Source organism: Pyrgilauda ruficollis, unplaced genomic scaffold, assembly GCF_017590135.1.
Source record: "Pyrgilauda ruficollis isolate IOZ18807 unplaced genomic scaffold, ASM1759013v1 scaffold76, whole genome shotgun sequence".
Lineage (NCBI taxonomy): Eukaryota > Metazoa > Chordata > Aves > Passeriformes > Passeridae > Pyrgilauda > Pyrgilauda ruficollis.
The window spans coordinates 2,119,612-2,190,101 of record NW_024529488.1 but is presented as its reverse complement, the minus strand read 5'-3'; the positions used below and the strand labels follow the sequence as shown (position 1 = coordinate 2,190,101).

The 70,490-nt window shown below is 48.2% G+C and overlaps 3 protein-coding genes across 3 annotated transcripts; 1 reads left to right on the top strand and 2 right to left on the bottom strand.

Moving 5' to 3' along the window:
* Window positions 1-36,095: 36,095 nt before the first annotated feature.
* Window positions 36,096-37,466, top strand: FOXE1 (forkhead box E1). Its single transcript, XM_041486411.1, has 2 exons — window positions 36,096-36,184; window positions 36,497-37,466. The coding sequence occupies exons 1-2, from the start codon at window positions 36,096-36,098 to the stop codon at window positions 37,464-37,466; spliced, it is 1,059 nt and encodes a 352-aa protein (XP_041342345.1).
* Window positions 37,467-49,273: 11,807 nt separating this feature from the next.
* Window positions 49,274-54,283, bottom strand: HEMGN (hemogen). Its single transcript, XM_041486420.1, has 4 exons — window positions 54,099-54,283; window positions 51,693-51,786; window positions 50,995-51,266; window positions 49,274-49,881 (listed from the first exon to the last, which is right to left on the bottom strand). Exons 1-4 carry the CDS (start codon window positions 54,178-54,180, stop codon window positions 49,772-49,774), a joined length of 558 nt encoding a protein of 185 aa, XP_041342354.1. The 5' UTR covers window positions 54,181-54,283; the 3' UTR covers window positions 49,274-49,771.
* Window positions 54,284-61,217: 6,934 nt separating this feature from the next.
* Window positions 61,218-63,484, bottom strand: SPINK4 (serine peptidase inhibitor Kazal type 4). The gene is made up of 4 exons (XM_041486422.1): window positions 63,424-63,484; window positions 62,421-62,455; window positions 62,000-62,112; window positions 61,218-61,279 (listed from the first exon to the last, which is right to left on the bottom strand). The coding sequence occupies exons 1-4, from the start codon at window positions 63,482-63,484 to the stop codon at window positions 61,225-61,227; spliced, it is 264 nt and encodes an 87-aa protein (XP_041342356.1). The 3' UTR covers window positions 61,218-61,224.
* Between the last annotated feature and the right edge of the window lie 7,006 nt (window positions 63,485-70,490).

Genomic DNA, 70,490 nt, shown 5'->3' with positions numbered 1-70,490 from the left:
TTACGAAGCAATTGTGTGTGTTTGCCTTGTCAACCCGTCTACAGTATAATAATAATATTTCATGTCAAAGAAACACACCTATGAAACCTAATCTTTCTGGCCAGTGGCTCTGCCCACAAGCATTCTGCACTGTGTCCTACCAGCTTATTCCAACTCTTGCTTCGTGTTAAACAAGGAAGAATGAGACTAGCATGGGCCTGATGTTTTAGTTGAAAAAAAATTAGTTACAAATGAGTGGAAGAGATATTTCCCTTCCAACCTTTCATTTTTAGTCACCTTTCAGCAGCGCTGTTAAGTGGGTTAACATATGTAACAAACCAAAAGATGAGTGGCTTCTTTTTCTTCTGAGGCAGTTGCCCCAGCTGCAACAGGGCACTGAAATGTGTGGATGGGGTTGAGGGAGGGGAAAGGGTAAGGCCTTTGTGGAGGTGTGGACCAAGAGATAAAGCAGAGATAAGGTCTCTGCAATTTTCCTCTCCAGGACACTGTTACTCCCTGGGCAGCCCAGTGGATCCAAAGCTCCTCAGTTTATCAGTATCTCCCATTTCTTGGGGAATCTCATTAGCAGTCCCCTTACAGTGAGGGGACTGTAGAGGGGCCAGGGGAGAATTGCACTGCCCCACTCCACTGTGGTGCACCTCCATACTGCCCTACTCCTGAACATCTGGGACAGGGGACACTGGTGTAGAAGGCAGTGCATCCCTGTCTTGGCCAAGCCTGCTGCCAGGGAAGATCAGGACTGGCTCTTCTGGGTGTGATGGCAGACCAAGATACAAAGGGCCACCACAGAAAGTAGGGACTGGAGCTAGCAAAAGAAAAGCAGACAGCAAACAACTTAGTTTCTTTAGTGGTGTCAGTGGAAAAAGTGGGCTGGGGTCTTTTAAACTTGTACCTTATGTCCAAAATTTCATTAAGTTCTGGCTCTAAAAGCCTCACAGCAGACAGTGGTAGTGGCTGGGTTAGAGGATGCTCAGACCCCTGCTGAGTTCACAGACATGCAAAATAGGCCCTCTTTCAATTACTCCAAAGGCTATGAAGCTCAGAAATGCTTTGTCCCCAAATCAAACAACTGTAAAATCCACACCTGAGGGTTGTAAAAAGAGTGGAACAATTTAGATTAGAAGAGGATCATAATGAGGTCCCCTGTCCCACCCCCTGATCAAAGCATGACTCACTAAAGTGAGGTCAGGTTGCCTTGTCAACTCTAGAGTATCTCCCAGGACAGAGGTCCCATCACCTCTTATTTGGGCCTTGTCTGCATCAATGATGCAAAGAATTTTTTGCTTATATCCAGCTAGAATTTCCCCTGTTGCAGCTCATGCCTGTTGTCTCACCATCTCCTCATGCGCCTCAGAGAAGAGGTGCCCCTTGCTCAAGTAAGCAGCGGCTGACTAAAAATTGTAGCCCACTGTAGTCTTTTCCTCAGGCTGAACATCAGTTTCGTCCACTTCTTCCAATAATGTCCTGCACTCCCATCCCTGGGACATCTGTGTGATCCTGTGTTTGAACTCCTCAGTTTATCAATAAATAGTTTATCATTTCTTGGGGAACCCAAAGCTTTTCTTTGAAATTCCAGATGTGCTGAGCAGAGGGGCACAGCCCCTCTCTGCAGGTCTGGGTATGCTTTGTGCTGGGCAGTCTTTAAGGCGTGTGCTGGTGAATCTTTTGCTGCTGGGTCTGGGAGTGGTGCAGGAAGTGATGGCACATGTTCACAGTGTGTGCCTTCTGCTGCTGAAAGCTGGCTAGGGCACACAGGAACACTGGAGTATGCTCGTGTACGGTGACAGGACACTGGCTCAGAGCTCTTGTTGTTTGCTGTGTGAATTTTGAGAGTTCTCTACGAACCTCTAGCTGCACAGGGCTATATTTCTTGCCCAATTTATATATTCTGTCTTACACTCATACATGAACTAACACTGTTTGTTAGAAGTCTTCTGTGCAAGTACAATGTGCCTGACATACTGCCATTCTCCCTGTGTTTAGAAACATTTCTTAAAGACTTTGTATTATTTGATATTTACATTGTTTCACTCTATGTTTTTGCATTTGCTAACTGGCATTTATTTACAGAACAGAATGCAAGTACTTTTTTGACAAGCACATTTAGTGACTGGTTTCAGAAAGATGGGACAGGGCTCGCCTTACAGACATTTTTAGACCTGTTTAGGAAAGGTTGTGGGGAACAAATAGCTGCACCTACATTTTTCTGTTTCCCACTGGTTTTATTTGCAGTTAAATTTGATTGACTCTTAATAGGCACAGTAGCACACTGGAGTCTGCTCCCAGCTTTCAGCTGGTCTTCCTCTGAGGAATACAGCTTGAGACTGCGTGAGGAGCAGCAGGAGCAGTGGTGTAGTCAGCCCTCTGTTAAAACAACAGATGCTGTTCCAGAGTCCAGGATTTTGTTTACAACACAGGTTTTACACCAGCATAGGTGCCTCTTCAACTTATGTGCAGGAAAGATGGTCTTTCTGCTTCATTCCATTGTGACAGCCAGGTTGTTGGAGGAGGTTATGACAGCCGACAGCCTTCAGATGGGAGACTTGCCTTCTTATACAGTTTTCAGTTCACCTGAAATATGTATGTATATATATACAGCTTTCAGTTCACCTGTTGCCTGTTTATGCAGTGGTATCAGGCAAGGAAGAGACAAGGTTCCAAAGATTCATCTGTCTCTGAGAAGTGAGATCTTCTTACCATGAGTGAAATAAAAAATAAACCCAAAAAGGATCAAGACCCTTGCTTCTCTCCATCTACCATAAGATTTTTTTTTTAATGCAGAAAATAATTTCTTTTGTAACAGAAATAACAAAGAGATTTGGTTAATCACCCTAAAACCAGAAAGTGCTCCTGTAAGCAGCTAGCTGACTAAATTCTGTACACTGCAAAGCAAGTTTGCATTTCCCCCCATTGGTGATTGGAAGTGATCTTTGTGAGTCCTTTACTATTAAAGTTGATGCATATTTTCTTTCATCCAAGTTTTTTTTCAGGATTGCACAAAGAGGCGGAGCTTAGGAGCAGCTTTATTTTAACTTTTGGAAATCAATGACTTCTTGGTTATTTTCAAGCTTTTGAGTAGTCAGAATAGCAGATCACTCATCCATTCTCATTAAATGGATTTTCAGGAATGGCTGAAATCCCAAGACCTTATCTATTGAGGATATGTAACATGTTGATTCTTTTGTTTCCTTGTTCTTTGGCAGTGCCTTATGTCTCTGAATGCCAGGAACACATCAGATGCCCTGAAGATGGTCATGTCAAGCTGTGTTTGTGTGTTTGGGGTAGTCCATTCTTGTATAAGCAGGCTTCACAAATAAAGCAAAGGCATCTAGGGTGAACTCCACAAAAATGCAGCTTCCCAGAAGAGTGAGCACTTACATGTAATTGCTTGCAGTTAAATTAAATGGGTGTCTTCACTTTGTAATGTAATGCATGCAAAGCCATATCTGATTGTGACATTATGCCCCATATTTCCTTCTGTGAAGCAGTAGCAAATTGAAAGGCAAGGTATTATCTTGTAACTGTGAATTTTTAATAAATAATCACAGAATCATAGAATGGTTTAGGTTGGGTCTTTAAAGATCATCTAGTTCTAATCCCCCTGTCATTGTCAAGAACACCTTCCACTAAACCAAGTTGCTCAGAGCTTCATCCAATCTGGTCTTGAACACTTCTAGGGATGAGGCACTCATAACTTCTCTGGGTAACCTGTTGCCTCACCACCATCATAGCAAAGGATTTCTTACTTAAAACTAATCTAAATATTTCTCTCAGTTTGAAGCCATTATCCTTTGTCCTGTCACTAGATGTCCTTGTAAAAAGTCTTTCTTGAGCTCTCATGTAGGCTCTTTAGGTACTGGAAGGCTCAATTAGGTTACTGCAAAGTCTTTTCTAGACAAATAAACTAGATTCTCTCAGTCATTCCACATAGGCTCCATCCCTCTGATCACCTTGATGTCCCTCCTCTGGACTCACTCCAGCAGGTCCATGTCCTTCCTGTGCTGGGCCCCCAGAGCTGGGTGCAGGGTTCCAGGTGGGCTCTCAGCAGAGCAGAGCAGAGGGGCAGAATCCCCTCCCTCCCCTGCTGCCCACGCTGCTTTGGATGCAGCCCAGGACACGTTTGGCTTTCTGGGCTGGCAGTGCCCATGGCTGGGTCATGTCCAGCCTCTCAGCCACCGGCACCCCAAGTCCTTCTCACAGGGCTGCTCTCCATCTGCTCATCCCCAGCCTGTGCTGGTACTGGGGGCTGTCCTGACCCTTGAACTTGTTGATCCTCATGAGATTCCTATGGGCCCCTTCTTGAGCTTGAGCAGATCCCTCTGGATCACATCCTGTCCTTCAGGAATGTCAGTTGCACCACTGATCTTAGTGTCACCTGCAAACTTGATGAGGGTGTACTTGACCCCTTTGTCTTGTCATTAATGAAGGTGTAAAATAACACTAGTTCCAGTACACACCCCTGAGGGACACTACCTGTCACTGATGTCCATTCAGACTCTGAGGTCTTGGCTAATGCTCTCTGGATATGACAGTCTAACCACTTTCTTAAGTGTCTAGCAGTCCACCCATTAAATCCATCTCTCTCCAATTTAAAGAGAAGGATGTTGTGGGGAACCATGTCAATGGTTTTATAGAAGTCCTGATAAATGTTATCTATAGCCCTTCCCTTGTCCACTCGTGGAGTCAATGGAGTCACTCTATCATGGAATGCCACTAGGTGGTCAAAACAGGATCTGAAGTTTAAATTAATTTTCCTCCAGATTTTTGGGTTCAAATGTTATGTTTTCCCTACTACAAGTTAAAAGCTGGAATCCTTATGTACTCCTATGTCCATGGAGCCATGGCTTTTAGAAGAGTATAGAGTACTATAAGACTCAAAGAAATCCATCAGAGCTCATGGCAGCACAGCCTGCATGTGCTGGCTTCCACAACGCTGGAGCACATCTTGGTTGATGGATGCTTAATTGGACTAAGCCCCATGGAGGGTTACTCTGTTCAGGAGATGTGTACCAGCAGCATGCAGTGGGACATGCAGGAAGGCATGATTTGCAAGTGATCCTGACTGCAGTCAGGCTCCAGCTGTAATCGTCAAAGTCATCCCTGTCCTTCCTGACATGCAGAAATCCCACTGGCGAGGGAGTGGAAATGCACTGATGATGACCCAGTGCAAAAGATTCACAAGTGTTCAGCAGAAAGGGGCTGACCTGCAATCCTGACCTCTTACTGTGAAAGGGAATAATGAACAGTCCTTTGGTACTTCTTGCTCTGACTTTTGCATATTGGATTCTGCACATCAACAAAAACCTTGCTGCTGTTTGGATGGACTTTCCAGATCAACATCAAAAATCTGTAAGGCTTTTCCCTGAAGATTATGTTGGCCACACAGTCAAGAAATATCTTTTGTCATGCCTTTTTGCCATAGTTGTCTGATGATAATAACCTGATGATAATTCGATGGACCTTGTGTGCTCTTCAGGACCTGCAGATGACTTCCCAATCCAGGAACATGCCTCTGTCTCTGGGGTATGACTTTTGTCTAGCGATATTGTAAGCATGTTCTAAGAAAATACTCTCCGTGGGTTTTGAATTAAAATTTGCCTGTATATAGAAAGGAATGTAATGCTTTTCTCCTGACTTTAACTATTCCATAATCACACGGTCTTTATGACTTTTTGTGTCTCAGCCTAATTTCATTGTTGTGAAAGTGCTCACATTTACATGCCTGAGGAGATAACTAGGCAGGCAAAACTCAAATTCCATGTGTTTGGTTGCAACTCTTTTGCTCCTGGAGTTAAACTCAACTGGCTGTTTTGCATTGTGGTTACAAAATTGAGAAAGGATTGAATTCCCTGGTGCTTGAGATCCTCAGTGTGTATGTACCCAAAACAGGCTTTCCAGAAGTGCTGAGCCTCAAAGCTGTGTAGCCATTGTAAGTAATGGTCCACAATACAGTGAAATAAAACACTACTCTGGCAGAAAAAGACATGGAAAAGTAAAACTTCTGGGCTCACAAACCAGACTAGCATACTGTCCTGAAGATGCTCAAGGGAAAATACCATTTCAGCTTGAACTTTGAAGTTTACAGAAAGAATGGGTGGGTTTAGGGACTCTAAGGTAATGTTGTGAGGTTTTTTAAATAAATATTCAACTAGAGTATATGTTATTTTATGCATTTTTAACTTTATAGGAGGATTGGGTTATATGAACACCAGAAAGATACTAACACTTTTTCCATCAGTGTTAATCCTGTTACACAGTAAGATGGGCTGGCTACCTGCTATGTTGGACTTGCCAGGAGTGCAGAGCAAATTCTAAGTGCCTTTCTAAGTAATCCTCTCCGTGCTGATAATGTGATTGATATGTTCTGGACTGTTTTGTTTATGAGACACATATAGTATCAGAAAAACAAAAGACTGTCAGAGGGAGTGGTAAAATTACCTTGGAATTACAGTCCTTCAAAATTTTAATAGTAAATGTGACTGCTCATTGCTTCGGAAATGGTTGGGTGTGATAAAGCTTTGTGTGAACATTTTAAGTGCACATAAAAGAATGAGGGGGAAAGGGTGCAGCTCCCTAATTTTTTGGCTTAGAGTGTCCAGGACATGATAGGGCATGTCCTACTATTTTTTGTACTGATATATGTAAACTTGAAACTTAGGTCTTCAAAATGAAGGGGAGGGTGGGGCGAGGGGAGGAGGAATGCTTCCAGAGATAAGCAGAAGACATATTTCCAGTGCAACAATTAAACCTGTTGCATGTGATAAATTTAATGTAACCCCAAAATTTATCACAGTCCACGTGCAGACACCGATCTGGCCAATAACTGAAGGAGTTGTTACATCCCTCCTTGGCCAGGAGAGCTCATGGTGTCCCTGTTAGAGGGAGCTTGCAGGGAGTCATGGTGAAGCAGACCAAGGCAGCCACTGCCTCTCCCCTTTTACCCTCCCTCTTGTCCCTTTGCATGGCTCAGCACTGTCTCCAGGTACTGCCAGCACTGCCAAGCTCTGCTGCAGTTGCCAAACACAGGCACAGGGATAATCCTGGGGACCAGAACAGAGAAACAAGTAAATCTTAATCCAGACATGATACACGGGATGTTGGTTGGTTCCTGGAAGGCAGGGATAAAGCCTCTCTGCTTTGCAGCTGAGAGCTGCATTTGCAGCTGCAGCTCTCTCCAGGCAAAGGAGCTGTGTTTCTTATTCCTGAAGGGCTGAGTAGCATTGAGTAGCAGGGAGTCTTTTTTCCTTCCTACTACCCAACAAACTGCCGCCACAGCTTTTAGGTGGTGACGCTGCGTTTCATCAGCAGGGCAGTTATCACCTGGAGATGCAACATCACAGCCACTCCACAGGTACTCCACCTTAAATCGCCCTGAAAGCTGAAGCTGGGGCAGGATATGGCAGCTCCGTGTTAAGTTGGGTATTTTCTGCATGCACATATCATGCTTCTGGTTTCAGGGTGGAGTTACAAAGGTGGCTTCTGATCAGTAAAGCCCCTGTTGTCACTGATCTACTAAAGAGGTATTCAACAGAGAGGTCTTTTGGTTTAGTAGGGGTAAGCCACTCAAGGTCAGTGTCTGCCGGTGACCCTCAGCTTTGCACCTCTCACACCTCCTGCAGCTGAACCAGCAGAACTCAAATCTGTGACCCCAAACGCAGAATTCAAAATTTGGGCCTGAACACTCTGGAAAGGCACCCCTTTCCATCTCTCCTACACAAAATAATAAGGAAATGAGCCAAACAAATCCAGGTCCTGCCATTCCAAGCAGTGGAAGAAGCAGCGATCAAAAGTTGATCCTACACTAAAATTACTTTTTTTTTTTTTTTCCTTCTGAGAGCAACTGCAGAAAAAAACTTCCCTTTTGCTATCTAATGGGTTTGAAATCTATTGTACCCATGCAGTGACTGAGACAATTGTTTCATTTTATTAATCTGTGAACACTTTTACAAAAATTTGCTTCCTTTCTCAGCTGCAAAACTGATAGGACAATACTGTGCCTAAGGTGACATAACTAAGAAAGTTCTCACAAAAAGTGCTTGTTTTTGTTGTTTAGTTTGCAATGGAGTAATTCTAGCTACAATTAGATATGTTTGTCTTTTTAAAATCGGTGAAGTCCACAGCCTTTATTTACTAGCAGAGATTCCAAGCTATTCAGGTAGATCACAGAGTGCTCACAGCTAGTTAAGGAAATAAAGGTGATTGAAGGGAAAAGCTGATAGAAAAAGCCTAGCTGAACGACCCCTTCAGGAGGAAGGTGATCCTGGGTGTTTTCAGGAACTTCTGTAAAGGATTCTTTGAAATACTGATTGAGAGAGTAAGTATTGCTTCCTGTTAAGTAAGCACCAGTATGAACACAATAATGACTTACAAAAAAGACCAAATACAGAGGTCTGTATCTTCTCTTAACTTTTATTGTGGTGTAAAAACAATTCCAGGTATATTTCCTGGAAAGTAAAAATAAAAATTTTCATATATGTAGTTTGGAAAAGGGGTTTATTGGTTCAGATCTAATAACAGTGTTCACTAGTTACATGAGCTATTCACGGTATTCATAAGATTTGTCAGTTAAATGCTTTTTTTTTCCTATAAAAACAGGTAAGGTTTTAGGGAAGCATGCAGAGAAACAATGTCTAAGCTTCTCATGTAATACTTCATTATAGCAAAACAAACTTCGAAATGCATGGAAGTATGGGGTCATCCTGAGAAAGGTAAGTTTTAGTTCTGAAACAGTGAATTGCAAGTGTTCTGGGAGTTTAATCATGTTACTTTCCATTACCAGAAAGCTTTAGCAGTGGTGTGTTTTTCTCTGTGTGTGGGAGCTCCACACCTGTGGTAATCTGAAAGAAAGCCCCGTCTCCTCCCTACTGTAGCAAACAGATGCATCAGGCGATGTGGTGCCCGAGGGATTAGCGTCCTGCTATTCATCTGGGCCTTTTCTGAGTGACAGGTAGACTCTGTGCTTTGGCACGAGAGCTTTGGCAGACATACTCTAGGTATTACTCACCATACAGCATTGTCAGGATGTCAGATTAAAGCACACCCAACCTGCAGATAAAGCCGTGTTTCTTTGCTGCCTATAACTCCTTCCAGTAGCTCACTTTTTGTCCCAAGATAATAAAAGCATCAATGCTGCTTTTTTTCCTAATTAGTAAAACTATGCTTACAGGGCACTGTCAGTCTCTTTGCTTAATAATATCTATTTTATTGTCTGATCAATAATGCATGAACTTTCTCACTCTAGGAGTTTACAAAAGATGGTTTTCCCTGCTAGTTTTCACATATGAAAAACCCTTTTGCTGGTGCCAGTATTAAATGATGAGTGGGTGCAGTTTATCACAATAATAGGGTGTTCAGATGGTACACACAAAACCAACGTGCTGATCCCTAGGCTGGGCCAGCACTAAAGGATCAAACTGACAAAAACGAACTTTCTGTCTGCACATGATGTTTCAGGAAGGAAAATCTTCTGGCATAAGTTATTTTGGAGTTTTTGATCATTACTTTTGAAGTTAAACAGATGGAATTATGGATTTCATAGGTGAACTGTTAAATGAGTGAAAAGCTGTCAGGCTCAAGGACAGGGGTCCATCAGTAAAAGTAGCTGGCAGACAGCTACATGTACCATTTCTCAGGGTTTAATACCAGGCCAATATTTTTAACATCTTTAGCAACAACACAGAACAGGGGATGTAGGGCACTGGGGATGGTTTCACACTGGGGAGCAGCTGGAGGGGAACACAGCCCTTCAGAGCAGCCTCAATAGGTTGCAGAAATGGGGTGCCATGAACCTCCTGGAGCACAGCCTGAGCAAAGGAGGTGTCCTGCCCATGGCTGTGAGAAGCCCAGCAGTGAATGAAGCCCTCGGTCTGGACAGAAGGGCTGCAATCCTGGTGGAGAGCAAGGCATGTCAGCTGTGAACTTGGTGGCTGAGCAGGCCCTGGGTGGTCCTTGGAAGCCAGGGGAGGGAAATGCCTCTTCACTGCTTGACGGCTCTGATCAGGCAGCATCCTGAATTAGATTCAATCCAAGAGAATTTTTGAGAAAACAGAGATGAAATCATCACACATCATCATCCAGTTCTTGGACGTGGTCCAGGGAGATGGTGGGATCTCCATCATTGAAGACAACCTGATCTAGCTTTGTGGTCAGCCATGCTTGGAGCACATTGTTAGAACAGGAACCTCCAAAGATGCCTTCCAGTCTGAATTTTTCTGAGCTCCTTTAATTGCGTTTCACAGGAATGCAATTAAATATAGCAGGCCTAAAGTTGAAATGGAGAATTTGTTTTGACTGAATGCAGTTTCTTGTGCCATGCCCAGGAGGCCTGTGCTGAGATGAGGTGGTGACTTACAAACAAGAGACTGTATGCCCTGACAACAGGAGGGTGGCAACCAGGGCCCAGAACACACTTCTGTCTTACCTCTTTCTGATACTTCATGAAACCCAAATCAAAGAGGAATGATGCTGAAAGAAAACAAGTGCTGAGGTAAGACTGTCCCCTGTAGCAACATCTGTATCCTAGAGGGTACGCAAGACCTGCCCAAAAAACAGCTTACTAAGAGGTACCCCCAATAGGGTCTGCAGGAGACTCAATGAAAAACTTTATACCTGGTGTCCCTCATCCACTGTGCCGTCCCAAGTGATCCTGAACAGATTGCCTGGGCCTAGAGCTCTCTGTGCCTGTGAACACCTGTGTGAGAGTGGGTAAGGGAAAATCTGTGAATGCATAAGAATGAGAAAACTAGCTTGCTTAAAATTAAAGTGGCTTTCCTGGTCCATAAAGGCTGAGCAGATAAACTGGTTGCAGATGTGCTGAGAAGACCCAGTGCTAAGAAATCACTAAGCACCAATAAATGTGAACTAGGGATTCCCGTGTGCGCATACAAACATTCTGATAATAGAAATCAACAGGGAGTCAATGATGTAAAATTGATTTGTAGCACTTCTCTAACCTGACATGAAACAAACCTGAAACACACATTGAAAGCAAACCTGACCTTCCTTTCTGCCAGGAATACATGGAAAATTCTTCTATGTAGCTACACAATGTTGCAGAAAATACTGTATCAGAGCAGCATCTGAAAGGAATGAATGGAAAGCACACATGCCAATTTGACAGACACTGCTGCAGACTGAGTAATCCCATTGGGCTGCTGATGTATATTTAGCTCTTCAATTAAGAGCAAGTCCTACACTTGGTACTCACATAAGTGAGCCCCAGGGTCACGTAAATAATCCTCAGGATTACTCAGAAATTATTTTTTAAGGCATGATTAACACATGGCTGGGAGCTGCAGGCTGTGCACATAGAATCATGGAAACATTAAGGTGGGGAGGCACATTTGAAGGTCTTTATTCCCATTCCCCCAAGGTCAACTGCCTTCAAAACAAAGTCAGCTTGGTCAGCACCTTGACCAGCTAAATTTTGAACATGTCCAGCAGCGGACATCCCACCACCTCTTTTGGCCCTGTCCCAGGGCTGCACCACTGTTGTTTCACTCCTTATGTGCAAACAGAATTTCCCATGCTGCAGTGTGTCCCTTTTTGTCCTTTATGACAAGGGTCAAAACAAGACTTTTTAAAACAAGACATCCCTGTGAACTTCTGAGAGAAGGTTGGTAACTGTCTGTAAGTCAGTGGACGCCTGCAATTAGGGCTTCCCTGATACATCCCTTCTCCTTGCCAACAAAGCCTGATTCCTTCCATCCCTCCTCTCTCCATGAGGTGCACCAGACCCACCCATCATCTCTGTGGCCTTGTACTGATCTCTCTTCAGTCTGCCCACAAATGATGTCTGCTTCCACCCCTGATGTGTACACAGGAATTGTGGCCACTCTGAGAACACAAAGGTTTTTCTGATGATGCTCTAATGCCTCTATGGCTGTATGCACCGGTCTGTTCATACAGACTGGAACTGGTCCCTCAGTGATGGCTCATGTCCTCTCTCACGTGAAAGAGAGAACAGCAGGAGCCCACATGGGAAGGAGGTGCTGTTTGTCATGCAAGGCACTAAGCAGCAGGAGTGTGGCTGGACACTAGTGATGGACATCTGGACTCTGGACAGGTTAGAGAATGATACTTAGGCATGATTTCATCCTGGCACTTTGGCAGCACCTTTGTCTGACCCCTCTCCCTGTCAGTACTGAACAAATGTGTAAATAAGGCATGTTACTTCTCTGTTACATGTCCCACTCTCTCCTTTTTCAGTTTGGCTTCATCTCTCTCCACCCCCATCCCCCCAACCCCATCCTTTATTTTCTTTTTACAGACAAAATGCTCTTGCATGCATTTCTTCAATAGGCATTGACCATGGAAGTCATGATGCTGTGGCTCCAAGCACTTATCAGCTGCACAGAAACCTGTCTGGCTTAGGCAAATGACTATTTGCTTGCAATATTGCCATTTGCTTACCAGTATAGGTGCAAGCTGCAGATGTTAACTGTTGAGCAATGCTGCAAAATCTGTAGGCCAGATCTTTCCCAAGGACTACTCCAGCCAGCCAACAGCACAGTAATTACATCAGGTATGAATTCACATTATAATTTGAGAAGAAGTATACACAGGCTTTCTCTGTGATGCTCTGAAATATGTCAGTACAACTTAATATCTGAGGAACGGAATACAGTGAATTACTGAGAGAGAAAAACAATTGGATTTCAGTTTTTGAAATTTCACTGAAACTGTTAACACGCAGCACACTCACTGCTCACAAATTCACTAATTGTGGTGTGGGTGGTTTTAGCCTATTGCACTGATTTCAGGTGCATTCAATATTTTAAATATTCTCATCACACTGCAGTCATGTCCTCCACCCAGCACAATGCAAAGTTATTTATTCCTGCTGAATGCAGGGTCTTTCAGGCTGTTATGCTCGGGGGATGGTGACCAGACTTCTGTGGAACACTGTGGGGTTGTGCTCCGTCCTGTGAATCTCTGACAGGGCCAGTCCAGGCTGCAGCAGAAATGGCTTGCCCTTCATGGCCACCTTTGCAACTTCCAGCTTAGCCCCATGGCCTCTCAGAGACAGGCAGCTCAAGTTCAAGACCTAAAATGCCTGCTTCCCTAGGCAGGGCAGCCCACAGTCTGACCTTGGGTTAAAAAGTAGTTTTTTGCAGATGTCAGCTGTACTTCATATGAGAGAACAAGCCTGAAGCAAGATGTAGGAGTAAGGTCAAGTGCACATAAAAAATATACATCTACAAGCATTTCTGATATCTCTGTGGTGCTGAGGAGCATGCAGGTATTGCTGGTTAACCTGGAGTTTACAGGAATCATACAGAAACGAATGTCAGAAACCCGGGTCTAGCCTGGCCGAACCCCCAGGAATGCTCTAGCATTTGTTCCTCGGCTGTACTTGTTTAGGCAAACCAGACAAAAAGTACCTGATTTAGTCTGAAGAGGGAAGCTGGAGTACAAGGTAAACATGTATGGGCAGCACTCTGGAGCAGCTTGACTTTCAAGTTTTCTGAGAGCAGTCATGCCCACAGAGCCAGTAATGAGAAGGAATTTGTTTGCTGAAAGATCTCTGAGGTTCTTTAACTCTTTTCCAGGTGGGGGCATTCAGACGATGAATGAAGCATTTTCTGTCTGGGACAGTAAATATTTAACTGGAAAGTTTAGAAAGATCTGTGTTTCTGAGTTTTCAAGACCTTCTCAAAGAAAGTTTCTTTCCCGCAGTTACAAAATGAAAAAAAAACACAGAAAAGACAATGGAGCCTAGGAGCCAGAAGAGCTTTGTCCCTCTGTAATGCATTGGAGTCCTGCATTACCTTCTCTGCAGCATGTGCAAGAAACCTGCAGCAACTGCCTCTGACATCCACAACACACTGCAGAGCACGTCTGCCTCCCTACTCAATTTTATTCAAGCACTCCCCAAATCCCATTTTTCACATTAGGTCTACTCACTGAATGTTCTGTGCTTTTCCTTCCTTGGACAATCAAGCAACACAAAATGTGGCCTGCATAAAAAAGTGATGAGAGAGGCAAGATTTTTACATGAAAATGTCTTTCTCAGGTTTTCCTACTGATTTGTCTGGCAGCTTTTGGACATGAGACCGGCATCAGCAACTACCTGGAATTTTTTTAGCATGCAGTCTTTAGCAGTCTGGTATCTAGGCAGCTAAGATACATCAGGATAATTTGTTATAGCACCTTAGTGTGAAGAACCATGGACTTTGGAGCCCTGATCTATGTGGCAGCGAGAGTTTCCAGTGATTTCAGCAGAAATTAGTTACTCTCAAGCACTGAAACCAGCTAAATCCTCCTATTTACTAACTAGGGTATACTTCATGGCTCATCCTGGAGAAGTAGCTGCAGATAAACAGTCTTAACAGTCCTTCTGTGGTTCAGGAAAGGCTGTGTCTTACATTATACCTACAGTGTCACAGACAAAGCTGCGTGTGATTAAGGCCACAGCACATTTTGTAGTCAAGCACAGTGGAAAAGAGAAGTCCCTGAGGTCTGCACGCTCCCCCACTCCAGTCGACTCAAGGGCCTTCACCTCTCCAGCAGGATGCACCCTGTGTCGCCAGTGAAATGCCTGCCTAGCCAGCTATGACAAGGAGGCTTGAATCCACACTTAACCACTCAACAGCTCACGCAAGTGGAGACTGGAGAGAGGATCTGCTGGAGACAGAGTGTTCTTAGGATGGTAATGCAGCCTGCTGCTCAGAGAGCAGTGTGTCTCTTCAGAGCTAAGCACCAGAAAGAGGAGTTTGAGAAGGACAGAAGTGAAAGACCAAAGAGATCTACAGGGAGTTTAAGTGGGCTTTTTCAGGGGATTACCACGTCTCTGCAGCACATTTCCATTGATCTTGAGGGTGGGATATTGGCTGGGTGTCTGGGCTGCTTCTTCAGGGTGGTTCACTTTCTTGTTGAAAGTGGTCAGAAGCAATCCTTTTTGCAATTGAGTGACCCATGACGGAAGAGAAGGGTGCTGGGCTTGTTCAGCCTGGAGAGGAGAAGGCAGGAGGGTACTAAGCTGTTGTCATCCAGTCCACAGTCCCACAGGGTTACATGGGTGAGAGAGACGCGTACTATTGTTAAGGTCCACAGGGAAAAGACAAGAGATGGTAGGCACAGGTTGCAACAGGGAAAATTCTTGCTGGACATATGGAAAAAAACTCTTTTTATGGGAGTAGAGCAGGTCTGGGATAGACACCAGAGAGGGGTGAGATCCCTGTCCTCAGAGATTCCCCAGACAGGCACGGTAAGGCCCTGGGCAACATGACCTAGCTTTCGTCAGCACTGCTTTGATCAGGTAATTGGGCTTAAGACCACCAGATGTAAACTTTTCTGCAATTCTTCAAGGAACTACACAACAATCCTTCTGCAGCATCTCTCCATCCTGTGAACAGCAACAATATGTGGCACAGGATCCTGTAAGAGGACAGAGGCTGGACCTTGGGGAAATGTAGGGATGTAGGTATGCACATGTCTCCTGCTGAGAAGGGAAGTGCCACACACTCCTCCTTTGCTGTCCTTCCTGTCATCCCCCTGATGACTGTTACAAAGTCCTCAGAAAGCAAAGCTAAACCTTTCACCACAGGGGTCTCATGGCTGTATGTTAAAAAGTTATGTCATGCATGCTAGTGGTTTTTGATATCTATATAGCAAAGCCTGTCACATCCTGATCTTTGGAGGAACAGCCATGATGCAGCAGCCAAAACAGCCTTAGATCTCAGCTGCTGGTGATTTCTCCATGCTCTGTGCAGGTGAAAAGAGGCATGAAGAACACAGAGAAACAAGGGCTTCTGCAGAGCAGAAAAGGCAGCAGTGAAGTTGCTGAGCACGGCTCAGCTGGAAGTTTCCATTGACTTGGAAATGATCCGCTGAGCTTGCAGCAGGATGCTGCACTACGGGCTGCATATGGAATGAAAATCAGGAAACCTAGGCAGGTTTTCTCTGCTGCAGAGAGCACAGGTAGGAGCTGTTGTCGAAGCTAACTGGCTGAATATGAAACCTTGTGGTAGGTGTGTGCTTCTGTTCCTCTACTATTTGGTAAGGCCTTGAGCCCACAGACTGCTTCAGAGCAGAGATGGGCTTATGGGGTGTGAGAGGCACTAGCAGAGGGGCCTGGCTTTCCTTGCCTCCTCAGGAAGGAACTGGGTACAATCCTTTTTCCTGGAAGAGAAACCCAGATGGGAAAACGATAAGGCTTTAGCCAGTGATGGCATTGCTATACACCTCTGGAAGGATGGAGCTGAACAGACAAGTGAGAGATCAGGCAAGGCTGGGATAATCAAGGTAGGCTCTGGAACCTTACAGACATGTTCTGGAGGTAAAGAGGGCTGTCACTGGCAGCATATTTCTCAATTTTGTCTTTCATGCCTGTGAGTCATCAGCAAGCTGGAGGAACAGCTCAGGCAAGGATCCCCCCACGCAGAATTGTGTGTGAGCCATCCCAGTGAAACTGCAGAGCACAGCACCATTGGGATGTCATCTGGCAGGACCTAGTTGCAGCTAGCTCAATCCACTGGGAAGTGGCTCTCCATGAGTGTGGAAGGCTGAATTTGAGCTTCACTGGAAGACCTCTTTTTTATTTTAATTAGTCTTTAAACATTTGTTTTCCAATTGTAAATGGTTTTAAACAAATTCTGCACAAAACTTCTCAACTGTTTTTAACAAAAAAGCCCACATCTGAAGTTTATCACCTTTTAACACAGGATTTGCCATTTTTGAGAGGAACATCCCTCTCAACAAAGTGATGGATTGCTTCCCCTCTGCCTGAGCCTTTCCTAGACCTCTAAATATCTGTTCTACGCCTTTTCCTTGGGAGGGAAGCCAGCAAAGTTGCAGGATGTTAAGTTGAAACATGTTCTAATCTCAGCCCCACAAGACCGAAACTGGAGGGAAGGAGTTTGTGGATCATTTTGTGGTTTCCTGGAGGCAGCAGACATAAGGTGATACAACACTGGAGGAGAATGGGCATCTGAAGAACTTGCCAGGGAGGCTCATAACATGCTCTCTTGTAGCAGAGTCTGTCCTAGCCCAGTGCCTTGCTGAGGTGTCTGGAGCACCCAGCAGCTGGCATCTCTTGCTTGCAACAACACTGACAAAAATAAAATTTTAGGACTGTTGATGTTATGCTGGCTTAAGTCTCAGGGACATTAAACTCAAATGTCTTTACAGCGCCATGTCCCACAAGAGACAAAGGAAATGGACAACAGAGAGACAGGACACAATGAGTAACAAGTCCTCTCCTGAAGTGTAGTAACTCCAACCTCTCCTCACCTGTTTCCCCAGAGTCCTCAGGGCTGAATGATGTCTTATCCCAGGCTGCAGCTCTGGCTGGTCACTGCAGATTTGCTGCCAGTTTCTTTTTGTCAGCTCTCCCGGCACAGTAGCACACACACACAGAGTAATCCTTGCTGCTACAAAATGAGTATCAAACAGATGGTTTCACTTTTTCAGATTTTTAAATTTAGGGAGTTTGCATCCACGACATATTTAGGGGTGATGACCCACCTACAGTACATTAGCTGTCTTTCACTTTTGTCTGGTATCACAAGCACAAGCTGCCTTCCGCTCCCCAGGATTTCTCCCGTCACAACCAAAACGCATCAGAAATTATGATGACAAACTAAATACACTGCATGTGTTTGAGGCCTGCCCACAAGCTCCTTTCTCTTCTCTCCAGCAAATGTCATCAGAGCTTTTGGGCCTCTCTCTTTCTAGAGCCCAGAGAGCCTTTGCCAACCATCCTTATGTAAATGGAAAATTTATGCACACACCCCCATGCATGTGCAGTCATCCCTTCTGCTTGCTGATATACTCTCTGTCAGACATCTCAGTTTTTTTCCAGTCAAGGCCTCTGTTTCCAAATGCAAACTTTTCTGGACAAATTTTGAGGACTCTTGTGCCTATCTATTAAATCCAGGGCTAACAAAGTGGAGCTTGGCCCAGTCTTGTGCCGTTCTCCTAAGCACCATAAGCCCACTGATTTTAGGATCTCCCTCTCAAACAGAACTGCCATTACTGCTCACCGTTAGGACAGCAGCATAGGGTCTGCTGTGTCCATGCACTGCAACCCAATCTTCTTTCAAACAAAACTGTCTTAGCATTAAAGAAACTGTAAGCTATAACTAGGTTTCAGTATGGCACTTTTCATCTCATCCCCTGACATGATTCTCAAGGTGGGCTAACTCTGTTAAGAAGATTCTATTTGATATCTCTTCCATCACAATGCATGGCATTTTACTCACATAAACTGAGTCAAGCAACTGCTCTCTGAGCTTATCCCCCACAGCGTACTTCTCAGTGGCGCATGGGTTCCCCATCCTTTGAAAAGAAACTGCAGGAACCACAGATAGTGCAGTGAAGGTGGCCAGGAGATCATATATGAAGACCTACAACAACCCCAATGACATATAGACCGCTCCAAAAGTGCTGAAACGTCTTGACTGTGTAAGAGACCCTGGGCTGGAGGAAGCAACACTAAGTTTAATCTCCTTTCCACTTGGCTCCCCTCTCAAATCTGTAGCAGCCACGCAGAAATCAGGGAAATATGACTAACACTAACTTACACCCATGAGTGATCCTGGTTTCTCATCAGTCCTGCCCAAACTTCAGCTAGAGGCACAATGTAAACAGGAGGATGATAATTATAGCAGCCAAATGGCTTTGCCAGTCCACTTAATCTCATTTTAGGTGCCTAATAAGTATCCCTTGAATATCTGTGATCTACTTGTCACATGGATTAAAAAGCAAGCAACTGATTAAAAAATAACTCTGTGGAAAGCTCTTTTTCTGACTATTCCTGACATAGATCCAGTAGACATCTGTTCTTGGTGCATTGCTCTGAAGTAAAGTAGCCAAAGATCTAGGTAGGAGAAGATGCTGTTTCTTGTTAAGTTTACAGCTAATGGAAGCACAAGTGGACTGGTACCTACGCAAACACACTGTGTTGTGCCACACTTCCCACGCATGGAGGATGCACTACTGTCAGCAATTTTTGGAGAGTGGGGACTCATGAAATGCATAAGAAGGATTCAGTTGAACCACTTCAGCCCACAGGCGAGCCATGGGAGTGGGTGTTCCTCTCTGAGCAGCTCTCAATTGCCATGGATGTGCTCTTCATTACAGATAGACCAGCCCACTTGTTACAACAGTACAATGGTACTGGGATTATGATAGGAAACTGCATCCCTCCACACTTTGAAGGAATTGGCAATTAAAGAGTTTTTAAAGAACAATTTTTAGAACACCCTGCCTGAGAAATGGTGCACCCATCTCACTCTGCTTCTCCGGAACTCTCTTCTCCCTGTGAACACTGATTTTCAGCATGCAAATGTCTAGGGAGGTCAACTTTCTGACTGTGCATGGCAGCAAGTGAGCCAGACTATTTATTTCACTTCACCTGGACCAAAAGGAAACCTTCCTCTTCCTTTCAGAGGGTTGTGGGTTTTTTCACTAATTAAAAAAAGAAGAAAAAAAAAAAAAAAAAGAAAACAGCTCAGGGTCAGTTTCAAACTGAAAGCTTCTCATGAAACAAGAAAGCAAAGAAATTCCTTTGGAAAATATCAAAATGTGTTGTTTCCACTTTCAGGAACTTTTACTCCCCTCTTTTCTATTAAAACTGTTTGTCAGTTTGGATCAAATTCAAGAAATAATTTAGTTTGCCACCGAAGCATACCTTTACAGTCTGAAGTGTGCATCTAGCAGCAGTGTGGACCCTGCTTGTCTGGCAGCATGGTGCTCCTGTGTGCAGCGAGGGGACCGGTTTTTAGTATCACTATATGTGGAGCTAAATGGACCAGTTTCAACTGTGGTACAGGATTACCAAACCCACCTGCTTCAGCTAGAGCATACCTCTCAAAAAGAGGGAGTCTGAATCTTGAGGCTACATAATTAAATTACTGATGAACTAGTAACAAAGATCCATAGTCTGAGTGCTTGCTGACAAGACTTCTGTTTCAAAAATGTAAGAAATCCCTAAGTAAACAGTGCAGAGTTGTTATCAGATTTGGAGATGTGTAACTTTGAAATTTTTTTAGGAGGAATTGTTTTGCTTGTGTGCAAAGGTTTTAACAAGTCACTTAAGCCTCAAGTACCAGACCCAAATCTGGGTAGCCCTTACCAGCAAAGTGAAGGTCCCACCAACAGAGGCATTTGTTTGACATGGTAACTTCCCTCCAAATATTCCAGGCTATGGATCCCCCACCCATCTCACAAGACAGGATGTGAGGACACTGGAAGCATGCACCGTGCCTGTGCCTGCCCAGTGGTTCCTAGGCAGGGACTGCACAGGAGCCCAGCCAGGTCCCAGGGCTGGCTCTGACACCCATTTTTTGTGGTGTCCTGGGCTTGCCCTCACCATGGGCACATTACATTAAAAACCTCTGTCTCCAGGAACCATTATGAAGCATGTTGAGCTGCGAGCATGGATTCCAATAGCTGGGCATCCCCTATGTGCATCATTTCCTTTGTGGTCATGGACCTGGAGAGATGCTCTGTTCCAGTGAAGACTGTTTAATACGAATACCAGCCTCATTACTAGGAAAGAAGAAAAAAAATGAAAAGAAAGGGGAAAAATCTATTTTCCTTTGATGGTAGAATCACAGGCATACTATGAACAACCTCCAACAACTTCCAATGAGTATTGCTGGAATTAAAAGAGGATAAGTAGAAAGAACAAGACAACCAGTAGCTTTTTGAAATAAAACAGGGGGAAGGAACAACTCTCTTTCTCTGCTAAGGCCTTGTTTCACTTTTAATTTGGTATGTTCAACTCCTGTATAGATATATTGACAATGCTGATGACGCTTGTGATTAATTATTAATACAACCCTTAAGAGGCTGAGCTGTGAGATGAGACACACTATCCAGGGTGCAAACACAGAACATAAATGTGGGGCAAGCACAGAGGACAAGGAGCTGGAAAGGCAGGAGCAAGATAGCTTTGGTAAGTCTAAATAATTGTCTGCTGGTTTTCACAGGTACTTCAGAAGGGAAAGCTTTAAAGAGAAAATTTGAATTTGGGAGAAATTTAAAGGAGAAAATTGAGAAACACAGTGATAACCTGTGAATAAGGCATTGAGAAAGGGAAATTATATTTAACCAGTGGAATGGATGGAGATATCGAAAATGTTTGTTTCTTCTTATCAAATGCAACTTCTAACAGGAAACCTTATTTCAGGTTAATGCAGTCAGACATTTTAAGACTCAGTACAGGAAAACTACTTTCACAGTTATGGGCATGTCTGTGAGAAGATCCTGCAAGGTTGGCTGGTTGCTTTTAAGGAGTAGGACTTTAATTTTATACCTTGCAAAAATCACGAAGTTGATTGAAGCCAAAATTCACAGATGGGAGGGAGAGACAGCAGTCTGCTCTTGAGGGAGGATTATTCTGTCACACAGGACACAATAGAGACCTCTTCTTTACTACTTTAACAAGTTTTGCTTCATGCTGGCATTCCTGCTTCAGAAAAGCACTGTCATGGGAAACGGATTCTGCCTGGAGACCAGACATTGTTCAGGATATCCCTTCCACCTCCGCGTGCTATTCAGCATTAACACAGCCGTAAGCAAAGCCCTGAGACTATTGAAATTTCTTTCTTCATCTCCCCCTTTCTCTTTGACAAATGTGTGACAAGGATGCAATTGTTTGAAAGCCCAGTGATGGAGAAAACAGAGAGCGAAGCCTTCAGACGTGCCTCAGTGATTTAGAAGCCTTCCCCCAAGACTTGTGAAAAAGGTCACGGGAGGTCTTCCATAGGGTTCAGCTTCCCAGCAGGGCTCTAGATGCCAATGTAAAGGAACTTAAATTCCTTTAACAGCTGACCCCTTTGTGGATGTTCCCACCTAGGATTATCCTGGCCCTTGGGCTGAAGAATAGCCCTTAGCCAACTAATGGATCACAGGCCCTTCCCTTTGAATGTCTGCAGTTTGTGTTGGGTAATCGCCCATCCAGCCAGCAGGAAGTTGTTCCTTCATTTAAATTACAAAAGCTTTTGAACGATGAAGATAAGAGTTCTTCTGATGAATCATGGACAGGGCTGGTTTGGGAAATATTGTTTCATGCTACCCAGAAGTTACTCAGCAGCTTGCTGGTAATGTAGCCTGAACACAGGGGATGAAGTTCAGGCGTTGATCTGTGCATACATTCCCCTGTCAAAGCCCAGCCCAGCCCCAAACCAGGCATTTTCCTCTGCAGCTGCTGGGGCACATGGTGCCTGAGGGACTCTTGGTGTGAGCAGACACGTGCACCCAGCTTCTGCTGGGCAATGGAGAACTCCAGGAACATGTCTGCAGTGGAAATTTCACATACACCAACCCTCTCCCCAGGGTGCTCCTGCTCCTCCCTCCTAAACCCAGCACTCCTAAACCCCATACACTGGGCCCCCCATGCCAACTCCTTCTCTGCCCATGGACAGCCCTTTCCCACCTTCCCCCCTTTTACAGAGCAAATCTTGCTCCTCCAGGCTACATGCTGCCCTCTTAGTGGGAGGGCATAAGGAGGTGGTGTCAGACCCTTCCATTAAGGCTAAGCTATTTAAAGATCAGTGGGCCAGAAAGAGGGACCAAGGGTCAGCATCACTGCTCAGAGGAGTATTTACATATTTCATGCACTGGTGGTTTCATTTACAGAACTCCAGAAGTCCTTTGAGCAAGCCAGGCACAATGGATCTCTTCTGGCAGGGGCAACTGTGGCTGCCAGGTGACCCCCCCAGAGCCCTGTGCTATTCTGGCTGTGGCTGAAGGTCCTGCCAGAAAGAGGCAGGAGCCCCTCCAGACCCAGAGCAGCACACAGCACAGCCCACGGTGGGGTCCCAGCCACCCACAAGGCCAGAAGCCCTGGCAGCTCAAGGGTCTTCCTGTCCTTCTTCCTGCCGGTGGGGCGGGAGACACCTGTGGGCTGCAGGGGCCAGGTGCCCCAGTGAACCTGCTCTGAGCACTGGGAGCAGGCGCTCTTTCCCAGCCCAGCCTCAGGATTTCAAATAGTGGTAATGTGCTTTCCATCTGCCCAAGAGCTGCCCTGCACCATGATACAGGATATAGCTGCCTCGGAGAAGTGACGTGCCTACAAGCTTCATGTGCTTCCATTACTGGACCAAGAGAGTTATTTGAGCAGCAGACATATATCCCAAGTCCTTCCATAAAACTTCTTCACCAAACCTCCTACTCTGACTCAAAAGAAAACCAGAAAGAAATGTCTGCCTTTCTGTGGCCTCTTTCCCTAAGTGACCTCTCCTGAAAGCCCTCTAGGCTTCCAAAACAAATGAAGGGAAAAAAAAAATCAAAGAAATGGAATATGATGAAAACCAAAAAAAAACCAGAAAAGAACCTCAGGCACCTTTTAGGAAAGTACTGTGTCTTCCTCCGGCACTGTGCCATCTTATGCTTAATGCCTAGAAGGCTGGGAAAGATTCTGGGAGAAAAGTCCGCTGTTCAGGAACATTTTTAGGGCCTGAGTGGTAATGAGTCAGTGGTGAGGTTTGGATGCAGATGTTTCCTACCTAGTACCTGCCCAATGTGCCAGACCTTCTAGGGGAAAGACAAGGGAAGCCATTATCACTGGTTCACAGAAAGGAAACAGGAGCTGAACAGAAGGAATATGTGTGCAGAATAATGCCAGGAATTGGCTGAGGGTTTTGGGTGAAAACCTGCAGGTTTCAGGCTCTTTGGGACATAAGACGCGGGAGATGGAAAACTGTTCATTGCAATCCCACAGCCATTGCTGCTCTGCTGGTTTGCAAGGGAGGGAAGATAGGGTGAAAAGGGAAGGTGATGCCTTGCTTTTGATGCCATGCTTTTGATGCAGATCATTTTCTTAATAGTAAAGAAAAGAGAGCAGAGCAAAAGAACAATGATCTGCCCTGGAAGACCTGTCGGAGGCCTCTGAGGGCCATTCCGTTCTATTGCTTCAGCCTCTCTGCAGCTGTGTCCCCAGCCCCATCAGGCTTTGTTCTGCTCATCAGTATGAGCCAGCCTCCGCTTCTCCTTGGCAGTGCTTGGCGTGCCTGGGGTCACGGATGTAAGGGGGCAGCTCAGTCCAGCTTCTCCTGTCACCAGCAGGTCCCAGGGCCACCTGTGCTGGTTGGTACTCCAAATTCACAGAGTCTCAGATGGGTTGGAAGTCACAGTGGGTCACATGGTCCAACCTCAGTGCTCAAGGGGCAGGGTCATCCCAGAGCACACACGGCCATGTGCAACAACTTTTGTCTGTATTTCAAGGAATGGAGAACCACACTGTTCCTTCTATCTACCCATGACAGAAATGGCACTCCCTGAATCTGCTGTGGATCTTCTGTGGTGCCCTCACAAGCTTCCTTCCTTCTTTCCCTTCCTACATGCTTCTGCAGGTTTACCTGCCCCCAGGTCTTTGTAGTGCAAAAGGACTGCAGGTGGGCTCACACAAATCATGAGCCTACAGTGCAACTTTCTATCTCCAGGGTCTCTAAACTATTAGCTGGGCTTTTGCCTTGGTTAGCTTGGTTTAGCTTCCCAGACAGGAGCTGAGCAGCTGAGAGGCCTCATATGGCTACATCAAACAGGAGTACAAGGAAGCTCTGAGCTTTAGGGTCCCAGCATATTTAATGCTGGACTACTTCCTAAGTCTCTGCTTCATGCAGCAGGACAAGCTATCTGCTGGGTTAGCCACAGGAAAAGCTGGGTGCTGCCAGGAATGGGTCCATAAGGGAAGAGGTCCATAAGAGTCATCGCACAGGGGTCTGGCAGCCCCTCCAGATAAGGAGAAAGAAAAACCCCAAAGCAGCAGCTGCCAGAAAAGATATTGCTGTGTAGGTGCATGAGGCCAAATGCCTTCACCTAGTGCACACAGCTCCTGCCCCTACAAGGAGTTTGAGCAATAACCTGGCAGGAATTTGATGGAAGTTAAGTCCCAGTTACCAAATACAGGTTGCATGGGGCCAGCATGTGGGTGCAAACCCTCTTTACGCTCCGTTTGCCCCCATTCTGGCGCTGACCCTGCCATGAGCTCAGTGGAAAACAGCTTTGTGCACAGCAGCCGCACGAGATATGAGATATCCACACCCAGCCCTGGCCCTGGAGACTCGTGCAGTGCTGAAACACCCCTGCTCGCTTGGCAGAGAGGTGAGGCAGCACCATCTGACTGCTGTGCAAGCTGTGTGACACCTGGTGCTAGAGGAAGGCTTGGGACCAGAAAAACAACTGTGGTCTGTCTCTGAAGCAAGCAATGTGGGGAGAGGCTGAGCTCTGTGAAGGAATCAGTTGAGATGAGCATCATATGTGGACTGAGTTTTATTTTGGATTTGCCAGATGGCCTTAGAACAGCAACATGATCTAACATGGCTTTCCTGTCCACAGTTACACCCGCTTTGCCCAAAGGGTGTTGGAGGAAAGGGCACACAGCAGCACACGCCTCCTGATGCCACACTGATAAGAGCACTGGTGGCTCCAGAGCTAGGTCAGCATCTACACTGACAGCTGTGCCAAGCAGCTGGGTGTAAGAGGGAGGGGAAAGAACCCTCAAGCCCCAGAGTGTTGAAGAAAAAACCCATTTCCCCATAACACTGCCCAGCTCGCTCCGTAGGGGCAGAGGACCTTGGTGCCACAGAAAGTGGCAGAATGTACTGGGAGACGAGTCCAAGCCTGCCAACAGTGCCCTCACCAGAGGTCCTTTGCTCCTGGGGGATGCTGCTTCCACCCCAGCCATGGAGCATGCAAGGCCACTGCTCCACTCCGGGAAAGCATTTCCCATGACCCCCAGCCTCGGAGCCAGGGGTCACTGCACTGCCGGAGCTGCCACAACCCACCCTGTTTTTCAGGCTGTGTCAGACCGAGGGTTTCAGGTTGCACCGGGAGGACATTCCTCCAGCACCACATTCCTTGCAGGGCTAATCCTCGGGAGAATGCGCCGGCATGCACAGCAGCCCGGCCAGAGGCACAGCTGAGCCTGCACTGGCCCAGGCCCCACCGGGCCCTGGGTGGGCTTGCAGCTCCAGCAAGCCTTGTCCCGTTTGCTGCTTCCAGAGACCCTTTTGCAGCCGAGACCTGCCCACAGCGAAGTCTAAAGAGCAGCAAGACACAAGCTGTTGCTGCCAAAGCCGTGCCAGCATTTCACTGCCTGCCAGGCATAAGCACGCAGAGGCCCAGCAGGCCTCAGCCTCCCTGTCCATAAAGGGCAGCTGGTTTGTCCCACCCTGGCTTGTAGAACAGGACCTCCATCTACTGAAAGGCCACCACACTTCTGCCAATGTTCTGGGCATTTCAGAAATATCTTCCTTTAAAACTTAAGTCTTTATTCTCATCTAAGTACACCTCTCCTGCAAGTGTCACATCTCTACTAAGGAGTGGGAGAGGCGGGGATGGAAAAGTGTCCTCTGTGACTCCCTGATGCTTTAGCTTTTTGCTGTAACCACACAAACATCTTTATTTTACAAGGTGAAATGTTTTAAATAATAATGGAAAAATTGCTTTCTCTAATCCACGCTCTGGAGGTGTGCTCTCTTGAGCTACTGGTCTGCAATCTGGTGGATGTGTCTGCAAAGATAGCAGGTGAAGAAAGCAAGATAAAGTAGTTAAAAGACTTGTGAAAGGACGCAGGGGAAAATTAGTCCTTTGTCTACTATACCTTCTAGAAATCCAACCTTCCTTTCCTGAGCCCAGATATTTAGGCTAGGTTTGTGCTTTCACTCCAACTACTCTACTGTCCTTGCTAGAGATATCTGGTTAAAAATTACCTTAAATCTTTGTCAGAATTCCAGTGCTTCTCTGTTTGGACTTGGCCAGGGTAATCCTGGCTAAAAAATGCAGAAAATATTTCAAAGTCCAACTTTAAAAGGACAGCCATTGCTTTATTTGTGTTTAATTAAAAATAATGATGAAATAATAGTAATTGTTTTCCAGACCCATGGTAATTAGCAGTCCAACTTACAGGTCCCATGGGAAAGAGCCTCAGTTTCTGCAACTAGTGTGCTTGAATATTGACTTGCTCTAGACATTGCCAAGGTTTTGAGTTCAGCAATTTTTTGGGAGGGGGTTTCCAACTTTGACTTCGTAGCAGTTTAACTGTGCTCCAAACCACAGAGTTTTACTACAGCCTCCATTTCCCTTTGTCTTACCTGAACTTCTCATCTTGCTCTGCAAATCCTATGCCAGAATGAGTCATTCCTGCAGGATTAGCTCTGATTTTTCAACTCCTCTCTCAGTGTTGCCCAGACTAGTTCTGAGGAGAAAAAACTGACACGCCCCATTCAGGATGTGTAAGAAGCGAATGAAAGAAATTACCTTTGGTGCTCAGCTATTTGCACTGAACCAGCAAGAGCCACCCCATCCCTCCACCACAGCTGAGCCCTCAGCATGGCACAGCGTCGCTGACAGCACTGGGCTGGCAGCTCCAGCCAAGGGGATGCACCAAAGCTCCCCTCCTTTGGGGTATTCCCCCTTGCTGCCGTGGTCCACGCAGGGACGTTGGTTTGCTCTACATCCCAGAGGGGGTGTCCTTTGAATGACCAGTGAGGGCCCCAGGAAGGAACTGGGGGCACAGGCACCATGTGCTGCCCATGGGGTGCACTGCCCTGTTTTTCCTCTCCGAGCATCACTGAGCTCAGCTGTGATCTCCTGCCTTTAGGGTGGGGGTACCTTTTGGAGACCCCCTCTTTCTGCTGACTGCAGAGGTCAGGTCTGTACCTCCTGTGTTTAGCACCTTGTCCAGACCAGAGTCTTCTGCTCACTTACTGGAAGCAGATCTTAACCTGTCCCTGCCCTCAGACCTTTTATTGTGTTCGCATCTAAATAAACACTTCTTACAGGAAGACCGTATTTTAAAAAATTATTTTCACATTTAAATGTCCACCTCTCCCTTGTTCTCTGTTTTTTAAAACTCTCTGTTGTGGTTTAACCCCAGCCAGCAATGGAGTCCCCCGCAGCTGCTCACTCGCTCCCCCCGGTGGGATAGGGGGGAGAACTGGAAGAGCAAAACCAAGAAAACTGAGATAGAGACTGTTTAATAGGTAAAGCAAAAGCCGTACACACAAGCAAAGCAAAACAATGAATTAATTCACCGTTTCCCACGGGCAGGCAGGTGTTCAGCCATCTCCAGGACAGCAGGGCCCCATCACGCCTGACGGTGACTTGGGCAGACAAACGCCATTGCTCCCAACCTCCCCCCGCCTCCTCCTTCTTCCCGCAGCTTTTTACGCTGAGCATGACACCATATGCTGTGGGATATCCCTCGGGTCAGCTGGGATCAGATATCCAGGCTACATCCCCTCCCAACTCCGTGCGCACCCCCAGCCCCCTCTCTCGTCCGGTGGGTGAGAAACAGCAAAGGCTTGGGCTCTGTTTAAGCCCTGCTCAGCAGCAACAAAAACATTCCTGCGTTACCAACACTTATTTCAGCACAAATCCAAAACACAGCCCCATACTAGCCACCATTGAAGAAATTAACTCGATCCCAGCCAAAACCAGGCCACTCTCACATAGCAAGTATTGCATTGTCTCACAGCAGAGCAAAGGGAAGGGAATCTCAAAAGTCTTAAAACGATGCCACTCTGCTTCCCCTTCCAGATCCAGTACATGAAATGATCCTGGAAGTGATTGTTAAATCACTTGGAAGATCTGTTTCCTGATAATGGTCCAGCACGGTCGGCAAATCTGTGATTTGCATATGAATGCCCAAACTGCATAAGCAAAATTGTCAGAGCCAGCCGGAAGAAAGAAAACCTGAGCACCTGGCATTCTGAGAAGTCCTTTGCTTGTGTTCTCAAATCACTTTCCTGTATCATTGAAAGGACTTGAGCTGATTTGACAGAAACTCTTGGAAATCGTGGCTTTACCACATGAACAGAGAGAACTGCAGAAATGACAAAGTTTCTTCTCCAACAAAAACTTAAAGCATGGTTATACCCCAAGTTAGATCTGGTTATTCAGGGCCATGACCAAGTAAAATTTTTTAAAGTCCGACAGACAGAGATCCCACCATCTCTTTGGGAAACCTGTCCCGTGGCACAGGCTTCACAAGAGAAATACGGACTGGTCACAGAACAAGTAAGACCAGACTGTCCAAAATCAGAAAGAGATTTCTGAAACTTTTTGCTGTCCCCGGAAATACATGCAGTGCACTGCCTATTTTTATTAGCAGCGCAAAACTTAAAACCACTTCTTTCTCTCCAGATTACCACGACCTACACACTTTTGGTTAGAGGTATTGCCTCAGGCAAACGCTGGGCAGATGCTTATCTTGTGTAAATCCCCACAGATCTGTTAACTTCAGCAGGATGCCAGCTATTCACTGCCTTTTCAGTCTTACTTAAAAAAAAAAAAAAAAAAAAAAAAAGAAAAAAAAAAAAGAAAAAAAAAGGGAAAAAAAGCGCTTGATTTTGAGAAAGAACCCATTTTCTCATCTGGGGAGAGACATTTTTGTTACAGGCTCAAGCAAAACTCCAGCAGATTTCGGAAGGTACTTGTAAATAGGGCATTACTTGGTAATTACCATGGTGATTGCTAAAGGGTCAGAGAGTGGCAATGAGAACAAAGGGGCCTAGGGGAAAAAAACAGGGGCTCTTTGTAAAAGTATTCAGATTTTGTCTGCCAGCGCCAATAAGCTCGAACTATCCCCACTTCACACTTTGTTTTTTAAATAAAGACTATTTACATCCCTCAGGCATGGAATTACAGCCGGGTAGCACTGAATCCTACCGATCCCCCATCAGCACACACCCGGGACAGCGGAATGCTTCGGTGGCAGCGGCGGTGCCGAGCTCAGCCCGCTGCCGGGCGCGGTTTAACACCCAGCGGTGCGCTCTGCGCGCCTCGGGCACACGCTCGCACACAATGCTGCAGTGCTTTTGCCTTTTTAGGTACAATTTTTCTTTTCTCCATCAGTGCTTTACACACACTCGCCAGCCTGGGCATCCACCTGGCTGTGCCCAAGGCCAGGAAAGAGCCCAGAGAGGCTGCTCGGCGTTAACTGGGAGCTATTTCCAGGCTGGGGGTTTTGCCTCCAGCCGCAGGGCCACGCCGTGGCTGTGCCTTTGTCTCCGGCTGCAATCCCTGCTGCAGGCTCTGACCCCAAGTCTTTGCCCCCCACCTCTGCCTCTGACCTGTTTTGTCGCTAAGGGCTTCCCCAGAAAACCCCGAAGATGAGTCACAAACTGGGCACACAAAAGGGCTGGGTGCCTGAACCTACCTACTGGAACAGCTTATTTTTGTTATCAAGTAGAGTCACGCAAAGCGTGCTAAAAGCTGCGGTTTCCAGGGAAGGGCAACAAGTGTTTTGTTTAATAATGCTCAGTAATACAGTTTATACATTGATTTACCTTGGTTTAAAGAGAAAAAAAAAAAAAAAAAAGGAATAAAAAAGCACCTTTTCGTTGTCTGTATAGACCAGTCCAAGAAAGCTGTGACATTGCTTTTCATGTTTTTTTTTTTGCTTGTACCAAAGTGATGCTGAGAATATTTGATTCCAGACCAAGACCTAGAGGAGACAAAACTTTGGTGAGCTTTTTTCCATCTGCCGGTACAAGATTCTCTCCACAAAACAAACCTCCCAACTAGTGTTCCAGCAAAGGCTCTTCATACTTTTCCAGCTCCACCCCCAACCCTTCCTCTCCACATTCCTTGCTTTTCCACGGTACTTCTCTTCCCCTCCTTCATGTGCTCCCAGTCTTACCCCACTGCTCCCAACGCCTTTGCTCCCCTTTTTCTCCCTCCTTGGGGATGCACTGTCTGTGACCATGAGCAAGTGCTCTGCAAGAACCACAGTGCAGAGCATGTCTTGGGACGGGGAACTGGTTAGTAAATTACAGGGCATTGCCACTGCAATTTGTTAGAGTTTTAAATATCCATATTTGGGTGAAACAACACGAAGAACACTGCCAACAAAGAACACCAAGAAATTTCTCTCACCTGCACTGGGAAATTTACCTCTTAACCCTACAGTTTGGCCAAAATGACCTGTCCCCTCTCCATCCCATGTGTGAGTTAGAAAAAGCCACCACAGGACAATGTGGTTCTGTCTACCCCCCAGGGAAAAATGGGTTTGTTTCCAAAAAAAAAAAAAAAAAAAAAAAAAAAAAAAGAAATAATACTTCTTTCCACATAGCTTATTGAAGTAAAGCAGGATATTTGCTAATAGATTTTGTTAGCAATATGGCAATTAATTAAATAATTACACTTAAATATTAATTCCCAGCTTCCACAGCCATCAATTAATAATTCCCTCTAAACTGCTGTATTCTATAATTTTCTATCAAGCATCAGGCTTCACAAGTAACTGTGAAGAGGGCCGAATTACTACTCTGGCAAATAGTAATTTGTCTTAAAAAAATTTGTCATCAGGTAACACTTCCTGTGCACAAGCCTCAGGGTCTTTCTGACCCTGTGGGCCCTCAGCAGGAGCTTCTGTCAGGTGCCAGTGACACCTATTGTGAGCCAGCAGAGCAGACCAGGTCCCAGCAGGGTACCTGGGAAATACTGAGTAGGAGATGTTCACCCTGCCAGAGATTCAACCTCTCAAAACTGTTGAATGACTGCCCAAATAGGGCATTTGATAGGCAAAATAGAACTTATTTCCATGCCAACGGGTGTCTGACAGCTATTCAAAGACACCCAGGCTATTCAAGGATACCCATCCGGAAGATTTTCATGAGGTGCTGAAATTCACAGGCTTCAGGGGAGCAAGACCCATGCAAAGTTCCTAACACCTGCACACCAAAAAAAAAAACCAAAAAACCACCAAACAAAAAAAACCCAACAAACAACACCCCCCCACAAAAACAAACAAACAAACAAAAAAACCCAAAAAAACCCAAACCCACCCAAAAAGCATAGCAAGTGATTTTCAGCTTATAGAAGAGCCTGAATCTGCTTTGCATGTTTCCAGAAAAAGCCAGCTCCTCCTTTTTGAAGCATCTGACTGATCTGCAATAGTCCCAGTGATATCTTGGTGATGCAAAGGCAAGAATGGGCCGCTTATTCTCTTGGAAACCAACTCTAAATTCTCCTTCAGCAGAACAAATGGATGTGTTACGGCCCATCCAGCTCAGGCTGTATCCACACGGCTTCCACCAAGAAAGTGCCTGCTCCTTGCTGCCCACATCACATGTGGTGTTTTCTATTGCTTCATTTTGTGGCTCCATGTCTTAGCTAAACGAGGCTCTCACTGCCAGTGTGCACAGCAAGTTTCCATGTGTAACTGTTCAGGAGTGCTGGCACAGACCTGGGTTTGCCTGACAGGCTGTGCTCCTCAGGAAACCCAGTACGGAGTGTGGCTCACTTGCTGCAGGAGTCACTCCTGGACGGAGTCCAGCCCCATGCACAGCATTCCCCGGAGTCTCTGCAGCCGGGCCCCAGCTGGGACCAGCACACAGGCACTGCTGCCCCAGGGCACCACTTGCATCTCTCCTTTGCTGGGCTTCCCAAGCTTTCCAGCAGTACCATGCTCCCCTTTGTGGTGGTCCCTCCAGGTTGGGGCCCTGTGTCAGCCACGCCCTCTAGTTCAGCGCTACCATCACCCCAGAGCACCAATCCTGCACATCTCCCACGCTGTATGGCCAATCCTATTTCCATTATGCTGCTCACACCAAATTCCCGAGTGGGGCAGTGAGTGGGCAGCATCCTGAGGGAATGCTCAGAGGTGGTGTTCTGTTCTGAGAGAGCCTGCCCTGCCCATCTGCACCTGCCCCTGTGGCACCTCACCTGCTGCAGGTCCTGCTCCCCCCAGGAGCCAGGGGAGCTGCTGGGCTGTCAGGCAAGCATGCTTGGTGCCCTGCCTAGGTGGAACCATGCTGCATGAAGACTAAGACTGCCCACAGCTCTTGCCCCAATTTCTGGCTTGAGACATGGCCTATTTTAAAGCCACCATGATGTTTTGGTTTTTCCTACAGAAGAATGACCACAACAGCTAACTCAAGTCTCCCACATGATCCTGGCTATATCCGTGTGATCCTCTCAGCAAGCAATTCTTTCCCTGCTGCAGCCACAAGTTCCCATAGAAAACTCAACAAAGTGATGAGAAGCTGCAGTAATTTGGAAAAACAGCACCAATACTAAACAACCAGGCCACTGATGGAGAGTGAAACTGCCCCCACTAGACAAGGCAAGTGAACAGCTGGTGAAAAGATGCAGTATCCTTGTAGAATGTTGTTTTCCAGCCTCCCTTCTGCCACATGGAGTGGTCATACTCCATGTCCAGCTGCACATCAGTTCTCCCTCAGAGGTTTCACCTTAGTCCCCACACCACAATCTATCCACAAAGTGGTTCCAAAATCCATGCAATCGCCTCCCTGTTTTTGTCTCCCACGCATGAACTCCAGTTAGGTGCAAAATATCTTAAGCACAGTCACTCTGGATACTTCTTTGTGGAATGTGCTCTGAAAGTGCATGAATGATGCCATGCCATCACCTCTCTTATTCCAAAGGGCTCAGGCTTATGCTCCCCTCTCAGATCTTAACCACAAACTGCAGGTAGGGCTAAGCACCTTTTCACAAAGTTTCATGAGGTGCCTGGCTGTGATGCTCTCCACACTTCTACAAGGTCCTGGCACCAAACACACAGCCAATAAAAACCCCAAAACTTGCCATTCCATGACAGGTACAGCTGAGCTTGGGGTGGTGGCTGTGCCATGGGTATGTGCTCTCACTTCATTTGCATTCAGCCAGTATGATCTGGGATTTTGATTTTGCCAGACCTTTAACTTGGAACACATTAAATACAGCCCTGTAGTTCCTGGGACACAGAGGCAAAACTTTTCCTCACCTCAGAGAGGAATTCTGACATGGAAACAAAGCTATTAATGTGCTACACATGAAGGGGCTGTCCACACATTTAGCATCCACTTTCCTTTGTCTGGTTGAAGTAGAAGAAGCAGCTCAGGTCCTAGGACTAAGGAAGAGCAGGGTGTCCCCACACTCTACCCCTGAGCGAGCTCAGTGGTGTAGTTTGTAACAGGGCAACTGTGTGGGGAGTGGATTTTTTTTCCATGGGTGGAAATTGCTCTTGGAGATCCAAGCAGATGGGATTTTGGTTGGGGTAATTCTCTAGCAGCTACCAGCACTAAAAACCTCCATTTTTAAGAGGCCAAGGCACAGTGCCCTTTTGCAGGGTGCAACTCTGCAGTGCAGTGGTCTCACAATCCATGACTGCTTTGCCCAGCTGAAGGCTGCAGACCTTAGTGTCAGCAGGCTCTGAGCTGAGAAATTTAGACAGAAAAAATTATAACTCTAAACTTTGTCCCAGAGACCAAAAGAAAGTTCAAGTGATAGATTCCGTATGGGTAATATTATGCAGATATCATACATTTTTGATTGTATTATGAACTCCATTATGAACAGGTTTAATCAATGCATGTTTTCTATCTTACTTACTCTTGTCTGTCCTGCAGCTTGATGGAATCAAAAGAGATAACAATGCTTCACAAACACAAACACCAACTGTTCTGCTCCAGCAACAGGCACCACTTGACTTACAGATGGAGGAGATCGGCAGTCTAAGATCCAACAGGGCTAGCTGGAGTTTCATGTTCTCCATAGTTCCCTCCACATGGGAACTGGTACTCAAAAGAGACACCAATGCTCAACACAAGACATACTCCTGCTCCCACAGTAGAGACTTAAAAGTGTTTTTAAACAGGTTTATGATAATGTCAGATTGAGAGTAGTCTCCAGGGCACTATGTTATACAACTAACACTTCACTCCCAAATATTGGCACCACAGTTTAAGCTGTGTGATGTGGAAAGGAGAAGGGACGAGAGCCAGCACATGCTGTTTGGGTATCCATTTCAGTCTGCTTCGGGCCCTGCCAAGGAAACTGCTTACTTGGGAAAGGATTTTCAACACCAGCAGGGAGGGTAAAAGCAGCTGTTCAGCACACCACCCGTCCTCAGCACACACCTCTTTCATTCCCCATCCTCTACAAGTGCAAAGCGAAGCACGATCTGACTTTGCCCTCTGGAGGCATGGAATTGGCATGGCACAGAGAGACACAGTCCCAGAGGTGACTGAACTACAGCACTGCCTTTTGGAACATCTGATAGGAAAATCTATTCCCAGCTGCAGCATCCCACAAGCCAGAAGGCAGAGAATTACTGATGAGGCAGCTTCATACTGAAGGAGATGGGTTTTGTTTTGTACAGGGTAATACTACCCTAGTCTGCTGTGCGCTTCAAGAACTTGGGTGTTGGTACAGGAGGTTGATTTTTTCACTCTTGACACAAACTCTACAGCATGTGATTTGAAATTCTGCCCAGTGTCTGCGTGCAGCTACTGGACATGCTACATGCACATGTGAGTCCACAGCAAGTACCACTTCATGGTTTATTTTGCTAGCTCCACAGGACTTTTTGCTATCTCCCAGATTGCTGGGAAGCTGCAGAGATAAGGCGGTGGCTGGTGACTCCCTTATTTAGCTGGGGTTTGTCTGCTGCATGGAAATGGTGCTCTCTCTCTCTCTCTCTGAAACACACACACACACACACACACACACACCACACACCGGATTTTTCTCCAAGCAGATAAACAGCTCAACAGCTCTGCTGGACATCCCCAAGCAAGCTGTGTTTCACTAGGATAAACAGCTCTTACCTCCTCTTTCTCCCTTAAAAAATAATTTGTGTAGTGCCCAAGAGGGCTTTGGAAAAGCTTCCCCTACAAAGACAGATTCAGCAGTGCACTCGTGACTCAAGTTCTGGAAGAACTAGCAGGAGACACCAAGACATGGGCAGTATCAGGTGTACAGCCATGCACAGCACCTGCACACCAGTGCATATCCACCTCTCTGCACACACATCTGCCTACATCTGTTTCTTGCCTACGTGCCCACACACAAGCCTCGGGTCCAACCACACACCTGTGTGTGCTGGCATTGTTTTGTACACACACTCGCCTGTCACAAACCTGACACAAACTTGACCTGTGGCACTCCCACAAATTCTCACTCACATCCTCACCCCCACACCAGTGCCCTTGCACACCCATGTAGCCATGCACGTGCACCCTGCCATGCACACACATGCCTGTGTGCACACACCTGCACACACTTTCCATCTCACCTTTAGGACGTCCTGTCCTGCCATCTCCTTTATATTCTGGCTTGCAAGGACCATCACGCCAGCAGGTGAGGAGGCTGTGCTGTCCCCAGCCCTGTGGGTATGTGTCACAGGGGTCCAAGTCATGGGCAAGCATTCCTCACCAGCTGGCACACTCAGCTGGGGTCTGACCCTCAGCCCCAAGTATCTGAGCAAACATGAGGGAGCTGGCAGGTATGTTCCAGCATCAGCCTGTGGAGAGCCTGGCATCCTTCCTGGCTGGATGGTGGACCTGTGGGGTCCTGTGGCATAAGGATTAGGGACAAGCAGGTCAGCTCAAGTGTCAGCCAAGGGCACGGGAGCTTAGCCCTGTGCCAAATCGCTGCTGGATACCAGCTAGGAGGGCCCTAACCTTAGTGCATTTACATAGCACTCGGCAAGCAAACCGCCTAGCCTAAGCCCGCACTTACTATCTCTCCCCACTCAGATCTGTCACCGGCTGTTTTTTCCAGCCTAATTTGTTTCGACAGCTTGATTTCCGCCAAGAATTGTTGGGCTCTCTGGGCAACGTAGCCCGGGGCCGAGTGTCCGGCGCGGACGGCAGCAGCATCCCCTCGGACAGCGGCGGCCGCTCATCGCTGCCACCTCCCCGCCGCCGCCAGCACAAGCGGCCCCGACGGCCACCAGCCCTCCGGGGAGACGCGTTAAATGCCCGTGCCCGGACACCCCCACCGGGATCCCGGAGACGACCCAGCTTCGCTCGGTGCCCGTCAGTCCTCCGGAGCTGTGCGCTCCCGACGGCGGCGGCTCCGCGTCGCCCCGAGGGCGCTGGGGACGGGGACCAGCGGAGAGGGGCGGGAGGGGGGTGCCGGGCCGGGCGCTGCTCCTACCCGCGGCGGCAGCGGCGTACATCGCCCTCATCGCCATGGCCATCGGGCAGGCGCCCGAGCGGCGACTGACGCTCGGCGGCATCTACCGCTTCATCACCGAGCGCTTCCCCTTCTACCGCGACAGCCCCCGCAAGTGGCAGAACAGCATCCGCCACAACCTCACCCTCAATGACTGCTTTGTCAAGGTGCCACGGGAGCCCGGCCGCCCGGGCAAGGGCAACTACTGGACGCTGGACCCTCACGCCCGCGACATGTTCGAGAGCGGGTCCTTCCTCCGCCGCAGAAAACGTTTCAAGCGCANCGCCGCCTCCTCCTGCGCCTTCGCCACCGCCTTCCCCGCGCAGGGCTGCGCCTCCGCCGCTCTGCCCCACGCCTACGCCCCGCTGCCCACCGCTCCCGGGCCCTACGCGCCCGGGGGCCACGGGCCGCTGTACGCGCCGTCGGGGCGCATCGTGCTGCCCGCCTCTTCGCCCGGCCCCCCCGCGCTCTACGGCCGCCGCTCCCCCGCGCCCTTCCCGCCGCTGCCGCACGCCTACGGCGCCGCGGGGCAGCTGAGTGCCGCCGAGCCCGCACCGCGGCACGGCACCTACCCTGGAGGCCCCGACAGGTTCGTCCCGGCGCTCTGACCTATCCCGGAGAGGCCCGACAGAGCGGACCGGAGCCCGGGAGACGGCGGAGTGCGGGGATCGCCCGGCACGGCTGCTCCCGGCGCTGCCCGGGAAGATGCTGAAGAACCTTGGGCTGCACCTACGCATTCTGCCATCTGCCCAGGCTTCCTGGCGAAGAGTGTCGCAGTGAGCCCTGGGGACCTGGGGTGTCCTGTCCAGCCCTGTCCGCTCTCGGCAGAAAAGTCCTAGGGACTCCTAAGTACTTGGATGGGTCAAGCAGTCTCTTCTTCTTCTACAGCCTTTCCTGGAGCAGGTGCTCAAAGCTTCCTGCCAGGCTCCCACTGTCCCGGCACACCCAACCGGGCCCCTTCTGGTCTACCCAGGAAGATTTCACGTTTAAAATTCTCTCTGCTGTTGATGTTTTTTTTTTTTAAAGAGAATTAAATGTTTGTTGGTGAGGTGAAGGAGGGAGGCAGGAGGAATCATTCCCTGGCCTCGTGCAGGCAAAGCTGTCAAAGCAGAATGCGTGGCACTGATGCGGTGGCTTGTCCCTGATGGCTCTTACTTTAGCCCCAGGCTTTACAACAGCAGTCTGGTCAAGGCTGGAGAAGATTTGGATGCCAGGGCTGTATCAAGTCACATCCTTCGAGGTGTTGTGCTCTGTGCTGCAGGGGTGGGAACAGTGGTGGGATTAGAACTACAAAAATTTCTACCATAAGCATGCCCAGCCAGCAGCCTGTGTCCCAGAAGAGGGACACAGGGAAGCTGTGGGACCTCTGGCCTTGGAGGTCTTTCCAACTTGATTGGATGGAGCCTGATCTGCCTCTGAGTTGTAGACAACACTGAATCTGGACTTGTTTTGAGTGGAGACCTGATCCTGAGGTCTGCAGAGGTACTCACAGCCTAAATTACTTTGATCCCAAGATCAGCCCAGATCTGTCTGTAGCCTAGAGAAGCTGGATATATAGGAGAAAACTTTTGTTTCTGGAACACAAGAGGCAGGATACGGTGCCTTTTCATCTTCAGTTGCTCCACTTTCAAGCTTTCCGGGGATGGAAAAGAGTCTGGAGAAAGATATGGAGAGGGAACAACTAATAGGAATGTTTGTGAGACAGAAGCTTGAAACTAGATCTGTGGGGAAACTCAAGCATAACCCTCCCAACAGATCCCACCACCCTGGAAAGGGGTCTGGAGCAGTAGTGGATACCCAGGGCTCTGCCTGGGGCTGTGAGTGTAGAGGGAGCCGACACAGCCCTGCACCCAGGTCTTCTTACACAGCTTGTTTTTCCCATGGAGGTGGGAACTTGTGTATCCAGGGCCAGGGGGAGGTTGGTGAGAAGATCCTGCAGTGTGGTGGGGCCTTGTATGGGGAGAGGAAACGAGAAAGTGCAGCCAGAACCTCGACAGGAGCTTTGGAAGAGCAGACAGGGTGCACATACACCAGAGTCTCCCTTACTGGAGAAGGGTATAGATCATAGTATAACTCAGGTTGGAAAAGACCTTGGGAAATTTCTGTTCCAATCTGGTACCCCAATCAGGGTCAGCTGTGGCTCAGCCGTATATATTTGAGTCTTTATCCCCTCCAAGGATGGAGACAGCACAGTCTCTTTGGGCAACCTGGCTGTCCTTGTGGGGAGAAGTTTCTCCTTGCATCCTCCATGTAGCTCTTCTCTAGTCTCATTTCATGTTTACTGTCTCTTGTCCTACTGCTGTGCTTTGCTGCAAAGAGTTTTTGATTCCATGAAGACACCTGTATCTTCTGCTCTTCATTTTTCAGGTGAGGTCCTCAGCAGGATGAAATTTGTGTAGAGGCAGCTTTTTTGCTTTCTGTGGGTGCTGCGGTCCACTTATCCAGGTGGGACATGAGAGAGGAAATGGAGCGGAGCAGGAAGGTGGCTGGGTGTCCTCACAGCACAGCTTGGTGTGGAGAAGAGTCAAGCTCTCTGCAGTAGGTGGACATGAGAAATTGTATATCCGCCTTCCACAGGGCTGTGATGCAGGAGATGAGTTTTGGATTCAAGGGTTCAGAGTGCCAGGGATGGCACGTGGTGAGGCAGCATCTGGGCTGGGAGGTGAGAGTGACCTGATGGCACTGCCCTGTGTGCCTGTAGACCTGTCTGTGGCACCACAGGAAGCTGTTGTCTGTACACAGAGCTGGGGAGGCTGCTCCATGTACGGAGCCAGCGGGGGGCAAGCACAGACAACAAGTGTAAGCACCACTCAACTCTTTGGTGTGCTGAGGTCAGTCAGATTTTTCCCTTCCTATCCTTTCTGAAGAGGTATGTTGTATCTTCCTTGTTCTTCCTGGTCCTGGCACATCCAAAAGCTGCTGCTATCCTGAAGAGAGCTGTCTCAGCCAGGGGCAGGTCTCCCCAGCAGCTGTGCTAACACCTCTCCCAACTCCCCCTTCACCATCTGGAAGAGGATCTGTACACCTAGCTGTGCCAGCTCCTAGTATTTTTGATAGCTGCTGGCTCTGCTTTCATTGCCTGCAAAGACTGGACTGTGTCACTTTGACAGCAAGCCGTGCCAACCTCTTGCTCGTTTGAGGGTAGCTGGGAGAAGAGCTGTCCTGCCTTTTAATGCCTTTCTTTCCTTCCTGTAGAAGCAGTTATCAATGTGGACCAGATAATTTTCATCAAATTGTAGCAGTGCTGGGTTGGAAGGGACTCATCAGGATCATGAAGCCCAGCTCCTGTACCTGTGCAGGACACCCCAAGAATCATACCATGTTCCTGAGAGTATAGTCCAAATGCTTCTTGATCTCTGTCAGGCTTGGTGCTTGCTTCCTGGAGAGCCTGTTCCAGTGCTCAGCCACCATCTGGGGTGATATCCAACCTAAATCTCCCTCACACCTCCATGAATCTTGTCATTGGTCATGAGAGTGAAGATCTTAGATGTCTTATGGCCCTTGTTCCTCTCATTTTGTTCTCTGCTTCAGCCTTCATGCCAGTTTAGAGTTCAGTCTAAAAAAAGGTCACCAATGATGATACAGGTTTTGAGGAAGGTGCTTCTGAACTCAGATAGCATCTGTAGGCAGTTCAGGGGGCAAAACTCAGTGTCTGAAGGACAAGTCTGACAGATCTTGGTGACTTAGAATGCATGGATTGGGTAGGTTCAGTTGTGTGTTGTTTGCAGAGAAGGTCTAGATGCTTGTTCATGTTTCTCTTCTGATCTTTTGTACCTACAAACTAGGGAAACTGGGCATATCTAGATGGTAAATTTTTTGCAGCAGGTACAGTGATGAGCTTGCCGCATTAAGAACCTGAGACATGGTCAAAAACTGCTTAAACTTTGGTCACAAACAGCTAGAAACCCTGGTCAGAGCTGTGCAGAGCTACTGGGACCATTAAAGGGACTCTATATCTGTGTGGGCTGGTCTGTGCTTCGAGCTTTTTTAGGCAAAACCAGATGAAGCTGTACCTGCCCTTTGCTAGTGCTGGCAGTGCTCCAACCTCCCGCTTGCAGCAGGCCTGGAGACTCCAGCAATCCCTTCCCACCAGCACTGCTGTGGTTTTGTGGCTATTCCAAGCTCTCTGAGCTGTTGTGTAGGCTCAGGTGCCAAGGGTGTGCTGAACACTGCGGGTCTGTCCTGGCTGTGCCTCGTGGCACTGAGATGTGCTGCCCCTGTGCCCATGTGTGACATGGGACTGCCTGACCACTGACAGAGGAAAATACGCTTGTTGTGTCCTTGGGGAGCCATGGGGTTGGGTCTCTCTGAGAGGATATGGGGATATGCCAAGGGGATATGTTAGACAACTGGATCTCAGTATATGCTTGTGCCATGGGGATATGTTAAACATGTGGATCTCAATGGGTTTTTGTCTGGCACATTGCTTGTAATTCTCAGGCACCACCAAGAATAAGAAAAAAAAAAATTCTGTAGGTTTTATTGTAAATATCCAAGAATCTTCCTTTTAGCAAAGTTAGTCGAAGTTTCAAACTACTCTTTTGATTTCTGTCAGAAGAGTCCAATAAATCTGGATTGTAATCCTGTAGGAAACTCTTAAAATGTGAGCACTGATAGAAAAGGGCCTTGAAAATGCTCATTCCTCAAAGGACAGAGCCTCTCGGTTCCTCTTCTGCCCAAGTTCTGGTATAGTCAGGCCCTGAGCAGACTTTGAGAAAGAAGTGGACTGTACAGCCTAGGAGAACATTATATTCTGTATTGGAGATTTTTGGGGAATTTTTTGTATTTACTCTTCTACTTCACTTGAAATGGAAATAAATCTTTGCATTGTTTGCAATGAAGTGTCTCTGAGTTTATTCTTTCAAGCCTTCCCTGTACTCCTGAGACTGGGAGACATACAGAGACATGTGCAACATGTGCTGCTCACTGCTTTCCACCATGTCTTACCTTGGCTTTTTTTGGTGTGCTGGGTTGCTGAAGACATCAGAGCGAAGGAGGAGGGATGGGTCACAGGGCCAGGCCACAGGTGGTGCATCAAACTTCCACCACCCCGTGAGTCACCAGTCTGCTTTGAGGGTCTCCTGCCAGGCCATAAGCATGCCCCAGATACCAGTGCATGGAGCTCCATCCCAGCCACGTGTCTCTGCTAGAAAAAGGGACAGGCCAGGAAGGTTACTACCTATGGGAGGAACAGGAGCTCAGAGATGGGCAAGGGGATTGTGGTTGGCATTAATTACTCTCTGATGCTCCAGCATGGAGCTGGGCCAGCTAGAGGAGGTGTTACTGCTGGAAATATTGTGTTGCCTGTCCTGTGGCAGCAGCCCCAGAAATGCTTGGTCTTGTCTCCTGCACCCCAGGCCAGTTAGCTTTTTGGCTGCAGAGATGGAGTTCCCGCAGCCGCAGGCTGACACTGTGCTCACCTTATGCAACGGCAACATCTGTGGGAGCAATTAATCCAGCAGCAACCAGAGCTAATGGGGGGTGCCACAGGCCTTCAGGGGCAACTCCACACCTCAGGATGATGAACTGGCTTTCACATGGGTAAGATGATGGCAGATGTTGCCCCTTCTCCTGCTGAGAGGGTGGTGACTGGCTTCCTGGGGGTGTTTGGGGGACAGTGAATTCTGCAGCTGTTGCACTGTCAACAGCCCAAGCTGCCTGGAGGGCGGTGAATGAGATGGGAACAGGTACTTTAATCTGCCAAGTTACCAAAGAGCAGACAGGAAAGTCTTCTTCAATAGTTTTGGGACTCCCAAATATGATCTACTTTTGAAAGTGACAAGAAGTTGATAAAATTTTTGAGAAAGAGTAGGCAGGGAAGGCCATTTGGTCAGGTGGGAGTAACTTGGAGGGAGTCCAGAGCTTTGCGAGTTGTAACTGGAGAGCAGTCTATGTAGCTGGAGTTGGATTTTAGCTGTATCCATTACCTAGAGCTGCCATGTCAGTGACCAGAGAGGGCATCCCACTCATGTGGGACCTGGAAGTGAACTAATGTGAGCACAGGAATGCTGATAGGGGGTCTGACTTTACAGAGCCTGGTGTACGAGAATACCGTGGCCTATATATTGGCACAAAGAACAACTTTACACACTTGTCTTGGTGTAATCCTGAAGCCCTGATTTGTTGGAAGCCCTCTCTAGACAGCAGAGCTGATTTCTTAACTCTGTCCAGTTGAAATGTATGTCCAAGGTCAAGAAGTCAAGGTGAGAGATGATGGTATGTGCTATACCTGGAAGCTGGTGTTATTTTTGGGAGTTACTTTTGGATGTGGTGCAGTCATCCAACCCATCTTTGTGTGGGCAAACTTAGGGGAAGGGAAGCCCAGCTCAGGGATGCCAGACTGAACTCTCACCATTTCTGCAGTGTTGGAACACGGGGTGCAGCTGGCTAACATGAAGTACTCTGGCCACACTGCTTGGGCTAAGAGGAAAAGAGGCTGTATCCTAGCCTCCTCTGATGTCAGGAAGTTAATAGGGCTATTGCATGCTCTGGCTGAAAATGGCCATGGAGAGGAGACAGGAATATTAACTGTGGGCTGGCACAGAAGAGCTTACTGAGTTCACTGCTATCCCTTCTCCGATACCAGGGAGCTAAGATTCATTAGCCATTTAAGAATTTGGAAAAATGTTGTCTGGATGTGAGCGATGCAAAGACATCCTAATTGATTAAGGAACAGCTTTTGACCTTTCTTGTTCAGTGTCAGCGCAAGAGCTCTTGGTCCGATTGCTGAGACACAGCTTGCTTGGTGCATGAACCACTCTGAGTCAATTATCCCTGTGGCTGGCTCTTGCAAGGACACCATCTGCATCTCATGTTGACCTCTTCCACTTGGGAAAAGGTGCTCATGAATCCAGGCTGTCAGCTTCTGAGGTTAACAAATGATGTCAGAGGCCTCGTATCACTTCTACAGCCATATGTTTTTACACATAGCCTGTCATCAGGCTCGCTGGAGTGCTGGCCCTAGAAATGGCCAATTAAATAGTAGCTCCCTAGCCACTCTTCCTGTGTTCTCAGGTTTATGGCTGTAAGAATAGAGGGGGAGCAAGACTTACAGGGTATCAGCATTGTGATGTCTTCAACAGGCAGACTGTGATGTTCTCAGAGGCTTCCTTCCCTTCATCAGGAGGTGCATACTGGTGGTGATGGTTTCTTCCTTCTCCATCTTTGGGTACACTTGAGTTTATTGCTGTATGTGCATTTTTTTTTCAGTAGTTTTCAAATTGTTTTGGTGGTTTGGGTTTTTTTTGGTGTTTTTTTTTGGTGTTTTTTTGGTTTTTTTTTTTTGTTTTGTTTTGTTTTGTTTTGTTTTGTTTTTTGGGTTTTGTTTTTTTTGGGTTTTTTTTTTTGTTCTTGTTTTCTCAAAAGTTGCCTTTACTTGAATAACAGGGGCTTACATTTCTGCAGCAATGAGTAACTCACCACTGCAATAGACTTGGACCCTGGAGTTACAGACTGGTGCTGCCCTGGAGTTACAGACAGATCAGAATAAACGCCTAAGTGAGAAGTGCCACCCTGACCCTGTCACGGTGTGAGAGGCCATGTTGGTGGCCACCAGCATCAACGTATTGTTGGTGTTGGTGACTTTTTCATGGAGGAAGCAGAGGATGACTCAGAGCTTTGAACTTTATGCAGGAAACATTTGTTTAAAAAAAAAAAAAAAGTTTTCCTTCTTGGATAATTTCTTTTGCACTTTGTTTCCATGGAGGTTTTCTCCACCATTCCCTTCTGAAGAAAAGGCAAAAGAAAAGTTCTTCTGCAGCAACCAGGGAAAATGGTTTCATGCCTTCCTACTTAAGTGGGTATTAGTACCTCTCTGCTGCAACAGGAACTGAACTTAAATCCGGGAAGACCTTACACAGTTGGGGAGAATTCATAGCACCTTCCACTATCTAAAAGAGGCCTACAGGAAAACTGGAGAGGGACTTTTGACAAGAGCCATGTGCTAGGACAAAGGACAATGACGTCAAAGTGAAGAAAGGTGGATTTAGATCACGTATTTGGAAGAAATTCCTGTAAGGGTGGTGAGGCACAGGCACAGGTTGCCCAGAGAAGCTATGGATGCCCCATCCCTGGACGTGTTCAAAGCCAGGCGGGATGTGTCCGTGAACAATCGGGAGGCGGGGAGAAGAGATGGTCTTTGAGGTCCTTTTCCGCGCAGACTCTGCGGCGCTGCCGCTAGGGAGCACTGCCGGCCGCGCCGCTGGAAGAGCAGCGGGAAGGAGGGAAGGAGGGAGGGAAGGAGGGAGGGAAGGAGGGAGGGAAGGAGGGAGGGAAGGAGGGAGGGAAGGAGGGAGGGAAGGAGGGAGGGAAGGAGGGAGGGAAGGAGGGAAGGAAGGAAGGAAGGAAGGAAGGAAGGAAGGAAGGGCCCTGTGCTCGCCCTGCGCGGGGCGCAGCTCCAAGGCGCGCCCCAGCGCTGCAGCCTCAGCCCTTCAGCCGCAGTTCGGGCGAGCAAGCAGCCGTGCCCAGGGCTGTGTGGTTCATACTGCACCCAAGATCCATTTCAGCACTTTCCTGAGTTCCCACGGAGAGGTCTGTAGCGGAGAGAGCTGGTAAAAGCGTCTTATAAGGGCTGCAAGCACAGATCACACTGTTTACCGTGCAAGCTATAACCTAGTTTCTTCATGTTTTCTGTGTCCTGTCAGTCTGAGGGAGACACAGGCACAGCTCATGCTCAGCACCCCAAGTCCATCTGGATGGACTGAGTTTCAGGCAGTGGGCTTAAACAAGTGGCCATTCCCCTTGCCTTACGTGAGCCCACATCAGGAATACTGGATCCAGTTAGGGTAAACCCAGTGCCAAAAAGTCATTCTTATATTGGAGCTCAGCTGAGGCCATCAAGGCAGGGAGCTGGACATAGGACACAGGCTGAAGGAATCAGGGTTGTTCTCATGGAGGCAGGTGAGCATGGAGTCTAAGTTGCACTTGAAAGAGAGTTACAGAGAAGATGGAGCTGGGGTCTTCTCTGAAGGGCACTAAGATGGAGAAAGAGGCAAGGAGCTAGAGCTGTGCTGAGGGAAAGCCTGGTGGGACATAAAGGAAAAACATTCTTTCCTTGAAGGTGGGGCAGCCCTGGAATGAGGACAAGAGGGGGACGATCCCATGTCTTGGAGAAGGTGAGCACTTGATTGGAGAAAGCCCAAAGCAGTGTAGTCAGACTTAGCCATGCTCTAGGTTCAAGATCTCCAGAAATCTCTCCTGACTTAACTTCTTATACAGTTACACAATTTCCTGGCAGAACAGGAGAGTCAGGCCAGGTGGTGGAGCACTGATGAGCCTAGCTGGACACACAGCTCTGGTCTGTGGCAGCCCTGGCGGCATTATAAAAGTATTTATTTAAATAGTGAACACAGGATGGGAAGGAGCAGAGCTAACAAGTCCTGAGCAGGAAGTGGTGGCCAAAGAGGGAGTGGGTATTTGCTGTCTCCAGGATTTACTGCTTAAAGTCAATATTAGTAAATTAATTAGCAACTTTTTCTTATCATGCAAGACCAGGCACTTATGGGGTGGAAAGTCTTTCACTGACCTGTGGTGGCTTCTGGCTCTAAGTTTCTTGCCAACTTCTTTCTGCTGAGTCTTAGCTACGACTTCACTTCTGCTAAGGACAGGAAGATCTTTCTGGTTCAAAACATCCCCCATGAGCAACAGCCTGCCACAGATCACCCCTGACTTTCAGCAAATGAGGGGACCCCATATATTAAGAGTGATTTGAGGAGTCAGGGTGCACAAACCAAACAACTTCCCTTGTCCCACAGAGCTGGAAGCATATTTCCTGGAAGGTTACTGAAAGGTAATCAGTATGGACAGAGGAGAGTCTGGTTCTCCAGGATATGATGTTAGGTTTCCTCTCCTTAGCGCCCGTGTCATGGCTGTCAGGACTCAGGATGGCTTCCCGTGCTCTGCAGGAGTGGGGTCAGGACCTGAAGCCTTGAGAAAAGCTCACAGGAGCATATTCAGTTCAGACCAGTTGACATTAACCAATATCCTGCTGAATCTCACTAGTGAGGAGACAGCTACAGTGCTCGTGTCCGCTGTGTACTACAACATGCCTTCATCTGTGTGCCGCAAGGAGCAGGTCAGAGCATCCTGCAGGAGCCTCAGGCAGCCTTGCCAGTTTACAGCACAGCAAGGATCACTGTGTCAGGCACTTACCTGGCTCCCTTTGCTGGCTCCATAGCTCAGAAGCTATTTCCCTGCACCCACATCCTTCTCTTTGCCAGTAAGAAGGCTGCAGTCAAAGGTCTCTGGCCTCCCCCAGACTTCCCCTTCATGTCAGACCCAGACCATAGCTGTTATCCAGTTTTCACCCAGAGGGTGAAAATTTACTTTAAAGAACTCTCTCTCAAGGTCCTGGGTAAAAACATCTGTCTTGGACTCAGGAAGGAGGGAAAAGAGGGAGAAGGTGACTTGTTGCACCTGCAAAACCGCAGCCTCCCTATCCTGGATGCAGCTGCCCTGCCAGCCCGTCCCCAGCTCCATTCAGGCAGCATGAATGAACCTGAACCCCATTTGTATAAGCAAGAGCTCTGTTATCTGTCCTCTCAACAGAGAAAGTACCAATGCATGGCAAGTTAAGGTGTTGATTAGGAGGACTTTATCTTTCTCTTGTTCAGTGTGTGATAAGATTTGTTGTTTGCACAGGCACACCTTCCTTACTGTCTGCCAGAGAAGAGAAAGGAAGAGCGGCGCTAAGAGAGAGTGTGCAGTACCTGGGATAACTCCAGGGCTTCCTAGCCACAAAGGCATCTCTGCAGAGATGGACGGAGGCTCTTGCTCTGGTTCCTGCACATCTCTGCCCTCAGGGAGCTCTCCCAGCCCTTCCAGTGCAAGGGTAAGCACCACTGCCCATGTGTGCTTCAAGTGTGAGTGTTGCCCCACGCTCATGGGCACCTCACTCTGCCAGGTCTTCACCACCTCCTACAGCTCCATTTCACAATGGAGAAGGTGGAATGAGGTTGTTCTGTGCCCTCCTTGATTTGATGCAAGCTGTAAGATGAGTCTAAAGCCCCCCAGAAGTTTCTTCTTCCCAAAATCTAAAGGGCTCTGGAAGCCAGGAGAGTTTAAATGTCTGCAGATGTGGAGTGGGCAGAATGGCTGATCTCCCCTCCCCACCAGCACTACAGAGGATTGGAGAGCGGGGAAGGGCCCCTGGCTCTTGCTGGTCCCTGCCATGGCACATGTGGGGCTCCAGCAGGTGGAAGGCTCTCCTGGCCTGCCTGGCAGCAGCCACAGCCCAGCCTTCCTGCAGCACGGTGTGGGTGCCACACTTGCAGGAGGACCCCAGCACAGCTGTTGTGGTGTTGCTCATCCGTAACATGACCTCCAGCCTCTGGCTCCACTTCAGGCCAGTGCAGTCTCAGCTGCCTTCCCCCAGTGCCTTTGTTTAAGAGCAAACCTCACAGATAGAAGTTCCTTCCATGCTGCAGGGCTTCCACAAGGCCCTCTTGTTGTACCTTAGATATCTGGGATTGTGGATGAGGTTTGAGTGGTTCATGGCGGAAGCTGAGAGATCTTGTTCAGCTGCCACCGGTATCAGTGGCTCAAGGGGAGAGCAAAAACCTCGAGTTAGCTGGTACCCCTATGGAGAATAAAAGAGTGTCAGGATACCTGACAAGGGAAACCCATCCCTCCAGGAGCTGCCCGTGGGGAATGGAGCTGGATTTGCTTTGGTATGGTGCTGCTGAATGCTTTCTGCTTTGACACCCCCCAGGTGCTTTAGAGCTTCTGGCAGTGTGACTGTGGAGGTCAGGATTTCAGCACGGGGAGGCTGAAAGTGCAAAGTGCCGGCAGACGCTCCTCACCTCGTGTCCCTGGGACTGAAGCAGGGGTGGGATATCAAAGGTGTCCATCGTGTCACTGGAGAGACTCTTACTGGTGTCACCAGCTAGATGTCACACATGCTGTGACACAGAGCCTCGAGGGCTCTGGGACAGCAGCAGCAACATGTCCACAGCCATTAAATAATCCCCCAAATCAGGGGATTTGGCCTGCAGGATATGGTCAGCCTTGTGCTCTGGGAGAAAGGCCCTTGGGAAGTCAGACAACGGCAATACGAACTCCACTCCCTCTCAAGAAGAGAAGGACCCTTTTTGTCAGGATATGACAGGAATGTAAGAGAGCCTCTTCCCTTGCTGTGCACAGGAACAAGGACCACAAGACACAAAACATGGGGAGAGACACAGGGCGCCCCACTACCTCCTGGCTTCAGGAGAAATCCTGTGTGAAGACTGGGGAGACAGGCAGAGAATGACTGTGCAGAGTGTCTCCTGTCTTTGCCCCAAATGGCATTTTCCTGACAAAAATGTATAATTCAGCCAAGTTTCAGCCCAATGCACTCAGCTTTTTTCAACCTCTTTTGTTTGTCTTACAAGGTCAGAGTAAAGCTGCCCAGAAATTAAAAACAAAAAATATTTCCAGCTTTAGGAAAGCAAGATGTTTATTGCAGATGAAAACAGGCTATGAGAAAAACTTTCAGACTAAAAATAATAGCGCAAAGGGTGGTGGGGTTTGTGGGGTGCAGTAAAAAGCCCAAGCTGGGCTTCTCCAGCCAGCTAAAAATCACAGTGAGTGTTAGCTTTGCAATGCCACTCACCTTTATGCAAATAAGAAATTACTTTCAGAAGCACAGGTAGATGCTGGACTGGACGACTGAACTGTAGTGTGGCAGAGCACTGTGAAGCCTTCCATGGGCCCAAGCAAAACAGCCTGTTTGCGGAGAGAGCAGGAGGCTCATAAGCCACAGGCAGCTCCCTAGGGGCTGCCTCTCTAGCCTGGAAGAAGCATAGAAAGCAAAGTGACACGGAGAGTATGGGATTTATGGCTCCCAAGAAAGCAGCTGCTCAAAATCACTGTGCCGTACTTATCAAGTTTGTGAGGTGAGAGTAAAAATAAAAAATATCCCCAAACAATCAGAAAGTTAATACAGAATGTGTGGAATGAATTCGTTATCCTGGTGGTCATTTTCCAGAGGAGTATTCAACTCTTCTAGTATATCTGCTTCTGCTGGTTTCAGCGCATCCTCTTCACCTGTAAGGCATGTTAGAGACAGATCATTTTTTACTGCGGGGCTCCCATGTTACCCAAGCCTCCCTGGCCAGTCTCCTGCAATTGCCTGGAGAAGGTGTTAGGTGGGTTGCCTGCTTTTCAAGGGCAGTCCCAGCTGTGGAGGGGAGTTGAAGGTAAAGCCAGAGGCAATAACCACAACCCTGATGATTGCCCATTTCAAGACCTCAGGGCTGGAGGCTGGACACCCAGCCCAGAGCCCAGGATGCAGAATAGCTGTTTTCCATGGCACGATGGCACCACATGCCTTGCATTAACAGGCCTTTTCTTCCCCCCTGCACAGACATTGCTGGAAATGCAGCAGTTGAGGGTCAGAGGATTGTCACCTCCTCTGAAGCAGATTAGTTTTTTTAATCCTTAGTTTTCCTGGTTTTGAAGCAACTTGCATGCTTGACCCAATGACTGCTAAAGTGAATGTACTCTACTTTTCCCATGCCAGATCTGGCAGCAACTCCTGCTGCCGTAGCTGTAAATGGATCTTCTGAGCCCAGACACCAGTCTGCCATTCAGACCAGCTTAGTGCCCTCCACGCCTCAGTCCTGAGGCAGTTTCAAAGTGTAGTTGCCTGCAGACACCCACCCCTCGTCCCAGTGCCCACTTTGCTCTCCCACCATCCCAGTGTCAGTCCTGAAACAGGATGGACTGTGGACAGAGCACGTCTTGACTTTGTCTCCCCCAACCAGCTCTGACCACAAAAAACCTCATCTTCTCTCCAGAGAGAAGAGATCTTCACAGAGATAGCACAGGGGGATCCCTGTGCTAATATGGCTCTTGGCAGAGCCACAGAAATGTTCTTAGGACAAGGAGTTGTAAAGGACCAGGTCCACAGCCCCATCCCTGTGACTGACAACAGTGGATTTGTTATCACTCTCCTGGACTCGGCTGTCTGTCCCCGCAGTCTCACCGTCCCCCCACCCTTTCTCATCTGCCCAGGTTTTGTGGGGTAGGGACCCACGCCCTGGAGATGCTGTAGGATTGTTGTTGATAAGGTGGGCACCCTTGGCTGACAGTCCTCAAGAGGTGGCACTGCACTGCTCCCCAGGCCACCACGGGGCCAGCAGCTCTGCGGCAACTCACCAGCAGCGTCCAAGCTCCTGTCTGCCAGCTCCCCTTCCGCTGGCACTGCTTGCATCCCCCCGACCACGTTCTGGATGGTCAGCAGAGGTGGCTGCTGTTGAAAGCCTGGCTCAGGCAGTGCTGGCTCAGAGGGCACTGGCTCAGCCTTCTCTTGTGGGTCAGGCTGGGGGTCCACTGCTGGCTCTGCCTCCAGGACAGCCTTGACCACTGTCTGACGGCCCCGTCCTCTTTTGGCTCTTCTGGTTCTCCTTTGCTGTTCGTTCTTATAGTCTCTGCCAGGGGATTTCACAGGGATGATGACTTGGGAATAGGACAAAGGACTTTCCCTTCTGCCCTAAGGCAGTTTTGCTGCGTCCCCCTGTTGTGATTGTGACCCAGTTCATCCCAGCAGAAGCTGCAATTCTTCAGCCCCTGTCCTGAGCCCTGCACAGCAGCCTTCTGCAGCTGCACCAGTGGGCAGGAGCTTGGGCAACAAATTTTTCCTCAGCCCCACATTATGACTGATGTTTTCTTGCTACCCCCCATCCATCTCTCTCCCCAGTGCCTGTGTAGACCTTGAGCAGCTACTGGCTGCAGGTCACCTTTCCTCACTGAAGACTGATGGCTCTGTCCTTGGGTGAAGATGGAGGGGCTGGGCCATGTCTGGTCTCAGGTTAAGTGCGCCACAAAAGCAATTTGACAGAAAAAGCAAGATGTACCTCATAACCCACTGAGCTGAATCTTTCTCCAGAGCTTCTGCTTTTCTTTTCCTGAGCAACTCCCGGTCTCTCAAGCGACGGGTTATGATGACATCTACAAGGATAAAGTGAATGCTAATGTGACATTCTGATCCCTCCCTGCCTGGCACTAAAGCACTGCTGCAAGAGGCCATGCTTTTTTTTTTTTGGTCCCAAAGGAATCTTAATATGAAACTTCTTGAGCACTGTACTTCCAGCACAGCATCAGTGGGTAGGATTTGATGACACAGCACCCAAAACTCCCAGGCTCCTAGCCTGACAATTACTCTAGATTTCCAGTTACAATTCCTTGGAGTGACCCGTGTCCAACCTATTCCCCTACTGTAGGGACCTGGGGCATGGTGCCTTTGATCAGGCATCAGTACAGACTGCAAAATAATGCTTTCTCCATTGTTACTCTTTTTCCCAGACAGCTGGAACTGGCCACCACTGAAATTAAGATGTTTATCTAAAAACCTAGGAGAAAGCCTTGACCCACAGAACAGACAGTCCTTCAAAACAGGAACAGCCCTGTGGGGACAAGGATGAGCCAGAGGGCACAGCCTTACCCACACAGATGCTCACGTGCATTGGGCTGAGACCTTGTGGGGAGATGGTGATCCAACCAGAGACCAAGACAGGGCTAGGATACACTGCTGGAGTTGAGAAAATTGGTCCCAAACACCACATAAACAGCCCCAAGCTGGTCTGCAGCTGTGAGGAAGACCATGGCAGGGCCTAAGAAAGACTAACTGATGTGAGAAAGCTCCAATGCTGGCTTTATTATTTGGGCAGGATGTGCAGGTTGCATACAGCCAGCAGCAGAGAGGAGCACTCCCCAGATCCCAGTCACCATGCCTTCCTTGGCCAAGGTAAGCAGGGTCCATTTCACTGGTTGCAATGGGCTCCAAATGGCTTCCTGAGGCAAAAACCAGCCTAAGAAATGGTCTGAACTTCACTTTTACATGTCTTTGTCCTAAAAGACAGCAATCCCTGATGATTTCTAGTGTAGACTCTAAGCTGTGATAGTAAAAACTTGCCTGAAATCAAGCAGCATGAGACCCATTTCCAGGAAACACAGGGAGAAACACTACTGCCCTGAGGCTTTGAGGGAGAGGGAATTCTTCCCAAAGGTACACTGAAGAGATCACAAAAGAACTGATTTTCATCGTTTCAATAAAACCCACACAAGTGGAAAAGCAAAACTATGACCTGCTCCTTCCAGATGTAATTGGATCCAGCTCCTTTCACAGAAAGCCTTGGCTCACACTAAAGTAGTGAAGTCAGTGAAAAATTGTCATTTTGTCATTCTCTTGATCAGATTGTAGAAGTGTCAAGGTGAGAAAGACTTCTGAGGCTGAGCTGGGATCACAGGTCTTTTGTCCCACGTATTTATTAAATGCCAGAAAAATTGTAGTCCAGGACAGGACAATGCAAAACTGACAGCAGGAGCCAGTCTCTGCCCAAAGTAGACTTTTACAAAAGACACGTCTGATAATTAATAATAATCTTACAGAAAATTATCTTGCAGAGTATTTTTGTTGTTCTATGCTTCAATGTCCTCCATCAAAGCAGAGTCAGCTTTAAATTTACATCTGACTGCCCAGAGCACTGTCCAGGGAAGCTGAGAATAAGTCCAAGACAAATGGGAGGTTGTTCCCTGACGTGAGGCAGTAACAGAGACAGTAGGGCTCAGCCAGCAGGAGATGACTCTGCCATCCACAGAGAAAAAGGCAGTAAACTCCCTGGGAAGATGAGGTTACAAGTTGCAGTAGCAGGATCTGTGCAGGACCTCGGTTCAGCTACTGAAGTACATAATCCCTTGCACATCCCATTTGCAGCCAAGGTAATTTTATTTTCCTTTCAAAATGACTTGTGAGCTGTAAAGCAATTTTAGCTGCTCGCAATCAGTCTCCTTCCCAGTCCATTCTAAGAAAACACCTCAAATTCACTTCTAACTGGTCCAAGAAAGCACTCCCACAACAGCTCCAAAGCTGTCACCTGCCAGCACTAAGGAGGAAAGACCACAGTGAAACATATGTATCCTGAAGAAAAAATATTTACTAGAGGGCACAGAGAAACAGAAATTAAATGAAAAGAGAAAAGAAAATCAAGCTATAAAAACAATGAGGCAGTACTGCCAGTCTGCAAAGAGACAATCTACTGATGCTCTCTGAAGGACTTTAGTTGAAAAGCCTTTATATGTTCTTTTGCCTTTGGGATCTGGAACATAACGTGTAAAAAGACATGCATTCACAGCTAAATGTGCATCCTCTACCCCAAGCATAGACTAATAATTATTAGCTCCTTTCTGAGAAACACTTGGTAGCAAAAATCGTGCTCTGCTCCCTCCAAAAACTCAAGTTAGGAATGTTGTCATCACATTACCTGGCACAGCATACTCCTCACAGGCTGCAGAGGGTGGCAGGGAAGAGTCCAGAGAAGCATGGTCTTTGCCTAAACTCTCCATTGCTCTTTGCAGTTTTAATTAGAAAGCAGCTTAGTTCCCTGGAAACAGCATCTGGAGATACTGGTGCAGCATAATGAGAGCTTGAAAAAAATGCAGACTGCCCGCCCCAAACCTCTTATCTGGCCAGGCCACTAGGAGGGTAATAATATTCTCCTTATCGGAGTGCAAAGGTGTGTGAGTCTCTGTCCAGGACCTACTGTGTAGATTGCAAAATATGTTAGTGCTTTTATACTGCAAATAATTCCACTTCAGATAGGAAATTTACACTCACTGCTGCTAAACTGTGACTGAAAAGCTCTCATTTGTAGTGGACATGGCAGGGCAGGATGTGGCACTGCCTCACTGCTGCTTTCCAGAGTGAGATGCAGGGCCGTGTTGTTAGTCCTTAAGGACCACTTGAGAGGTCTGAAATAGGACATATGCTGTCTGAAGGTGTTTGCATGGGATCCTAGCAGAGCTGGTAGGAAGGGACATCCTCCAGCTCCCCTCATGACAGGACTGGCTGGTTCATAAGGTGTTTGCATGGCTGTGTTGTCATATTCTTTGGAAACCCCTAAGGATGGAGACTGTCACAGTCATGCTACCTGTCCAACAGCTGCACCAGCTTCCCGAGATCCAGACAGAATAATAAATCCATGCCAGCCTGGCTGTGAATGTTGAAGATTTCCTAAAGATTCTGTGGTCCAGTCCCTGGTGGATCAGGACTATGAACAAAGCACTTCACTGATGAAGCAGGATGGCAATGGGCAGCCCCAGTAAAACCAGTGGGAAGACCCAGCTGTTCCCTTGCCCCCACAGGATGATTTCTTTAAGTGGCTATTCCTAGTTGCTGGTAGCCCCTTGCAGCCCCAGCCCTGCCTGGCCTGCAGGCTCCTACAGGGACATCTGCAAAGGGCAAGCTGCTCCCTGGTACAATGGCTTCAATGCTGAGAGCCTGTTCCTTACTCTGTGGGAATGACCAGGCCCCTAGATCAGTGCATGTGAGATCAGGGGGTAATCTTGGCCTCTCCTGGAAAATGCCTTCATAGCTTCTTGTGCCAGGACAGCACAGAAAAGCTCAAGCTTATATTGTGTGTAACAACTCTGATGGACCAGAGATGCCTCTTCAGCCAGTTTCTAGTGCACTCAGCTGCTATCAGCACTTTGTCCATGAGACACTCAACTACTTATGCACTGGTTAGGTGCTAGTGCCCCTGATCCCTTCCCTCCCTGCCCACCATGAATTCAAAAGTGGTTCAAAGGCTGATAGAAGGACTCGATAATGTGTCTACCCTCAGGTCCTCTGGGACCCAACTGCCTTTCATGGCAGGGATGATCCCACCTCCTCAGGCAGTCTGAGGACTTGCCCTGAGGAAAGCACCTCCTCAGGGATGAGCAGATCTGGCTGACTCCAATGCTTGCCAGTCTTTTTTATTTTTAGTGTACATTCTGTACTCAGCAGGCTCTCTCTCTAGGTCCCTGGAAGCTCCAGAGCTTGAAAGTTCATGCGTATAGATTTCTTAAGATGTAACCTTGGAGGTCCGTGGTCATCTCTGCTGCCATTCTTCTTATCCCCTGAGTTACCACTTTACTCTAGGGCTCCTGCCCTGTGTCCACTGCAGATTACATGGTACCTCCTGAGAGGTGGGGTAGGTCTAACAGCCCCAAAAAAGCAACAGGGTGGTGGCAGAAGAGCAGATATGGGAAGGCTCTGATATGGGAGGGTGGGCCAGGAACATGGATGGCATAAAGAGATGTGGGGCTACCAAGTCATTCACAGAATAGTTTCTTGTAGCTCAGTCACAAGTGAAGACAAGGTGTGCCAAGCTGGTGAGGGTGTCCATGTTCCAGCACTGTGTGATGATACAAAGCACTAGAGACACCCTGGTCACGCAGACATCCGGGAACTGTATCCTGGCAGGATACTTCAGTGTGCAAAGGCATTGCTTTTACCTTGAACATTGTTTCTATTTTTGTGTCTCTCATTACAAAAAACACATTATCACAGAACCACATAATATGGTAAGCTGGAAAGGATGCAGCAGATCATTGAGTACAACTCTTGTTCCTGCACAGAACACCACAAAATCACACCATGTGCCTGAGAGCATTGTCCAAATGCTTTTTGACCTCTGACACACTTGATTCGGTGACCACTTCCTTGGGGAGCCCGTTTCAGTGCCCAAACACCCTCTGGGTGAAAAACCTTTTCCTGATATCCAGCCTAAACCTCCCCTGACTCAGCTTTAGGCCATTCCCTTGGGTCCTGTCACTGGCCACAAGAGAGAAGAGATCAGTGCCTGCCCCTCCTCTTCCCCTCACAAGGAAGCTGTAACCGCAGTGAGCTCTCCCCTCAGTCTCCTCTCCAGGCTGAACAGACCAAGTGACCTCAGCTGCTCCTCACATGGCTTCGCCTCACGGCCCTTCACCTTATTTGTTGCCCTTCTTTGAAACTTTCTAAGAGCTCAGTGTCTTTCCTATATCCAAAACTGTGCCCAAAGCTTCTCCCAGCCCTGGAGATGATGCTGCCCCAGTGCAGAGCAGAGCAGGACAGTCCCCTCCCTTGCCTGGCTGTGATGCTGTGCCTGATGCCCCCCAGGACACGGGTGGCCCTCCTGGCTGCCAGGGCACTGCTGACTCATGTTAAACTTGCCACAGACCAGGTCCTTTTCCACGGAGCTGCTCTCTAGCCTCTCATTCCCTGTCTATGCACACATCCAGGGTGGCCCCATCCCAGGTGGAGAAACTGTAGTGCTTGGAGCATGTTCAAAGAAAAGCAAAGAAGCTGGCAAAGAGTCTAGAAAACAAGTTTTCTGAGGAGTGACTGAGGGAGCTGAGGGTGTTGGGCTTGAAGGAAAGGGACTTGAGGGGCATCTTGTTGTTCTCTACAGCTTCCTGATAGTAGATTGTAGACTGGTAGGGGTCCATCTCTTCTCCCAGGTAACAAGCAATAGGACAAGAGGAAATGACCTCAAAATGCTCTGGGGTAGGTTTAGGTTGGATGCCAGGCTGCCCAGGGCAGTGGCGGAGTCACTGTTCCTAGAGGTACTCAAAAGATGTGTAGACATGGTGCTTAGGGACGTGGTTTCCTGCAGGACATGGCAGTTAATGGTTGAATTCCACGGTCTTAAGGGTCTTTTTCAACCTAAATGATTCTATGATTCTATATTCTGGGCTGCTTGCAGGTGGTATGAAGCATGGAAGGAAGGGTGGAAATCCCTGTGTGTTTCAGTGCTCCACAGGAACTGGGCGTGTGCTCCGGCTGTGGCTCACTCAGCTTCTCACACCAACCATCTACGTGGTCACCCCAAAGCCTGGTGAGGGTTGATAAGTGACTCTTGACTCAGCAAAACTTTGCTGCAAGACACTGCAGGGCTGGTACTATGAATTTTTCTCCATTTCGTCTGTCTTTGACCTTGAAGGGAGCATTTGTGAAAGAAAGAGTCACTGTGCCCCCAAGTTCTTCAAAGGTGTTTAATGGAATAGATGGACTTCAAAATCTTACAGAGCTGGCACTTGGCATCTCTCAGGAAGGAAATATCTAGAAGACACTTGTCCCTTGAGTGTAAACTGCTTTAAATGCCAAGGAAGAAATTTCAGTATCCCACAGAAAATTTTGGTAATGGTTAGCAATGTGGAAATTACAGGCCGCATCACCTACTTTCAATTTGTCTGTGCTCTGAAGTAGAGGGACTGAGATGTGGCCAAAGCTGCACCCCCTTTGCTGCAGAGGAAGTTGTGCAAGTGGGTTAAATGTTATGGCCAGTCTTGGCTACATGAACTGTTGTAGCTGGACACTTTACAGTATGCCAAGTGCTGCTTCCCTCCCCTTTCTCTCCACATTTCAGTTCAGCTAACCCTGGGCCGTTTTCTCTGATGTGTCCAGTTTCCTCAGTTCCTGAGGCCCTGGAAGATGTTAACTGAGGGTTCAACTGAGCAACCTGGGCATCTCCAGTGTCACAGACTCCTCAAATGTCATTGGAGCTGCATGGTAGGGGAACATCACCAACCTTGGGTACAGCTCACCATGCACCCACACAGCTTTCAACAGACAAATATCCTAGGAAAGTTTTGTCCAAGGGACAAACACTCCTAGGGCTGGATTCTGCCATTGGCTGGACTGCTTTCACTGTAGACACAACACCAGGCTTTGGATCTCTGTGTAAGTCAAAGGTCCTCGTGAGCCTCAAGGGTATCTGTCCCCCTGTCTGGCAAGGCTACTGCGAAGCACTATCCAGAGATCTACACATTCCTCCCTGCAGTGATGGATGCAGCCCTGGTCAACATGGGCAGCTGGGGGAGCTATGCTGCTGCCACTCTTGCAGGGTGTCAGGGAACTTCTTCCAGTTTTGTCTCACAAGACAATGACAGAGAAGCAACTTGCAGACTTGTCCTTCCCTCCCTGACTTGAGGAAACTTGTCTGGTTGCAACACACTGCTCTGGGAGCAGGACTATTCATTGCTCTGTGTGACAAACTATGGTGCCTGTGAAAGCAGACAATCCCTTTCTTTCCCTGCCTTGACTGAAGCATGAAAAGATGAGAAACAGACAGATAAATTGAACAGGAAAAGCATATGCAAAAGTGCAAAGTCATATGCATACTCTGTGGCACAGGTCAGGGCATTGAAGGCATCTTGCTGTCCACCAGCTGCTTCCTGAGTCTCACCTGACCTTGGCAGGCACAGATCTGTTTGGCTTCAGAGTCAGGCTCTCTGCACCAGGCTGGTCTTGCACAGGCCCTGAGGTCTGTGGCAGTGTTCAATCACTGCCTTCACCCTTCCCTTGGTCTGCCACTTGCTTTTGAGCCATGTGAAATAAACAGCCAAATCCACAAGTCCCTGGGGAGGACGAGTATCTCTGAATTTGCTGTGTGTAGAGTCAACACTGACCCTGTCCTGTGGCTGCCCATGCTTTGACCTTGCAGGTCTGGCCTATTAGTCTGTGCTTTAGTTCTGCAATTTCTGAATAAACACTCCAGTTTGTGCTGGAGGTATGTGGTTTCCCTCTTCAGAAGAGCTTCTGGATGATCTGTGTTGTTTTTTCCTAGCCTCTGCACATAAATAGTGTGGCTCTCAGGGCATAGAGAGCACACACACTCTCTTGGGCTGCAGCCACTCTGCTGGTGCAGCTCGAGCCGTGGGGTGGGGCTGAGATCCTGGTGACACTTGCCCGCACCAGGGGAGAATGAGCCCCACTTATGCTAAGCTGGGCATAACTTCTCCTCAGCCCTGGCAGAAAACTGGGATAGAGCCGCCCAAATAAATCCTGCCTGTGGCTGAGTTGGCAGCAGCAGGAGGAGGAAACCTCAGTACAGAAGTGAGCAATACATTTGTGTTGCTCACTGGGGATGTGTTTTGGCCCTACCAAAGCCTTTCCCTATGGTGCAGGGGAGACAACAAGCTCTGCAGAGAAGAACTGACAACACAGAGAGTAGCATGCAGCCAGACCGCCTCTTCCATGCTATTTGGGGACTGGAAGGGGACAAACAGCCTTGCAGAGCCTTGGGACAAATGAACAGGTAATAGCAGCAGCTATGTCCCCTCCTCTGCAGAAGTAGAAAGAATTCAAGAAAGGAAAACAGGGAAGATCAAAACTCTGGACAGCCCTGAGCAATTAGTGAAGCTAAGACTTTTCAGCCTGGGAGAGAACTTTCTAAGGATAATAAAGTTTTTGATGACAGCAGCTGCCTCTGGGACAGAAAATAGCGGATACAATCCATTTGACTGAGCACAGAAGTTTTATGCTGCTCAATACTGTTTCCAGCTGCAGTATTAAATCTGTCAGCAATGGCTTTGTTGTGCGTTGTGGTGCTATGGGTGTCCCACCTGGTGGCTCCAGCAAGGTGCAGAACTAGGTGAGAGGGTGAATTCCAGCTGACCAAGCACAATAGTCATAGTAGACACTGGCACATCTCCCAGGCTCTGAGGATGATCACTGGCTTTGGGGAGCTCACTTGACCACCTGGTAGATCCCAGACTCCTATCAGATGCCTGCAAGTGAGAGCTGTATGGGATACTAGTATAGCAGCACATCAGAGCGACAAGGTCTCCTGTGGGTGAGCACAGACCTGTCCTTGGAAGTTTTCAACTCACCCTGAAGCACTCTTCAAAGATGGTCAGAAATCTCAGCTGGTAATTCTGTACAGTTACAACATCTCATGCGGGACTGAAATGGCCTAAGGAGGCAAGCCCTGCATAAGCCCTCTGATCTCTGCCACTGTGAGTAAAGGGGGCCCCTTGCCTTTCCAAGTTGTATGGCCTTGTTGCAGGTGTTTTGTGTGTCCGTATGCTAGAAGTGGGAGATGAAAGAGCAGAGGAAGCCCCAAGGCCTGTTGATGCACACTGACACTATTACCTTGGCGGGACTGAGCCCTGCCACAATCTCAAAGATGACCCTGACACCAGGAGCAACTTACACCTGAAAATTCTCCACTTCAGGGTTTTTCTCAAGTGCTGGAGCAGACATCTGGGATCCTGGTGTTCATCATCTCTGCTCAGTCTCTTTCCATGCTCCCATGTGTTATCTGAGCTGATTGCTCTATGAAAGGGCCTTAGATAAAAAGAAGAATAATATCTAATATGGGAAGTGCAGATGTTACTATTTTCAATTTACATCAGCTCTGGAACCAGTGAAGCAGTTTACCAGGGAGCCATGGACTCATCTTCTCCCATACCAGAGAAACTTTATTTTCCCTTCACTAAATTGCCTCCTACAGAGAAAAAACTGCACTTGTTCAGCATCCTCCTCATCCGGATGAGTGTGTTTCTTGCTACTCCCCCATGGCCTTTCTTGCAGGAGTGTGGGTGAGATAATACTCTGTGCAGAGCACCCTGGTTTGTTATACGGATTTGAAATTATTGTTTTGACTGTGCAATTTTAGTAGCCCTTGGTGGGAACTGGCTTATGCTGTTGTCCTCCAGCCATGCATAAAAAAAGTGCTGTTGAAATAAGATTGTGCATGTCATTTTATTATTCACCATAGCTAGCTTAAGTGTGCAATTCACACAGAGCACACAGGATCAATTAATCACCTGGTTTTAGTCTCAGGAAAGCTATCAGAAAGCTCAGGTATCTTGACACTGCCCATCTTTCAAAATCCGGATGTCTTTCCTCGTTCTCCTAGAGTAATATAGGAAAAAAAGAGTAAAGAGATCAAAAAAACCACCATTCCAAGAGTCATACTTTGGCTGCATGCCATCAAATGGAATGGAGCTGACTGTTACAAAATTGACCTGCTCATTTTCCTGTCTAAAGAGCTGAGGTGACTGCAACATCCTGGCTCATGGATGTGCCCTCCCAGGGCCTGTGACACTGGGGGTGCATCTGCAGATCAACCTGCTCACAGCAGGGCTGTCCCTAGCATGAGGTTATGGTGGCCATGGCTCTATTTGAGCCCCAACCACCACCCCCAAGAATGGAGACACCCCCCGGCTCTCCACCCCTCTGGTGCACCACCAATTGGACCTGGTGCCTGTGTCAAATTTTCACCCTCTTGGGGCTGCTGTTCGTGGCTGTTGCCCCATGTTGCCATGCCTGCACCAAGACAACTGAGGCTCCATCCCATCTGCAACTGCAGTCTGCTGCTGGATCCCCCCAGGCACCCCCTTTCTGAGCCTGGCTGGGTACAGCTCCTCTGCACTTCCTTGCAGCTTTTCTTGACAAGCTGGCCATCCTTCCCCTCCTGCAGCCCAGCACACGGTTTGTTATTTTCCATGCAAGTGCAGCATGCCATGGCTTTTCCCAGGCTCTGGGGAGCCTGAATGACTGTACTTCACAAGCACCCAGTTTCAGACAGCCAAAATTAGACCCAAGAGGTCCCTGCTAAGGGCATGAGCTTACATTTTTTCCGCACAGAGCTGGCATTCATTGGCATAGGTATTCCCATCGCTCCCACAGATGGGCAAGTACAGGAGGGGGCAGGCCTGCAGGTGAACCAGGTCTTCACACACCGGCTGGAAAGGAGAAGCCACAGCACACATTTCAGTGCCAGCAGCATGCATTTCTTCCCCCCAGAACACTCAGGCAGGAGCAAGTGCCACTGGCAATCTGGTTCCGTCTATCTCCGAGTAGCGCGTGCCCGCAGAGGAGCAGGGGCCGCTGAATCCTCAGTGGGACTCGTGGCCTGGGCTTTGGTGTGGGTTTGGTGCTGGATCACCAATTGCCATGAGGCTGGGGATGATTTCTGGGAACAGTCTTTCTCCCAGGCACAGCAGGCATGCCCATCTCAAGCCGTGAACAAAGAAAACCAGAAGCCTCTTACCCTTCTCAGGCCACCCCCTTCATTCAGCTCTGCCCCTGAAACAGAGCAGAGACGCATGAGCGTGGCACACCCGTGCCTGACGGCAGAAGCATGAGATATTGACAGAGGATCACATCCAAACCAAAGGGAAGGCAGTGTTGTGCAGAGCCCAGGACTGAATCAGCTCTGTAGGTTTCATGAGGGGGGATCAGTTTGCTGCTGTATGCCACTCCCACTCCCCCAACAGCACAGTACACAGCTTCCATCCACAGCTGAGCTGGCTGGGACAAAGCCGTGAATGGCTGTTCCCACCCCCTAAACCCTCTCCCAACAGCCCTCTCTCCCAGTTTTTGGGTCAGAAGCTCCATGGAGCATCCAACACATCTCAGGAAATGGGAAAGCACGCAATGCAGCATGTGGCATGAGGTATCCTCAGAGGGATGAGGCTTGGTGATATTGCACAGCTGGACATCTGTCACCTCTAGGGTGAGTGGCATTTGGTGGGTTCCTTTTTCTCAGGCAAGCAGAGCAGTAGGAACAGTTCGCAGCCCACCTGTGCAGTACACAAATGTCCTGGGAGCATGAAGGCTAGCACACAGGCAGCTGCAGGGCCACCACTACCTGCATGTAGGTAGCAATGGCTTCCCAGTGCCTATAAACAGCTGCTTCCCTCGTAAATATCATGAGCACATACTGTTCTTGCAAACTTGCCGGTTTGCATGGAGGCAGGAACTGCAGCAGCTGTGGAGTCTCCCCTCTCCCAGATCACTCCCAAGTGCAATACTTTTGATGAACCAGCCTGTAACTCTTGTCACAAACTGCTAATAAGGAAGGCACAGTGTGTTTGCTCCAATCCTTCTCCCTCACCATGCTGCCACTGTTTGTTTGCCCTAACCTCACCTCCTCTCCAAACCAGAAATTCTGGGTCTTCATGCCTTATCATGCATTCCCCTCCATCCCATTATCCGTCTGCCATTCCCAACCCATCCCCGATGAACCAGATCCAGCAGCAGAGCAGATTTACCTGCGGCAGCGACCAGAGTCATCATTGCCACCACCAGCAGCAGCAGCTCTCTCCCAGGCATGGTGAGCTCAGGCAGACCTGCTCACACACCTCGCTCTGCTCGTGGCTGCCTTTATAGAGGAGGGCACAGCTTTATCTCAGGAACCCTGGGAAAAGCAGTGTTTCGTTCCTGCTGGGAGCAGCTGGACTGTACACCCTAAGGGATCACTTAGGCACTCTCACACATAAGATAAGCTTTCCCCTGAAGCTTCCCACTTGTCAGCTTCAGGTGGCAGCTGCTTTGGAGGCTGTTTTACAATCCCTTTGCACTGTAGTCAGGTGTTGTGGTTTGACACTGGCCAAACACCAGGCAGCCACAGAAATCTCTCACTCACCCTCCCCTGCCACAGCTGGGCAGAGGAGAGAAAAATTACATGAAGGCTTCATGAGTTGAAATAAGGACTGGACTGGCAGAAAACACTCCAAGGGCAAAAGAGGCTCAGCTTAGAGGTACTGAGTTTATTATTAACAAAATCAGAGGAAGATAACAAAAAGTAAAATAAGCCCTTAAAAACACCTTTCTTTCTCCACAACCCCTCCCTCCTTCCCACTGACAGCATGGGAGACAGGGCAGGGGGGTTTTGGTCAGTTCATCACCCAAAGTCTTCTTCTGTTGCTCAGGGAGAGGAGCCCTTCCCCTGTGAGACCGTGGGGTCCCTTCCCGCGGGAGACAGTTCTCCATGAATTTCTCCAGCGTGGCTCCAATCTCATGAACAGCAGTCCTCCCTAAATTACTGCAACGTGAGTCCCTCCCATGGGCAAACAGTGCTCCCAAAACTGCTGTGACATGTCTCTCTTCCCACGGGGCGCAGTCCTCCAAGGACAGGCTGCTCCAGCCTGGGGGCAGGGCCCCTCTCTCCACAGGTCTCCCACAGGATCACAGCCTCCTCCAGGCATCCACCTGCTCCAGCATGGGCACCTGCATGGGGTGCAGGTGGATCTCTGCATCCCTGTGGATCCCCATGGGCTGCAGGGACACAGCTGCTTCACCACGGGCTGCACCACAGGCTGCCAGGGAATCTCAGCTCCGGTACCTGGAGCAGCTCCTGCCCCTCCTTCTGCACTGACCTTGGTGTCTGCATGTTGTTTCCCTCACACGTTCTCACCTCCTCCTCTTTGGCTAGAAGAAAAAATCCTGTGCCACTCTGTTTTGATTTTCTTATTAAATCTGTTATCACAGAGGCATTATCAACCTCTCTAATTGGCCCAGCCTTGGCCAGCAGCATGTCTATCCCCAGAGCCATCAGGGACTTGCTCTGCTGGACGTGGTGGAAGTTTCCAGCAGCTTCTCACAGAAGCGACCTCTGTGGTCCCCCACTATCAAAAACCAGTCCGTGCAAACCCAACACATGAGGGCTGGGCAATGCTGCTCTTCTCTGCTTACCCCAGCCAGCGACTTCTGATTGTATCTCACCCAAACCATCCCTTCAGCCTTGCAGCTGCTGTTCTTCATAGGTGACAGGTCTCTGCACTTGCGTGGTGAGACTAGACATAGAAAAGCCAGGAAATTCAGGCTGATTAGAGTGGTGGCACCGTGGCATTATCCCTTGAGACCCAGCCAGGTGTATACACAGCTGTCTGACGCAGTGATCAGGATCCCAAATCCAACGAGAGGCCTGCTGCAACAAACCCACACAGTCACTGGGTGGGATGGGATGGGACAGGCTGGGGGTGCAGAGGGTCTGGAGGGTACAAAATTCAGCTGCATGGGGGCAAGGAGCCGCAGGTGCAGTCACTGCCTATGCTCAGAGGAGCCACATAGTCAGAGATGGTATAATACCTTACTCCACTCACTGCCTTGGCTGCAGCTGAGATTGCCAGAGCAAAATTATCTTTATCATAAGATTCAGTGTGTTGGAAGGGGGCAGTGTGCATGGATACCCAGTTTAAATACACAGAGGTGGCACACAGAGCAGGGAGAGGACAGAGAGGCTGGAGATCATCCTCAGTGGCAAGAAACACTGTCTTTTCAAAAAGAATCATGACCCCAGAATATCCCAGCTGTTTTGCTTGCAAGACTGGATGCTTTAAGTCAGGGTGAGCATTCATATCTGCTCTTTCTCAGAAGCTTTATTTTCTACATCTGTGCCCACTTTCCTTTGGTGAAAAAAATCAGTTGGTGAAGGGAGAAGGGTGGAAAAGAGGACCACTGATCATAAAGTCAGTGCAAGGCCAATGTTGACTAAAAACTCCTTTGGGTCAGACTTGCTGAAATGAGGTGTGGGCCAGAAGGGACAGAGGGTCACCTTCCCCACGGGAGCAGATGGGATGCATCATGTGTGCAAGGGGTGAGCAGGTGGTAGATGCCCTACAGAAACCACCAGCAGGCTGGGAGAGCTCCAGATGTATGGAGCCTACACATTTGCGCTCACTGAGGATCTGACTACAACTGTGCTTAGGATGTTTTTTCCCCAGAGGAAGATACACGCTGGCCTTCTATGTATGAGTCAAAAGGGAAGCTTGAGCATCCCTTGAGGCCAGAGAGGTATGGGCCCTGCCAGAGGCTGCTTGTATCCTTCTACTGGAGGTCCTTTCACACAACTCAGCAGGGCTGTGACCAGGACTTGGGAAGTGGCAACGTAACAAGCTCAGGGTTCCCCTTACAGAGTCATTCCTCCACTCTGCCAAGGCAGCTGCACACATGTTTTATATTCCCTCTTCACGGAGTTTACACAGTTCAATAACCTTTGGCTTTCATTATTATTCCACTTTGGAAATCCCTCAACTAAAGTAAATATTTAACTGCATTAGCAGTTTTTCCCAAGGCACATGGGGTCCTGTTAGTCTTGTTTAGTCTAGTACAAGGGAGGCCAAGGGGGATCTGATAGCAGCCTACAACTGCTAGAAGAGAAGCTGATGGAGCCAATCTCTTTTTGGTGGTGCCAGATGACAGAATAAAAAGCAATTGTCACAAACTGCAGCCTTGACATGATCAGGTCAGGAGTCAGGGAAGAAGCCTTACCCCAAAGGGTGTACAGCCCAAACCAGCCGAGAGGCGGGACATCTGCATCTCAGCGGGACATGTACGTGACCAAGCCTCACTGTGCACAAGGTTTGTTGGGTGAGCCCTGAAGGACCCTGCCACCAGCAAGTTGGGTCCATGGGATAAGCAGCTGTCAGTCTCCAGCACGCATGGATGTATGTCCTTAGATTCACATCTGGCAAATCTGGTCCTAGCCAACACCTGACGATATGAACAATACAGAGCCCCCCCCTGCAAACTGCTCACACGTCAACACACTTCACAGCCCCAGATGAGGGCTCTCTTTGGCCTTTAAAGTCTTCTCCAAAGTTTTTACTACCAAGAAAAACACCCAAATCCTGACGTAATGCCTCCAGTGCCACCTCAGCTGCCTCTGATTCCAAGCATGGCCTGGTTCTCTGGTCAGCAGCACAGCAGCAGCGCAGGAACATCAGGCTGGGCTGTGCTGCTAGGACACATTGTGTACTCCAGATCACTGCCCTTGGACAGAGGGTGGCAGGAAATATCTGCTTCCCCTCTGTGCTGGAGGCAGCAAGGTCAGTGGTGCTGTAGCAAAGCTGTTGGCTGATACAAGGCTTGATCTTCCTCCACCTCATTCCTGTGGTATTCAACTTCCAGTGCCTTCACAAAGCAGATTAAAATGACATGCTAAGAGATGACAAAGGGTAAATGACCTCTTGTAAACTGTTTTGTCTTTTCAAGCTTTTCTGTCAAGCGCAAACTTGAAACTCCTAATGAAAGACCCTGCCTACTGTATCCCTGGAAGAAGAGGCGGGGAAATCCTTCCTCAGGTGGGGCAGGAGGTTTTGTGGTGGCTGCTTCCCTCACATTGGCTGTGGAGCTCCAGCTGGCTCTGCATTTTCTCCCTGTACTTACACCAGCAAGATGGTGATGTGGAAGGCTTCAAGATATAGGATGGGGGGATGTGAAGTCTCTGGGTTTGCCTGAGGAGCTGGAGACCTAGTGTCGCCACCAGCAAGACACAAACTCCGCTGGAGACAGTGGCAACAAGCAAGGAGACTTCTGATTCTGAAACCAGTCTTAGTCCTGCCCCCTTGCAGCATTGCCCCTGCCTTTGTGCTTGTGCCACACCAGTGGTACCCACATCCGTGCACTCATCTGGGATTGCTCATCACATCAGAAGCCCTTATTACACCTCTCCCCTGCTAGGGGACTGCAGCTCTGTTTGCAGGCTTTCCATCTGAGTGGGCACAGACGGCAGCCGGCCAGGCCGGATTGCGTCACATCGCTCTTGCCCCACATCTGCCTGGTGGCCTTATCGGTGGCGTGGCCTTGGTGTCGTCACCACTCCACCCAGCACCTGCCGTTTCCTTGCTGTTATCTGTTGTCTTTCCTGGATTTCATGGCTGTTCTCAGCCTCCCCATGTTCTGCACCCATACTGATACTTTAACTCCTGTTCTGCTGCTCCTCCCAGGGCTTTGGCGTACCAGCAGGCACCGGGGTCCCACAAGTGCCCTGAGAGAAGAGCGCTGCCTTGTGTGTGCAGCCCAAACCAGAGCCCACCATCTACCTTCCTGCTGTACAATGGGGCAAGGCAAAAAGAGGAGGGCAAGTGCCATGCTCATTTTCATCTTTAGCTCACTCCCTGCATCTAGATGGCTTTTACAGAGAGGATAATCGTCTTTGTTCTCTTCCTCTGACCACTCTGAGGTCTCCAGACAAGTAGGAGAGAGAAGGAGCAATTTGTTCTCCTTTATATGAAAAAAACCCCAAACCTTACCCGCCCCAAAAAAAAAAAAAAACCAAAAAAGCCCAAAAAACTCCTTCAAACAAACCAAACAAATAAACAAACAAAACCCGAACAAACTAAACCAAAACCCAAACCCAAAACCAACACCAGAGGTGCAAGTGACCACCAGAGGTTTGCCCTTGGATATACTGTGGATCCAAAACTCAACACCTAAAATCTCACTCTGTAACTGGGGAAGGGACCAGCCATCACCACTTCCCAGCAATTTTGCCAGACTTTCAGGATTCAGAATACATCTCTGGCCACCTTCTTCCTTTTTATTGCTATGAGTAAATACTGTGGTATGTCAGGCAGGTATGTCAGCAGTGTTCATTTTTTTTTTTTATGATAGAAGAATTACCCTGTGACACTGGGAGAACACAAAATTGTGAGTACACAGATTAGTCTTGCCAGCTGGCACTCACACCAGATGCAGTCTGAACCATCAATCTGGCATCAGTCTGGAGAAGACTAGAATTTCCTACCACACAAGGCTGTACCCTGGACCTCAGAAGTGCAGCAGCCTAAGGGAGTATCCATTGCACACTTTTTTCCCCTGCTGCAGCTTACAGCTGTAGCTGGGCAGAAGTTGCTGCAACCTGCCCTGATCCATGGGCACCCACTTCTCCCTTCTGTTGCCCACTGCCTGTTCAGACCTCTGTTCTGCAAGACATGCTCTAAATGCACCCACAGTCTGCAAATGCTCTGCAGCTCCTTGGCAGCTTAAGGATGGCCTTGACCTGTGTTTTTCCACATGCTTGCACTTGAGGGCTGAGTGACCAAATTCCAAGCACAGCAGATAAAGCAGCAGAAAACCACGGATTTACTTCTTGCCCAGTAAATGCTTGGCCCGAGGCACGCCAAGCCCCAGCGCTGGTGTCAGGGATGGGATGAGGCTGTGTGACTGGGCAGGTTAGGCAGAGCTCCCTTGCTGCTGCAGTACTGTCCTCTCCTGCTTTGAGCTGACACAGATAACCTGGGTGCTGGCAGCAGTGGTAGGTATGCTGTCCCCACCATATTGATGTTCAGTCTTGTTCATCTGGGAACTCACGCCCACTGTCATATACCAAAAAAAAAACAACAACCAAAAAAACCAAAAACAAAAACAAACAAAAAAAAAACCCCAAAAACAAACAGACAAAAAACCCCCCAAAACAAAAATAAAACCAACAAAAAAAAAATTTGATTTCTCAGTCTGTTTTTCCCTGGAGTTTGTTTCTGAATGAATAAATCTGTACTGGGCCCCAGTTTTTTATACCTTCTAAGAACAGTGTTGCTAATTCCATTTTGTGTGGGACTGAATGCTGTCACCACCCTGCATTTAGCACCACGCTGGAGAAAAAGGGGTAGCATATATGCCAGCTCTCCCCTTCAAAATGACAGCTGCTCTTGGTGAGTTTTTGTGGAGGAGGCCCCTTGACTGCTGCAAGGGAGGCCTGGACTTCCCAGTCTGCCAATTGCTAAAGTCCCTGAAGATGCCCAGAGAGAATTGATGTAATAAGGGCCAAAATAAGGATGCAGCAGTGTAAGACAATTGGGGAAGTCTTGCTTTTTCTCCTTGCATTTTGAGGGGATACTATTCTGTGATGCTGCATTTGCATAGATCTTCAACAGCAGAGTCACCCAGCCATGCCTGGCCACTTTTCCACATTGCCACTGGTTACCACTCATGTTTCCTCTTTCTCCTACACATCTGCAGGTGCAGCATCCTTCTGAAGAAAACACAGGGAATAAAATGCTCTCTACGATTCTGTTTATCCAGTGAATGTGCAGGCACACAAACTCATCAGCACTTCCCCATTAGTTAAGTTGCCAGAGAAGGAAGATGCAGATTTACACATCCACACTAAGAGCAGAAATGTGTGTTCTTGATGTTGCCTGCTACTTCTGACTTCAGAGCCCACCTACTGTGCAGGTGTAATTTTTTTTTCAAGACCTATTCACTACTTGGGTATGTGTGAATTAACACCAGGAGGGCGACACAACAAATACCACTGAACAGGAGGGCACCAGTCACCCTCGGTGAAACCTGAAAACATTCTTGCAACATTTGCTTTCATTTCTCTTAAAAGCTGTAGACAGAACTTGGTAGTCTCTGAGATATCTCATTTGCATTGAGGCAACAATATCCTCTGTTAACTCATGGAAGCTCTGTTTTTCACTCCAACACTGTGATTGTCTAGATGTGTACTGGCAGATCAGAGCAGAACTAGAAGAATTGAAAGCAGCTTACTCTTAAGTAGACAGATGCTAATGCAAAGCTTTTCCTTTGGGAATGGAACTGTCAGGTAAAA

Excerpts from the sequence above, each read along its gene's own strand:
- HEMGN (XM_041486420.1), bottom strand. The coding sequence starts at position 54,180 with ATGGAGAGTTTAGGCAAAGACCATGCTTCTCTGGACTCTTCCCTGCCA. Across the intron at positions 51,787-54,098 it reads TGAGGAGTATGCTGTGCCAG|ATGTCATCATAACCCGTCGC; the intron begins GTAATGTGATGA and ends TTATCCTTGTAG. Across the intron at positions 49,882-50,994 it reads CAGGAGCTTGGACGCTGCTG|GTGAAGAGGATGCGCTGAAA; the intron begins GTGAGTTGCCGC and ends CATGCCTTACAG.
- SPINK4 (XM_041486422.1), bottom strand. The coding sequence starts at position 63,484 with ATGCCTGGGAGAGAGCTGCTGCTGCTGGTGGTGGCAATGATGACTCTG. Across the intron at positions 62,456-63,423 it reads GACTCTGGTCGCTGCCGCAG|GGGCAGAGCTGAATGAAGGG; the intron begins GTAAATCTGCTC and ends GCTCTGTTTCAG. Across the intron at positions 62,113-62,420 it reads AAGGGGGTGGCCTGAGAAGG|CCGGTGTGTGAAGACCTGGT; the intron begins GTAAGAGGCTTC and ends TCTCCTTTCCAG.